Genomic DNA, 72,089 nt, shown 5'->3' with positions numbered 1-72,089 from the left:
GACCATCAGTCTGCGGGTGATACGTAGTGCTCAGCCTGAGCTGAGTGCCAAAAGCCTGTGGCAAGGCTCCCTAAAAGCGTGAAGTAAACTTCAGGTCCCGATCACTGACAATACTAACTGGTATCCCGTGGAGCCTTATAATTTCATTCACATATAGTTTTGCTAATTTCTCTGTAGAGAAATCCACTCGCACTGGCAGAAAATCTGCAGACTTCGTAAGCCTGTCCACTATAACCCAAATAGAATCGTAACTAGCCTGAGTCCGAGGAAAACCAACAATGAAATCGATAGAGATGCCCTCCCATTTCCACTCTGGTATATCCAGTGGCTGAAGTAAACCAGCTAGTTTCTGATGTTCTATCTTGACTTTTTGACAAACTAAGCACCTTGATACATAATCTGCCACATCTTTCTTCATCCCAGGCAACCAGAATTTCTCTTTCAGATCTTGATACATTATTGTAGCACCTGGGTGAATAGCATACTGACTTATATGGGCCTCAACCATAACCTCATATGCTAGCTTTTTGGACACAACAATCCTGCCCTGATATAACAACAATCATTGTTCATTCACAGATATGCCACTCTGGCCTTTCAAGTATTTGATACTGTCATTTCGTATCTGAGTTTCTTTAATCTTCTTGTGCAACTCATTTTCAATTCTAGTCAGCTCAATGTCACAAATCCTACCTGCAAAGAAATCTGTTATTCTCATATCCCGAAATTGCTCAATCACTTCATTATCCCACATCATATGCTGAGACAAACTGGTAGACTTCCTACTCAAGGCATCTGCCACCACATTAGCTTTACCCGGATGGTATTTCAGCTCAAAATCATAATCCTTTAGAAATTGAACCCATCTTCGTTGTCTCATGTTCAGCTCTTTCTGATCTAACAAATATTTTAAGCTCTTGTGATCACTGAACACAGCAAACTTCATCCTGTATAGAAAATGCCTCCCGATTTTCAAGGCAAACACAATAGCAGCAAGCTCCAAGTCGTGCGTCGGATAATTCTCCTCATGAGGCTTCAACTGCCTAGAAGCATAAGCAACCACCTTCCTATCTTGCATCAACATACTCCCCAAACCTTTCTTGGAAGCATCACAATACATTTCAAACTCACTTTTTGGATCGGGAAGAGTCAACTCAGGAGTAGTAGTCAATTTCTCTTTAAGTGTCAGAAAACATTCTTCACATTCCTGGGTCCACACAAAAAGAGTATCGTTACGTGTCAATCGGGTCAACGACAATACCATAGCGGAAAACCCCTCTATAAACTTGCGATAATAACCAGCAAGACCCAGAAAGATCATGATCTCAGTCCTAGTCTTAGGTTATTCCCAGTCACTTACCGCTTCAATCTTACTCGGATCCACAGCAACACCACTAGCAGAAATAACATGACCCAGAAACTGCACCTCAGATAGCCAGAATTCACACTTAGGTGGCTTAGCATACAACTTTTTATCTTTCAACACTTGCAACACAGTCCTCAGATGATCCGTATGCTCCTCTTTGCTTTTGGAATAAATCAGAATATCATCAATAAATACTATCACAAACTGATCCAAATACGGTTTGAAGATACGATTCATATAGTCCATGAACATCGCAAGGGCATTAGTAAGCCCAAAAGGAATCACTTGATACTCAAAGTGTCCGTATCTAGATCGGAACGTCGTTTTAGGCACATCATCTGGCTTAATCCGGATCTGATGGTATCCGGACCGGAGATCAATCTTAGAAAATACACAGGCACCCTCAACTGATCCAACAAATCATCAATACGTGGCAACGGGTACCTGTTCTTAATTGTAACCTTAGTCAACTTCCGGTAGTCGGTACATAATCTCATGTTACCCTCCTTCTTTTTCACAAATATTACCAGTGCTCCCCATGGAGACACACTCGGCCTGATAAGTTCTTTGCAGATAGCTCTTCAATATGCTTCCTCAACTCAGCCAGCTCCAGTGGCGACATCCGGTATGGAGCCAAAGAGATAGGCTCCACACCAGGCAACAAATCAATAGAGAATTCAATCTCTCTCTCAGGTGGAAATTTGGGTATCTCATCAGGAAATACATCAGCAAATTCATTAACCACCAGAATACTTGAAATTTCTAACTCCATATCGCCAACCAATCCACATAAGAAGACATAACCCAGATAACTAGCATTCAAGGCTTTAATAGTTTGACAGACAGACAGATAAGGAGACAGAAAAACAGAGGGCTTCTCGTGAGATAATATCAACCTCTTCCGCAACAATCAATCATTGCGCAGTTCTGAGACAACCAGTCCATACCCAAAATCAAATTAACAGAGGCCAGGGGCAAGATAATCAAATCAATGGTGTAACCCCTGCCTTCATAGACAAATCCGACTTCTTTACAAATAAAGGAGGAATCACTAACCTCTCATGTAGCAGCAGTAATACGCATAGGGAGAATCATTTGTCTTACCCTTAAGTTCAACCCCTTAGCAATATATTCTGCCACGAACGAATGCGTCGCTCCCGAATCAAACAACACAGATAAATCAATATTAGAGATGAAAATGATATCTTTCACAAGATTCGGTGCCTTCTCTGTCTGTTGTACATTAATAGTGTATACACGTCCCACAGTAGGGACAGATGGCAAGGCCTGCAGATTCGCAGCCTGCCCCGTATTGTTGTAGCATTCCCTGGCAAAATGCCCAACCTTACCACACTTAAAACAAGAATTCGGAGGCACAGTACAAGGACCCCGATGATACTTCTTACACTTTTCACATTGAGGAGTAGAGTTTCTGTCATTGTAGCCACCCCTCTGACCACCACCTCTCTTAAATTGACCAGGAGGCTGCCTTACCTGCAACCCCCTACCCCTGTTGTTATTATGATGGTAGCCTCCTCTATTATTATTACCAGAAGGACCAGATGTCCTCTTAATCTCTTTCTTTCTTGCAGAATTAGATTTTGGATATCTGCCATACACAATCTCAACCCTTTTGCACTGGGTCACTAGATCAGCAAAATTTCTAACAGCAGTATTCGACATTCTCTTTGCAATCTTCTAACTGAGTCCTCTTTGGAATTTAGTAGATAAAAATTCAAGAGTAGGTAGAACACCCCCGTAATTCGCAAACTTGACCAATTCATTGAACTTGGCCAAATAAGCATCAATTGTCATAGTCCCATGTACCAGTTTATCAAATTCTCCCTATTTAACTTCCCGGACATCCCTAGAAAAGTACTCCTCATGAAACAATCCCTCAAATAAGGTCTATGTCATCTCTTCTCCCTGAATAGCAAACGAACGAGATGCATTGCACCACCACTCGTGGGCATCTCCCTCTAGCATATACACTGAATACATAAGCTTCTGTGGATCCTGGCACCTCATTACCTGAAATATTTTGTCCATTCCTATCAGCCAAGTAGTAACTACCTTCGGGTCCTTTGACCCTTGAAATGCTGGAGGTTTGTGTTTCTTGAACGATATGAGCCTTCGCTCATCAGCACCAGCATCTAATTGTTCAGCAACCCCAGAAGACTGAGCAACAACAGTAGGATCAACAGAAGGTTGCGAAACATATGTAGGATCCATAGTGGGCTGACTAGCCTCACCAGAATGGTGACTAGCCCCATTCCCCTCCTGCAGAGGTGTATCCGATGGCGTAGGTGTAGGAGTCACCGTAGCCGTATATGGAGGAGAATCATCCCTCCTATGCCAAGCTCTATCAGCCTTTATCTCAGTCATGAAGGCATTCATCACATCCTGATTATTTCTCATCAGGTTCTCGGTCATTGTTCTATTAGCAGCCGTCTCCGCCTGCAGAGCATTCAGAACTGCAATAACCGGATCAGGTGTTGGAGGATCTGCACCCTGTGTTCCATGGCGACCACGAGCCCTCCTCATGATATCTGTACATGTAACACAAAGGAATGAGCTGATCAGACTCACATTGAGGAATCACATATACATTAATCATAAAGAGTTCACAGATAGCTATATAACAAAAAATACAGTCATACATAATCAGAGTTCCCTTGTAAACTGCTCTGATACCATAAAATGTAACAGTCCGTTACATACCGGTATTGTTAACATTGATTATGATATTAGGCACAGTTACAATCACAGCAATTCCTTTATAAAAATGCGAGTAAACTTTTTTTTTATTACGCGAGCATTTAAAACGATAAAAAGCGTAATAAATAAAAGTTGTGACCGTAACTGATAACTCTTTGCGGAATAATAATATAAACTGCCTAGATATCATATAACACTCCTCTCAAGTCACTAAGGCATTCCCATAAACTCACTTAGCCTAAATTCTACTTTTACGTTTTCTACCTATCTGAATGTGGTTCGGTATTTTAATTACTGCGTAAAATTTGCATGTCGCGCGCTTCTCATCTTTTAGTATGTTATTCTACACTTAATTATATTTCTAACGAGCTATTACACGAGTCATAAAGTTCTTGTTTTCTTTGATTATCACCGTTTGAAGTTGGACAAGAAAATTTGCCAGCCAACCTCGAACAGGGCTCTAAACAGCCTTCACTCTCTTAACGATTCTGGAAAATCCACTTAACCAATTGCTCTCAAAGTTTTATACAGGAAACTAGACACCTCAAGCTTCAATTTGACATAAAATATTTAGAAACTCTAATTATTAACATTAACCATTGTCCTTTAATTTCCCTTTATTAGATGAATCCGGAGTTTTCCGGTCGTTCGGGGAAATCGAGTTTTAAGCTGTTATGTGCGCTGTGGACACGCTTCCCCAAACACATTAATTTCCATCAATTTTCACCAAAAATCATATTTCCTAGTCCTATGTATCATTTATAACTTATATCCAAAGTTAGAGCTCGAAATTCATTCGACACGCTTTACGGTGTAACTATACCGCAGTATTTTTACCCGGTAAAAATACTATTCTCCAAATTTTCAGAAACTTGCTTAACCACTCAATTTTTTGTTCTGAATCCGTTTTCAAGACTAGTTTTATCATTTGAGACCTCCTACTCAATTTCACTTTCCTAGGGTTACATATTTGGCTAATTACCGTTTTACCCTTCCTTTGTATTTTGACCTTAATTTCAGGATTTTCACTAATCCTACCCTTTAATCCATATTTATTATATTAATATATGTTTTAGAATTGCGATGTGTTATACTTTCTGAGTTTATTTACATTCACTTATATTCCATAAGGAATATTTTAAGCTATTCACAGATGAATTTGGACACTGTTTTCGAAAACATGCACTGTGAATCATTAACTATGCAATTTTGCACGTAAAATCGTAAAACTTCTAAAGTTAATATTTTTTGTCAAAAATTGACATGTATGGCATATATTGGACTTGAACATAATTTTACTAAAGTTTTTCAGATTTTTGGACTCTACCGGTGGCCTAAACAGCGTTGCAAATTACCCGGCAAAAATATATTTTACGATGTAACATCCGCTTCTCGAGCCGGTTCAATTAACATACATATGATACTAAAACATGCATCAGTGAAAAACTTAACTTATAATCTTGCATTAGCTTACGAAAATACAAGCTAAACTTTTTCCTTTTCTTCATTTCGTTTCACATGATATATAACCTTACGTCCCTCCATTCGCATGAGTCATAATTTCTTTTCTAAAACTTTCCTCTCTTATCCATGACTATGTGTAAATGGCCTTTGACCATCTAAATATGACAACAAGTGTCAATCTAAACGGAGTCTAAAATTGGATAGTGTAACGGCTGTAAGCCGAACAAATGGGGATTAAATATCACCCTCATAATCCGTACCTAATAAACATATCATCTTAACATATAATATAATTATATACGGTCCAACAACGGACCTAATACCTATCCATGGGCGCATGCATAAATGGCTTCGTGCCACTATGTCTAACAACATAGATATCTTAGAACATGCATGTATCTGAATACTACATCATCATATAACATGTCTGAATACACAAATGTACATGTATCGAATATGAAAACATGTACAAAACATATACATACCATATACAGTATAATAGATCAAACCTCATGATCCGAAAATGAATAGAACAGTACTAAACAATAAATATATGTCCTTCAAAATAATGGCAACATAATGCTACACACGGATCATGTCTCTACACAATGATAATGAATCATCCAAATTACACATATCCCCTACAACACCTCAAGCCATGGGTCGTATCCTTTCCCTGTGACGGTTCGCCAACTATCTACACACCTGAAATGATGTCCCCAACTATCTCAGTAAGCTCCAGGTTTATAGAGAAATCTCCATACCCTGGGCCCACTCCTGCATGAAAGTCTGATACAGAATATACACGACATCATATATGCAAATATCGTAACTAAACTGAGCATATACATATATCTTATCAGAGATGTACGCAGTCATTCCCAAGGGAGGAACCCAAGCAAAAATCAGTGCACGTAACAAATATCATAACAGAAGTGTACACAGTCAATCTTAAAGGAGGACCCCAAGCGACAATCAGTGCATATAAATTCATTTACGAAAATCATCACAGTAATCACATCAGAACAAAACATATCATATAAAAGATGTAGGCAGTCATTCCCAAGGGAGGACCCCAAGCGAAATTCAACGTACGTGTTCCCAAGGGTGGACCCCAAGTGGAACTCAATATATAACAGAGGTATACAAGGCGTCATATAACAATTATCATAACTGAACCAAACATATATACATATCTTATCAGAGACGTACGCAGTCATTTCCAAGAGAGAACCCCAAGCGGAAATCAGCGCATGTATTCCCAATGGAGGACCCCAAGCGGAACCAAAAATATATCAGAGATGTACACAGTCAGTCCCGAGGGAGGACCCTAAGAAAACATCAGTGCACATATGATCAATGGCCAAAGATCATCACATAACAGAGGTGTACACAGTCAATCCCAAGGGAGGACCCCAAGCAGAAATCAGTGCACGTGTTCCCAAGGGTGGACCCCAAGTGGAACTCAACACACATATCGTATCGAAACATATCAAAGTAAACATATCATATCATCATATAGCTCTATATGAATGCATTTATACCAAGTATTAGAAGACAATCATACAATACCAACCATAGTCCATTAACCATGGTGGAGCACATAGATAGGAGAGAACTCCTTAAACATAGAGTTTACCTCTTGAAGTTTTAACAATACGCCTACTTGTCACACAAGCTACTTAGCTTTCTCAAAAATGATCCATAAATCCAAAATCCCTAGGCACACCTAGAGAAGGATTCCAAAACAAACTCAATAAGTGATACAATGTCATGTAATTATACAAGACACATACACTGTATTGCTTTCATATGTACTTACAAAGCTTATGCCAACTATATGCCAACCCACAAGTCAAGACCAAAATTCTTAAACTCACATATTAGACCATTTTAGGGTGATTACTAATTCAACAAGTAAACACATGGTTTCATGCTTACATAGGGTCTTAGAATGACATAACCATGCCTCTAAAATACTCATTACAATTTTTAGAACATCCTAACCTACCTAGACCTCATATGGTCGAAGCCACATACAAGGAAGGCAAGATGTTCCTCTCTTCATTTTTCACATAATTCATAGCTTAACTTACTCATGACTTGACTCTTGAGTCATTCAAACACTCACTTTATCAAACATACACTTCCAATACTCTTCTTTAGCTCAAATGAGCACAATCACCCACTTTCACATAAGAGCAACCTATGGCAAATGTATAAAGGTGATCAACAAATCATACAACACAAGGAACGTTAAGCTATTGGCTAAAAATTCCTCATAAAATACAACTTACCCCTCTTTGGTAAAATTTCAAGAATTTTTATCTTGAGCAAATGTTGCTTCCAATGGGTGTTCCTCCACCACAATGTCACAAGGAACAACTCTATAACATGAAACAATACCAAACAACCTTATTTTTTCATCAAAAGTCACTATTCACGTTGTTACTATTCATCCAAAACCTAGCATTCTCATTTCTTCATGAAAACTTGAAATGGGTTGGATTTACTTACCACTAAACACCCAAGAATGGAAAGAGGAATGTTCTTCAAGCTTCCATAAACTTCAAACCACTCAAAATCCCAAAAATTCAAGAATATTTTTGTAGCTTTGAGGGGCAGTGATCTCTCTTTATAATGCGTCCCACACGAAAATAAGGGTTGGCATGTGTTCCTCTCAAAATTCTAAGAAGGTTTGGCTTTGGAACGACTCGATTCCGACAAGTGTAGCTCAAGTTATGAATTTCTCAAGTTTTTCTCTCTTCCTCCAATGGCTTCCACGAAAATGATAAGGAAGATGGTTGATGGTGTCTTATATTTTTAATGACCTATTGTACATATTTTATTCACTTACGCTTAGTTAACTAAAGTCAACAACTTATTAAATGACTATTTATCCATTTCACCCAAAAGTAACTTTGTGGTGTTCCTAACCTAGGAAAGCCGTTCCCACCATGGGAACGCCGTTTCCCCTTTGGGAACAACCTACTGAACATCGTTCCCACCATGGGAACGTCCTATTGAATGTCATTCCTACCATGGGAACAACTTACCAAACGTCGTTCCCGCTCAGGGAATGACCAAAATTCATCAAATCAAAATCTAATTTCATTTTTCTCAGCTCATTTACATTCACTTTTATTCCCTAAGGAACAGTATTATCAATTCACAATTTGGTTTTCGCACCGTTTTTAACAAAATGAACTGTGAATCACTATTGTGCACTGTTTGCACGCAAAATCGTAAAACTTCTACATTTATCATTTTTGGTCTAAACATGACTTGTTTGGTATATATTGGAATCTTATATACTTATCACATCATTTATTCATTTCTGGACTCTACCGGTTGCTTAAACAGAGATACAAAATATCCGGCAAAAATCACTATTCACGAATTTTTTTCGTGAAAAGTGCTAGACTATACAAAATCACATTCTAAACACATATTTGGCATCCAAATCATCAAATTAAATATATGTAATAAAGATTTAACAGTGAGGCTCATTATATACGAGATTTTCACAAAAAGTGCCAAACTACTCAATATTTTGTTCTAAACTCATACTTGACATCAGAATTTTCAAAATAGGTCTCTAACATCATTATGCTCATTTTCGAGCTCTACCAATTGCTACACAACAGTGCAAAATACCCGGCATAAGTCATTGTTCCTGACCTAGTCATGATAACAGTTGAAACACTCAAAATTACATCATCAATCTAATTATGACATTTAAATCCTTAAATTAAATCTTTAACTAAGATTTACCAGTTAGAGTCATTATAGTCCTCGTGTAATAAAACTTGGTCTAGGCAAAATGATTTATATTGGCCAAGAGTCTATGTCATGTTGTTGCACATCGAGTGTTTGCTTAAACAACTTACTTGCACAACATGTTCATATCGTTTTCCTTATTGGTCACCTTGACATATTGAATTGCGTATGCGTTGAGTGATCAAAACTTTAACCTACCAAATACTACTCCAAATTTGGATTCTAGATTATTTTCACTATTATAACATTGTTGTTAGTACTTTTGAAAACTTGATTATTTCCGAGTAGTAGTAAGGTAAGTTGGAACTATAAGTTTGAACCCCTGATCTTCATGCTTTTTATGTTAATACTGCTAAATGATCCTCCCTTCATTGTATGCATGACGCAATTAAACTCCTTGTTGTTTATATATGTCTTGAGATCTGAGTTACACTAGAAAGTAATTTAACAAATGGCTGGATCTCAAATGGTGTAGAAAACTGGCGTGATACTTTCTTTGCTGGCTGCTGGCTCCTTTGGGGTTGGCGAAACAAAGCAATACATGGCGCATGTAGTGAACCTAAATGGGCTACAAGACTCAATTCCTGAAGTCATCATAGACAACAAGCTCAAGAGGAGTATTTTGAGGCCCAAACGATTTACTGATTTCATAATGGGCTGAGACCGTTTATTAATTTGTGCCTTGCATTTTAAATTCAGTTGTTACTTGGACATTGAGAATATATACGAAAAATACAAAGAATAGAAAATGGATAGAAAATTGTTGGATAACTCTTCTCTCTTGTTCTCTCTTTCTCTTCTCGATCTTCTTCTAAAACCCTAACCCTGCAATCTGGTGCTTTCATTGTTGCATCTCCTCATATGGCTGACAACACAAGGATGAGAGATATACAAAACCAAATCAACGATCTCCACCAGCAGCTTCAAGCCGCGGAGAACAGAATCCATACATCAGAAAACACAACGACTCAACAGTTCACAGCATGGGAAGTAGCTCACGACCGTCGCTTCAATGCTATTGGGGAACAACATAATGAGTGTTTTGATGATATGAGAGCAGATCAGGAACGCCATTTTCAGCAACATCCAAACAATGGTATAGTTCATCAGTATGGACGTCCACATGGAATTCTGGGCCCTGGCCTAGGAGGACGTACTCCTAGACTGGATCTACCATGATTCTCTTCTGGTGATCCTAATCGCTGGTTGTTTGCAGTGGAGAGATATTTTCTGTTCTACCAAACCCTGGAACCGGATAAACTTCTCTTGACTTCCTTCCATCTAGGTGATCCAGCTACTAGTTGGTGTCAAGGAATGTCACGAGATGGTCTTATCATAACATGGAATTCCTTCATCCTAGCTATTCATCAACGTTTTGGCCCTACTGAGTTTGAGGACACAACTTCCTTTCTTGCAAGCTCCAACAAACTTCTAAGGTACAAGACTATCAGGTATCCTTTGAGCGTTTGTCCAGCTGCGTCCCAGGTCTGTCCCCTGCCTTTACTAAGAGCATGTTTATTTCTAGTATAAAACCCCGTATCCGTAGCTCTATTATCCCTCATAGACCAATTGATGTTCACCAAGCATTTGCGTTGGCTAGGGTTTATGAAGACCAAATTAATTTGGAACGCCCTTCCAAATCGTGGTTCTCTCGAAACAATCCGTCCACCCAACAACCAGCCTTACCAGCATCTATCACTTCAACCTCATTGACCACGCCAATTGCAGCAATACCCATCAAAAGACTAAGTTTGGCAGAAATTCAAGCCAAGAGGGATAAAAACCTCTGTTTCAATTGTGAAGAGAAATATATGTTTGGCCACAAGTGTAAAAATAAACCTGCTCTGTTGTATATGGAAGGTAATGAAATGGAACCTTTTGACACTGACATTGATGACAGTGGCAACCTCACCACGGAATCAATGGAACAAACGACTTCACTTCCAGAAATTAGTTAAAATGCTCTTTTTAGCCACCATAACTCTCAGTCATTTCGCTTTCAAGGAACTATTTCTGGTCACTCACTCCAAGTACTCATTGATGGAGGCAGCACTCGTAATTTCATTACACCAAGAATGGATACTTTCCTTCACTTAACCCTCCAGGCCATTCCTCCCTTCACTGTGCAAGTGGGTAATGGAGACACTTTATTGTGTTAAGCGAAGTGTTCATAAGTCCCATTATTATTACAAATAGCACCTTTCTCAGTTGATTTATTTGTGATTGACTTAAAAGGAGCTAACATTGTATTGGGGGTACAATGGTTAGCCACATTGGGCCCAATTATCACTGATTATAAACAACTCACTATGTCTTTCATTCGTGGAAAATCACCCATCCTTTTACAAGGAGCTCTGTCATTGGACCCTGAAGCCATATCCCCAGCCCAATTACACCGCCTAGTGGCCCATGATTCGGTTTCTTCTTGCCATATGTGTTTTACCACTACAGTGACTGCCAACAATGACCCTCTGTTTAACATGGCCAACCAACCCAATACCAAACACCTTCCTGACCCAGTCATTCAACAAATATTACATGATTTCACAGAGGTTTTCCTTCCACCTCCCTCACTTCCACCTGACCGCAAATACAACCACAAAATTGTACTTCAACCAGGTACTAAACCCATTCAAGTGCGACCTTAAAGATACCCCCATTTCCAAAAAAAAATGAGATTGAAAGGTTGGTTAGAGAAATGTTTGCAGATGGATTGATTAGAGCCAGTCAATCATCCTTTAGTTCTCCAGTTTTACTGGTCAAAAAGAAAGATGGGACCTGACGTTTTTGTGTGGACTACAGGGCCTTAAATGCGGTGACACTTAAAGTCAAATTTACAATACCCACGATTGATGAGTTATTATATGAGCTACATGGTGCTACAATTTTTTCCAAATTGGACTTACGTTCCAGTTATCATCAAATTCTCATGGATCCGATAGATATCCATAAGACTGCATTTAGAACACACCAAGGCCACTATGAGTTTGTAGTTATGTCATTTGGCCTCTCTAATGCACCCTCTACCTTTCAGGCCACTATGAATGAGGTTTTTTCTGAATTTCTTCGCCGCTTTATAGTTATTTTCTTTGATGATATTTTGGTATATAGTGCAAATTTACAGGACCATATTCATCATTTATAACAAGTTCTACAAAAGCTGCGCAGTCATTCCCTATATGCAAAGATGTCCAAGTGCTCTTTTGTTGTACCATCGATTCAATTCCTTAGACATATTATATCAGGCAGTGGGGTTGCTCCTGACCCACAGAAGATCCAAGCCATCACAGACTGGGTTGTTCCCACCTCTCAAACACACATCAGAGCATTTTTGGGCCTATCAGGATACTACAGGCGTTTCATTAAAAATTATGCTCTGGTGGCTGCTCCATTATCAGACTTATTAAGCAAGTCAGGTTTTACATGGTCAACAGCAGCAAACGAGGCTTTTCAAAAGCTGAAAGCACTAATGACGAACGCTCATATTCTGGCTCTAGCAGATTTTTCTACCCCTTTTGTTCTAGAAACTGACGCTTCAGGCATGGGTGTGGGCACTGTTCTTCTCTAGAACAATCACCCAATAGCGTTTTTTAGCAAGAAACTATCCCCTACAATGAGAAATAAATCCAATTATGTGAGGTAAATGTTTGCTATTTCAGCTGCAGTTGCTAAATGGAGACAGTATTTACTAGGCTCTCATTTTATCATCCGAACGGATCATCGCATCTTACACCATCTTATGTCTCAAGTAGTGCAAACCCCGGAACAACAACTTTTTTTGGCCAAGTTATTGGGGTTCAATTTTATGATTCAATATAAATCTGGGAAAGCCAACATTGTGGCAGATGCCCTTTCCAGACAGCCAGAAAGGATGCCACCTTCCCAATTCTCCCAGTTATCTGTTATATCATGGCCTACTTCACATTATTCTGACATAATACATATGGAGTTACAGAAGGATATACATGCTACTCAGATTATACAAGATATACAAAGGGATCCTAATTCCTGGCCTAAGTGGAGAATCTAGGGCAAATTGCTCCTCTTCAATAATCGTATTTATCTAACCGCAGGTTTAAGCTTGATTCCGCGACTACTACAAGAGTTGCAGTCTTCTCCTCAAGGAGGCCACTCTGGTTTTAATGCTACATTTCAACGTATCACATGCTCCTTCACCTGGAAAGGAATCAGAACAGACATTAAGGAATTTGTTAAAAATTGCTCAGTTTGCCAGAAAATTAAACCCCAAAACCATTCCCCTTACGGCCTACTTCAACCCATTACTCCACCTAATTCCTTATGGACTGATCTATCCATGGATTTTATCACACACCTACCCAAATCTAATGGCTTTACTGCCGTCCTTGTTGTGGTCGACAGATTCTCAAAAAGGGGACATTTCACTGCATTAACCACAAACTACACAGCTACTCACGTTGCCAAAATCTTCTGGGAATCAGTGGGGAGATTGCATGGCTTCCCTCGTACAATCATTTCTGACCGAGACCCCCTGTTCTTTAGTACCTTCTGGAGGACCTTATTTCAACTCCAAGGCACATCCCTGCATTATAACACAGCGTATCACCCACAAACAGATGGGCAAACTAAGAGAGTTAACAAATGCATTCAATAATATCTCAGAGCATTCACTCACAATCACCCAAAACTATGGTCAAAATACATGAGTTTGGCAGAATTCCATTTCAATACAGCGTTCAATCGCTCTACAGGAATGACTCCCTTTGAAATCACTTTTGGCCACAAACCACCTAACTTGCTGGCTTATACCCTCGGATCTTCAACAGTGGATGCCATTGGCTCAGATTTATCCACCAGAGAGCACATCTTATGCACCTTACGGGACAACCTGTTCAAATCACAGAACGCGATGAAGGCATTTGCATATAAAAAGAGAAAAGAGAAATTTTTTAAAGTAGGTGACTGGGTTTTGTTGCGTCTACAACCTCATAGACAATTATCTGTGGCTCGCCGTTCGTCGCAGAAACTAGCACAACGATTTTATGGCCCTTATCAGATCCTCGAAATGATTGGCCAAGTTTTCTATCGTCTTCAATTACCGAAGACTTCTCGAATACACAATGTGTTTCACGTCTCACTTTTAAGACCCTTTCATGCAGATTTCAAATTACCCCGTCCACCGGCACCACTTACGGCCTTGGATGGACCTCCCATCCATTATCCTCAAGCGGTGGTTGGAAATCGCTTGATCTGGCGACAAGGGCAAGAGATTCCTCAAGTGTTGGTTAAATGGGAGGGCTTACCACTGGAAGATTGCACATGGGAGGATGAATTCACGATTATGGATCTAGTAGCTGGGAAACCTAAAGGTACCAGGAAGTCAGCAACTGCTCAAAGTTCGAATCTTTCACTGGGTTTGAACCCTAAACCTAACACCGCTTCAGCCACCCCTCAAATGGCCTCTCCTGATGTCACTCCCAACCAACGCCTCCTTTACCATCCCCACTCCATTTACAAAACACAACTTTTGTTCCCAAAGACAAAGAGCTTTTCAAACCACACGATGTAGCCAACACCATCCCATCAGACCACGTGGCGGACTCACCGAACATCAGTTGTCACAACCCTTCACTTACCCTACCAAAGTGCCACCCAGCTGTTTAGCATAAAGATCTGGCTCCTTCTTCATCCAACGGTTCAGATGGCAATCTGTGTCAGCCTTGCCCAAACTCCCTGATTGGTCCTACTCAATAGTCACACATTGCGGACGATGTTGTGTCTCAAGGGGAGAGAGGGGTGTATTGAACCTAAATGGGCTACAAGACCCAATTCCTAAAGTCATCATAGACAACAAGCCCAAGAGGAGTATTTTGAGGCCCAAACGATTTGCTGATTTCTTAATGGGCTGAGATCGTTTATTAATTTGTGCCTTGCATTTTAAATTCGGTTGTTACTTAGACATTGAGAATATATACAAAAAATACAAAAAAATAGAAAATGGATAGATAATTGTTGGACAACTCTTCTCTCTTGTTCGCTCTTTCTCTTCTCGATCTTCTTCTTCTCTTCTTCTAAAATCCTAACCCTACCGCGCATGTATACATAGAAAGGCAATCTGTTTTCGTATTGCGCGATATAAGTTTCAGTAAAAAGAAAATTAATATACGAAACACAATCAATATTGATGAATGCTGAGAGTTCTCCAAGATGAACTCATATATTGAAAGTTTCATCAAGGCAATACGCATATTGTTCACAACAATCAAAAGAAATGTTTAGGAACGATAAACTTTTTCTATTATGTTTATGATAAACTCTTTTTTTTTTTTAATGTGTGTATTCAAAGACAACTCCTTGGGATGATCACTCCAGTGCTACTTCCACCAGCATTTGTACAAGATGATGTTTGAGATCCCTTATTGTTAATGAGCTTTATGTCCTGCAGTTTGATACCCCAACATGGGTTGCTTTGGCTGCAATCAAAATTCATAGCTACTGGGCTTGCTGAAGTTCCCCTTATATGCTCATATGATACTCTGCTTATCTCCACGCCAGAACTCTGTGTTTTGAATTGTATTTTATTCTTTTAACCCAAGAAACGAATGTTATAACATTTTATATAGATCATTATTTACTTTTAAAACATGGAATAAGTTATACTTACCATATTTTAGGCTTATCAATAACTCTTATTACCTGAATGGTTGTTGTTGGAATAATTTTAAATCAACGACAGTTATTTCTTTCTCTTTTTCAACCGTTTTATTTAAAATTAATCCAACGATAATCAATCAAGTAGTAAGCCTAAAATGATGATAAGTTTAACCGCCCCTAAAACATATAAGGTTTTGCTTTCCATCCCCATTTGGATAATTTGCAAAGATGGTGGAAAGCACTACTCATTCACAAATTCAGAGTTTTATTTGCTTCTCTTTGGATGCATCTAATCAAATGCAAAAATTACTTCTTCTGATCAAATAAAAAGTTTTTTATTTCTACTATAGAGATGATTGTTTGAAAAACTCGAGAAAAGTGATTTTTGGTTGATATTTGGAGAACTCACTTGGTGAGGACATTCCTTGCCGGGGCAATATCTTTGATCAATAATGATGGGATTATGGGCATTTTGCATGATGAGGTTCCTAAACACAATGTCTCTTGCATATCCATTGCTTGCTTGTGGCCACGATTTTATCCTAACACCATTTTCTGTTCTGGTGAACACTGAATTGGACACTGTCACGTTCTCAACTCCAGCCTCGTCCGAATAGGTGCCCAAACTCCCTATGCTATATAGACAACAAAAACAATATAAGAGAAATTAAAGTACTTACACATGATTTTTTCATAGAAGTAAGAAAGGTTATAATATTCATGCATCGTCTTTATTATTATACAAGAAAAAGAAATGAAAAAAATTACCTAATGCCATGTCCTGGGCCACAAGAAATGTGCTCAATCCACAAATTGGTGGTACCCTGATTTATAGATATGCAATCATCACCGGTCATTATGATGGCATGGCTGATAGTAACTCCTGATGAAAACTGCACATTGATTCCATCTGTGTTGGGGCTTCCACTGGGAGCTCTGATTTTCACATTTTGGATCAGAACGTTTTTGCAATGGTCAATGGCAATGTGCATTGCTTGGCTATTCAATGACTTTAATCCACTAACCACCACATTATTGGACCAACTGAACGATATAGACTGCACTTGATCACAAAATTAATTACTAGTATTCAAAATAAGAGATACTAATAAATAAGCAAATTAATTTCTACTAAATTAAGGTCTTGCTTATTTATTTTTTCTTATTTTGTATTTTGGGAAATCTTATCATAAACTATTATTTAAATCTTGATATACCCAAATTATTTGGACTAACCCTCAACATGGCTATAATCACTAGCTTTCATGCTTCTTTCTTTTTATTGTCTTGAGTAATTCCTCTCATCATGATCCCGATATCGATCCTTGCATAATTTGGAATGTTGAATCTAAACATGTGCACAACTCTAACCATATATCATATGCTTTTCTTCACTCTGGACTATCAATAACTAATTAACAGTTTTTTTTTTAAAAAGTAAATATTTTTTTGGTCCCTAACAAAAAAAATATTCCCAATTTAGTCCCTTACAAAAAAAAAATAGATTCGAGGTCCCTAAGAAATTCAAAGTGGACCCATTTAGTTGAAATTGTGATCCTTCATAAATTCAAAAAAGACCCATATTAGTCCCTCAAAAGAATTAAAATGGGTCCACTTTAAATTTCATAGGGACCAGTCGATTAATTTTTTATTGTAAGAGACTAAAGTGGGAACCGTATTTTTTTTTTGTTAGGACCTAAAAGGGTAAAAAAAAAAAAAAGTATATATTACCCAACCTGCTAACTATGTCATGGTGTCTATTGTAATTCTGTATTTGAAGATAATAATTGAGGTAACATTACAAATTTATATAGAGTAATTCTTGTTTAAAAAATTGTTAAATCAAATCTCATAACTAGCAACCTATAATTACAAAGAATCCCTAAGCATATTCCAGCATAAATTACCCAATAGTGCATTACCTGCTAACTATGTCATGGTGTCTATTGTAATTCTGTATTTGAAGATAATAATTGAGGTAACATTACAAATTTATATAGAGTAATTCTTGTTTAAAAAATTGTTAAATCAAATCTCATAATTAGCAACCTATAATTACAAAGAATCCCTAAGCATATTCCAGCATAAATTACCCAATAGTGCATTATTTTGGTGTTCGTTATATATATATATATATATATATATATATATATATATATATAGGGAAAAGATATTGTGACAACCAAGTTATGTTATTATCAAATGACTACCAATAAATCTTACCGTTAGATCGATTATATTGATCCAACGATTATATTTATTTCCATCTTTGTATGGTCATGATTCCCCAAATTTAATACTTTATATTTATTTTTACCTTTGTATGGTTATGATTTCCCATATTTAATGCTTTCACTTTAAATATGGGGAATCATGACCATACAAAGATGGAAATAAATATAACCGTTGGATCAACATAATCGATCTAACGGTGAGATTGATTGGTAGTCACTTGGTAGTAACACCACTTGGTTGTCACAATATCCTTCCCCATATATATATGGGAAAAACTACTCTTATGCAACATAAGAGTAGTTTATCTCCTATAGACCCATCGAAAATCGTGACACTCTTTTTTCTTTTTTTTCCTTTTTTGAAAATAGTGGGTCCTACAACATATGTATCTACAACATAAGGTATCTTCTTTCATGTAACATGAGATTAGATGAACCCTATATATATATATATATATATATATATATATAGTGTACGACCGGTCGTACACTGTATGATTAAAGTATGACCGGTCATACTTAGTGTAGTTTGTAAACAAAAAAGTTTGTAATTATAATCTGCCCCTATATATATATATATATATAGAGAGACACACACACGTACCCTTTATATTACTCTTCAAATCAAGGAAGAGAAAGAAAATTGTCAGTGAGATCAACTTCCTCTCTTAATTTTTAGCCTAGTGATAAGTGTCCGATATACTACTTGATATTAGAGCCAAAATTATGGATCTGAATTTCTAAAATAACACATTACGGAAGGTAGGTGTTGGAAAGATTGTTGATAAGATCGCGATAAGTATTTGGGGGTGGGGGATGAATGGAACAGAGAATAAATATCGCCAAATTAGAGAGTGAGCTGATAAATTGTACTAAAAACAACGTTCTTGTAGTTCCTATGGAAGACAAGTACCCATCTAATCATGTTATTCTCCCTTTTCTATTTTTATTTAATGTTAAATAAATACTCATTTCCCGATATGCATGTGCCAATAATTAAATTGTCTAAAAAAAAGTTGACATCAATTTAGTTTCATAATTATAGAAAGATATTAAATTGATTTTCTTAAAAGTAATCAATATCATAGAAATTAATAATCAATTTAATCTTTCAAAGCAAAAGTTTTATATATAATATTATCACAATTGGTAATACAAAAAAAGAGGTAATATTACTTTTCATAATCATCTGACTAAATTGACCTTCACTTTAAAAAAAAAAAAAACACTAAAATAATGACACTTGTATCTTAAGTAAGCATTCACACTATTAAATATTTTCTTTTCCCTTTCCTTGCTCACCAACATAGAGTGAGAGGCATAGCATGCAGTCACAACAAACAAAAAGAAAGAAAGAAAGAAAAGGTGTATATACTATGGGTTAAAGTTTCATATATATAGTTGTTTCCAAAAAAAAAAAAAAAAAGTTTCATATATAGTATACAAATATGGATACACATACCCTTGCTCCAGCAGTACAACTCTGTCCAGCTTTTCTACAATGCCAATAGCCAGCACCCTTTCCATCGAGAGTCCCTCCATAGATTGAAAGCCCGTTAAGCTTCATGAACAAGATCCAATATCCTGAATTACCTAGTGACCAATAATCTGAAGGTGCAACAATAGTGCCATCAATTCGAAAATGAATCTTGTTCATGCAAGGACCCCAAAATGTCACTTGTTTTAACAAAAAACTTCCCTGGGGCACGTAAATTGTGGCTGCTTCATTTGATTTGCATGCTGATGACCATGCCCTAAGAAAGGGCATGGTAGAGTCGGACTTTCCATCAGGTTTAGCCCCATAGCTAACCACATTGATAAATGAACCGTTCGAAATTTCGAAGAAAAAGCTTAAGGTAACTAGAAAGAGAAAGATGAAGTAATTTGTGTGATGAGTCATGGCAATTAATGGTGATGCAAATTTTGTTGAGATAGAGTACGAATCATCATTGAAGATTTATATATAGTAGCTAGCACGAGGTTTGGGGACAAAGCTTAAGGAAGATATTTATGATTATCACATGGTTTGAAGTACAAAGCAAGTCAACTATAAGTCACGTATAACACTCTCAGATTGTCAGGTCTTATTTCGTTGTAAAACATATGCATGCAAGGTTCCATATGCCTTCGTCCTTGGATCAATATTCGCTACTAGCTTATGTATAATTTTTTTTTTTTTTTAAGATCTCATAGTGTTCTCAGATCCTTGTGATTAATTAGACAGAATAAAGTTTATTTAAAATAATACTATATCTACTTTATAAATTTAATTTAAAGTGCGTTGTTATTCGGAATATATTTCCAAGCTGGATATATAATGTCAATAAGAAAATTGTGTGAAAGCATCGATGGCAACATTACAAAATGGGTTTGTCTTGAATGCATCCCAGAAATACTTTCAATTAAAAATTAGAAGATAAAATATTAGGCGGATGTAACATCACCAGCCTCGAGCCGGTTCAATTAACATACATATGATACTTAACAAAAACAACGGAAGACTTAAACTTATGAAAATACGAGCTAATTTTTTCTTTTTCTCATTAGGAGTAAACGAAAATCAGACAGAGTAACCTCTGTAAGTCGGACAACTGGGGATTTTCCAATCCCACTCTCAAGAGTTCCTGATAGACAGTTTAAACTATATATATATCCAGAAGTACCAGTCATGCAAATATACTCAGATACCCATCTATGGGCGCATGCAGAACTTGGCTCCGTGCCACTAATCTAATAGCATGCAATCCAATACATAACATAACTGAATACTACATAGTCATATCAATATGCCTGAATACATAAATGTACATGCATCGAATATGAACACTATACAAAAATACATCTTTTCCAAAAATATGTCTAAAATAAATAGTAGCGTCCAGCCACCCAGAACTCCACATCCTCATACTAGTACCTCTAGCCACGGTTTGTGTCCTTGTCCCATGAGGCTCTTCAATTAACTGTGTTCCTGAAATCATATCCCCAAACGGGGTTAGAGACGAATATCTAGTAAACTCCAAGTTTATGGAAAACTCTCCATACCCTAGGCTCACTTCCTGCATGACAGTCAGATACATAATATACAAAACATCATATACGCAATTATCATAACTGTACAAAGCATATATACATATCTTATCAAAGACATATGTAGTCATTCCCAAGGGATGACCCCAAGCAGAAATCAACGTACGTAACAAATATCATTTTCAAAAATCATCACAATACTCACATCAGAACAAAACGTGTTATATCAGAGACGTACGCAATCGTTCCCAAGGGATGACCCCAAGCGAAAATCAACGTACATAACAAATATCATTTACAAAATCATCATACATATCACATAAAACATGCCATATAATCAATTATCATAACTAAACAAAACATATACACATATCTTATCAGAAACGTACGCAGTTATTCCCAAGGGAGAACCCCAAGCGGAAATCAACGCACGTGTTCCCAAGGGAGGACCCCAAGCGGAACCAGAACATATCAGAGGCGTACGCAGTCATTCCCAAGGGAGGACCCCAAGCGGAAATCAACGCACGTGTTCCTAAGGGAGGACCCCAAGCGGAACCAGAACATATCAGAGGCGTACGTAGTCATTCCCAAGGGAGGGCCCCAAGCGAAAATCAACGCACGTGTTCCCAAGGGAGGACCCCAAGCGGAACCAGAACATATCAGAGACGTACACCGTCAATCTCAGGGGGACCCAAAAAGACATCAATGTACCATACAAGTCAATTCCAGCCAAAGATCAATACAGAAATCATATCAGAACAAGTCATATAACAAATGTGTACATAGTCAATCCCAGGGGAGGACCCCAAGTGGGAATCAGTGTACGTGTTTCCAAGGGTGGACCCCAAGCGAAACTCAACAAAACATATCATATTAACACATATCAAAGTAAACACATCAAAACAAAACATATCATATTATCATATAGCTCTATATGAATGCATCTATATCATATATCTCATACATATCATACAACCCGACCACAATCTGTACACTATGGCGGAACACAAAGTAGGAGCGAACCCCATAAACATAGAGCTTACCTCTTTGAGCTTTACAATTTGCTTACTTGAAGAACAAGCTACTTATCATGCTCCACGAGAGTCCAAACGTTCACAGTCCCTAGGTACACCTAGAGAAGGAATTCAACACAAAACTCAATAAAATGATATAATGCCATGTAAATATACAAGACACACACTTTATTATTTATTTTCTTTTTACTTAATCATATTATTCCACGCATAAAAGTATGCTCGATTTGTAAAACAGTAACTCATAGCACATACTTCCTTTGTAAATGGCTAAGAGGCACATAAAGGAATTCATGCCAACTTCATGATTCCAATGCTTTAGTCCATCAAATTCAAACTTATCACACACCTCTAATCCAAGATTCATTAATTCATATATATACGGTATTGTTCATCTCTACAATACTATTCATGTATACGTCACTATTAATGTATACAACACTATTTAAAAATACGGTATCTTTAATTTTTCAAATACATTTTTACCGTTAAAATTCTCATCTAAACACTTTTTTCAACATGAGCTAAACCTGAATCAAGCTCTAATATGCTCAATCAAACCAAATTTTCAAAATGAAAACCTAAATCCAATCTTCATAAAAACATGAAAAGGAAGGGAAATTTCTTACCACAATGCACTCTAGAACAAAGGAGAGATGAGTTTGTAAGCTCCCATGGCCTCAAGCTCCATCAAAATCCATCTTTTTCATGAAATTCGAAATCTTTGGGGAAGAAGATCCCTCTCTACAATGAAACCCAGCCAGAAATACTGGTACCAATGGATTCCTCTCTAAATTTCTCATAAGTTTGACTTTGGAACGGAGTGATTTGGAGGTCTCTAGCTCAAGTTATGAATTTTGGAAGATTTTCCATGAAAATCTCCATTTTCTTTCCTTTTCGTTTCTGTCTCTCTGTCTCGGCCGAAAAAACGAAGAAAAATAGTGACTCCTTAGTCACTTATATAAGTTCATCATACCAGCGGGTATAAGCTCATCTATCTACACACCTCCTATCATTACCAAACTTTACCCAATAGACTAGAATATTTTTCTAGTCACGTTTCTATTTTTACTTTCACTTTTTGAGTAACTTTATTTACCCTCATTTTTACCACTTAAATGTCATTTTAACTCCTTTTTCACCAAAGGTGACTTTATTTCTTTTTCTTCTAATTATTCTTCAATATTAAATCCACAATTACTAGTGTGAGGGTCATTATAGCGGAGGCAGGTAAGCAAGAAGTAATCGAACCATTAGAAACAATTCTTAGTGATAAATAATTAGGGTTGTTCAAATTTTCCAAATTCTAGTGGATAGGTTGAATTATGCCTGAACATGTATAAATTGTCAATCAGGTATTTTATTAGATTAAGAAACATCCCAAATCTCCAAAATGCAGCCAGATGTTGCCGTTTTATTTTAACCGAGGTGGTATATGACTATCATACTCGGGCATTACCTTTGGATTTATCTCAAGTGTAATGCCTGGTCGCTTCAAGAATCAATGACTATTCTCACACACTAACATGAGACTTTTCAACGTGTTTTATCCTCACTCGCACACTTCCTGGGAAAACTTCCTAGGAGGTCACCCATCCCAGAATTGCTCCAAGTCAAACACGCTTAACTATGAAGTTCTTTCGCTATGGGCTACCGAAAAGTAGATGCATCTTGTTAGTACAAGTAGTACCAATTAATTCTTATAACCTATCATCAATTGTGCAGTCTCATTCCTGCACAGTCTTTCGAATCCCTCTCTTTCGGGTGTACCTGCACAGTCTTTGGAATCCCTCTCTTTCGGGTGTCGATTCGCGCTATTAGAAAAGTCACGAATAGCGAGGGAAATTTGTGAGGGAAAATTCCCCTTGCAAACTGCGACGGAAATACAATTGAGACGAAAAATAGGTGAATTTTCCTTTACTACAACACCGTCGCAGATTCCGTTGCATACCGGTGGCATTTCCATTGCAATTTGCGAGGGAAATTTAAATCCCTTGCAAACATCTTAAGTCTGTGACGGCAACTAGCGAGGGAAAATATTGGCGACGGAAGTTCCCTTGCAAGATCTAGGACAAAAAATTGCAACTGAAAATTCATAATTTTCCTCGTAAATTCCCTCGCAAATTGCGAGGAAATATATTCCCTCTCAAATTCCCTTGCAAATGGCGAGGGAATATATTCCTTCGCAAATTGCGAGGGAAAGAGGGAATATATTCCCTCACAAAATTCAAAAATAATATATAAATAAAATTTAAAAGGGACAAGGGCACAAATTGGTCGCCGCATCATGCGTATGAGAAAAAGTCATTAAATGTGTCGTCGCATCCTTTGTTGCAGACATTGAGTGCATGTAGTGACAGTAGTGCCTATGTCAGCTAGTCATAGGAAAGATAAGGCTTTGTTGATATTTAAGGTGTGTGTAAAAATTGTTCAATAGTGAGAAGCAGAGAAAAATGTCTGAAAGATCCCTGTTCAAACCACCTTCGTCGTCATCACTGTACAAATTAAATGAAAAGTGACACATGCTTCCGATGCCACCAAAAAGGGCATTGGTCTTTGTAGTTGGGCTTTAACCACTTAATTAAAAGTCAAGTCCAGCCCAATAAAGAAAGCTAGGGTTCCCAATTCAAGATGTTCAGCAGCCTTTTGAACGTGCGTGAATAGCATTTTGAAGATAACAGAGTGTGAAAATCAGTCACTATAAGAGAAAATAGAGAGAGCTATTTCATAAACTTCACAGGAGAATTGAGGAAGGAGCAATCTTTGATCATTCTACGATATATCTTTCATCTATCGTTCGGTCCAGCTGAGATTCTGTTAGTAGCATCACCAGAAATTCCAAACCAAAGTGGTTTGTGTGTACGATTCTACTGCAGGCAACAATCTTGAGATAATGTTTTTTTTTCTTAAGTTCACAGTTGGATCGTACTGAAATACTTTAAGCAAGGGTTACGCTCATTATACTTCATATTTTATTAACTATTTATGTGTAAAATTAATTTTTTTCATAATTTATATTTATTCTTGAGGGACTAAATATTAAATGGGTGTATTAAAAAATGATTGGACTATTATAAGTACTATAATTCATTGCTGAAAACTTGATTTACAATGATTTGTTGGAATACTAATGGTTTGTGAATTTGGCGCAGTTGGATCTTGTCTGGGATATTCTCTTCTGCATCCTTAGCACGTGCCATTTGTTTTCAACAGTCGTTAGCTTGTATATTGAGGTAACAATCTACAAAGCATATGTTATTGTGTGTTTGCGTTATGATGCATACCAAAGTAAACATGTTTTATTTTATGTTTTCAATCTCTATTCTATTATATTTTATTTTAAACATTTAACTTACTGTTTTATAATAATGTATTTGCAGATGAGCTTAAAAGGATGAGGGTGTCCTACTCCCAGATTCATGAGCAATTGCATGCTGTGATAGAGCAGCTAACTCAGCAAGCAGACTTTATGAAGCAGCAAGCTGACATTATGAAACAAATGCAGGAACAACTTCGACTTTTAATGTAAGACAAGGAAGCCAACTGCAACAAGACAAAGGGACCGGCGCCGGATGATGACACTGATGATGATGATGATGACTTTGCTAGGACTTTAGAGGCATACTAGTTGTTGTTTGTATCTTTTACTTTGTTTAGGACTTCAGAGACATATCAGATATTTTTTGTATGTTTTATTTTGTTTAGAACTTCGGAGACATTTTAGTTGTAGATTTGATGGTTATTGTTGTTCACTTTTGTTGATATCCTATTTGATTTTAATTTAATTGTTTATGCAGTATTTTTTTGGATTTCTGTTACTCAATTTATGTATTTATGTTCATTTGGAATCCTTGTTATTTACAGGAAAATTAACATAAGTTTAATATATTTTTTAATTTTTATTTTATTTTAATTCCAGAATTTGTGGTGGAAAATTTCAAAATTCCCTTGCAAAATTCGTAGCCTGTTGCGAGGGAAAATCAAAATGTTCCCTCGCAAATTTTGCAACAAAAATTTAATACAGCCCTCGCAAATTCAGCGATGAAAATTTAACATATTCCCCCTCAAATTCTGCTACGGAAATTTGCAAGGGAAATTATACCCGCAATTTTCGTCGCAATTTGCGACGGAAAAACACTGTAGACAGGTCTGTTGTTCGCGAGGGAAATTTACTTTTTTGCAAGGGAACTTTTCCGTAGCAATTTGCGAGGAAATTTTCATATGACAAATTTCCCTTGCAAATTTATTTGCGAGGAGGGTTTTAGCGAGGCACCGTGTTCCCTCACAAATTCCGTCGCAGACCGTTTTTGCAAGGGAATTTTGCTATTTTGCAACGGAATTTTTCCCTCGCTGATTGTGAATTTTCTAGTAGTGTCGATTAATTCATGTAACCCCCGCTGGAAACCTGTCAGAAGCCGCTCCTAGTCTGTGCCCTTTCGCATCATGCCATTTCGCACCGGCGATCACTCCCAGCCCTCGTCAGCGATCGAGATGTTACATACCCACCAGCTTTCGCCTAGTTCCTCCTCGAACCACATCGTACTAGAAGAGAGGCCCTGCTCTGATACCACTTGTAACGCCCGGCCGCTTCAAAAATCAATGACTATCCTCACACACTAACATGAGACTTTTCAGAGTTCTTTATCCTCACTTGCACACTTCCTGGCAAAACTTTCCAAGAGGTCACCCATCCCAGAATTGCTCCAAGTCAAACACGCTTAACTGTGGAGTTCTTCCATTATGGGCTACCAAAAAGTATATGCATCTTGTTAGTATAGGTAGTACTAATTAATTCTTATAAGCCATCTCTAACTGTGCAGTATCATACCTGCATAGTCTTTAGAATCTCTCTCTTTCGAGTGTCGATTCGATTCATTCATGTAACCCCCGATGGAAGCCTGCCAGGAGCCGCTCCTTGTCTGTGCCCTTAATTTTACACTATGCCCTTTTGCATCGGCGATCACTCTCCGCCCTCATCAGCGCCCGGATGTTACATCAAGTGGAAAGATGTGAGGCATAGGAAAGCATGATAGATTTGAGTAGTTATAAAATAAATGAAGTTATGGCAATACATAAGAAAAGAAAGAAAAAAGTTAATTCCCATTGTACCTAACTGTAATTGGGTCATATATATATGTGGGGGGGTAGGATCCTTTGACACCAGTGTCAAATTTAAAGTTTGTCACCTCATTTGAGAACTGTTAGATCAAAAAAGATCAACGACTCTGATTTGTAAGCATGTGACACCATTTATCTTTTTTGATCTAACGACTCTCAGATGAGATGTCAGACTTTAAATTTGACACTGAAGTCAAAGGATCCTACTCATAGATATATATATATATATATATATATATATATATATATATATATTTCGCTTCATTTATTAATATATTGCGCTTAATACCATATTTATTAAATATATTGCGTTTAATACCATATGTAATAATAATACATCGAGTGCACACATGGTATTACAACTTCTATGGACCATATACTTGTTATGTGGTCTATTTACGGAGACCACGGGAAAAGGAAAGGGGAGGGGAAGCACCACAAGTAGTAAACATAGGGACATCAACTAGGAGAAGGTAATTGAGGATAGTGGAAAATAGCAATTATTGAGATAAAAAAAGAAAAAAGAAAGAGTAACTCATTAAAAAGAGGAGAATTTCTAAGAAAAAAATATTTTCTATTTTTTTTCGTTCTGTAGTTTGGTCAATGGATGTAATATTTGAAGTTTGGAGTGAAAGAGGAAGTTGCATTATGTCTATGGACTATAAGCTTATCCCAAATCTTTATTAAAAGTATGGGATTTGAATAAGGTACCTTGCAATATTGCCCTCCGCTTAAGTTATCAATGTTGTAATATATGTATTTTGCATTATGGTATGGAGGATACATGTGTACAACTATATTCAAATTTGTTGTTAAATACTTGTGTTGGGTTAAATTAACTGTGTTTGAATTTTCATTTACAGTGAGTTGCTTGTTTATACAAAGGAAATGCTAAGTGTACCCATGTGAAAAAGCTTTCAATTTTGTGAAAGTAGAAATATGCATGTTTCTTCATTTAAAAAAAGGGATAGGATATTGTGACACCCAAGTTATGTTACACCCATGTGACACCCAGTCAATCTCACCGTTAGATCGCTTATGTTGATCCAACGGTTATATTTATTTCCATCTTTGTATGGTCATGATTTCCCAAATTTAATATTTTATATTTATTTCTACCTTTGTATGGTTATGATTTCCCATATTTAATGCTTTCACTTTAAATTTGGGAAGTCGTGACCATACAAAGATGGAAATAAATATAACCGTTGATCAACATAAGCGATCTAACGTGAGATTGACTGGGTGTCACATGGGTGTAACATAACTTGGGTGTCACAATATCCTATCCCTTAAAAAAAAAACTTGTCAATGTGTAGTAATTGTTTGTTCTTTTTGGAAGCATATAACTAGGATTATTCTTTCTAAATGTTAGATTTCGTATAAAAAATTGGATTTTTATATATACTTGAGGGGTGTAAGTATAATATCTCGTATGCATCTGATTCGTACCATAATTAAACAATACGATAACACAAAATTAATTACAAACAGATTATGGGCCTATAAGTTTAAGTTTGTAGTTTTAACCTTTACATCACTCATAAACTTAATTTGGTGGTTAAAACCATTAAAACCTCATATAATATCGAAGGAGGGTTCAAAAGTCTTTTACAAGGAACACAGTTAAGGAAAAACAGTCTTTACTTTAGGTCTTGATTGTTAGGCAGATTTTTTTTTGAAATCCGGGGAAAGTAGGGTGGGGAAAATTATTTTTTTCACGTTTGGTAGGAGGAAGAATGAAAATATTCACTGGAAATTTTTTCCCCCATCATTTGGTTTTATTAGGGGTGTTCACGATCTGGATTTTTTTTAAATCCAAACCGATCCAATCCAATTTTATTCGGTTTGAATTGGATCAGTTTTTGATTTTTTGAAAAGCCTAAGATTTGTATAATGATTATTGTGCAAATAACATATTTTTTGTATGTATTGACTTTTTAAAGTTTGTATGATGATTATTGTGCAATCCAGAAGCATTGTACAACAAAAAGTTAAATTACCATCTTTTAGGTCCAACAAAAAAATTATAATATGGTAGCATGAGATAGGAAGTAACCCAAATTTTCATCCTATAAAGGAGCTATTGTACAACAATAACCCATATAATAAAAACATATTATGTATCTTACAAAAAAAACACATAGATCAAGCCCAATCCACTTTCTCCAACATGATTGGTTAATGGGTCTTAGATTTAAAATTTTGCTATATGATTTTTGGGCTATGATTGGGGAAAGGCCCAAGTAGGTAGTTGATAAGATTGGGGAATCATTGGATCGGTTTGGATTGGATCGGTTTTCACCAACCAATCCAATAACCTATCCAATCTAATTAAATTTTGCGGTTTTTTTGGGTTTTCGATTTTTGGGTGCGGTCACCCCAGTTTGAATCGATTTGGATCGGTTGATGAACACACCTAGGTTTTATACTACCAATTTCCATTTGTAAATATCATGGAACACAGGGTATTTTTTTCCCGGGTGATGGGAAAGTGAAAACATATTTTTGTGACTAAAATACCCTGAGCCATAGAAACACATTGTTGCTTGTGTGAAAAAATCGATTTGTAACATAGCATCAACTCCTCCGAAGTAGTAGTAGTTTCCACCATTCCCAAGTTCTTCTTTTCAGGACCCAGGTGCAGTAGTGGACTAAGTGTAACAGCCCATTATGTACCGGTGTTGTTAACATTGATTATAATATTAAGCGCAGTTACAATCACATCAGTTCATTTAAAAATGCGAGTAAACTTTTTCCTTTCATTACGTAAGAATTTAAAACAATAATAAAATATAATGATAAAAGTTGTGATCATAACTGAAATCTAAACGCGAAATAATTAAAATAAGGGAAAAGTGTTTGTCATTTTAAATTACATAAAGTTATATCATTTTAAGAGAGAGATAGACACAAAATAATTTTTTTATTTAAAATTTAAATTAAAAAAAACACATTTTCTCTTTCCCATTATTTCTATTTTTTGTGTCTATCTCTCTCCTAAAATGACATAACTTATGCCATTGCTTAACTATCATACTAAGCTTATCTTAAGTCACTAAGGGGTTGCCATGAACCCACTTAGCATAATGCTCACTTTTACAGTTTTTACATAACTGAACATGGTTCAATCTTCTGGACATTGCAAGAGATTAAGTGGTTACAAGCCTCTCATATTTTATTATGTTATTCTAGACTCAATTACCTTTCCAACAAGGTATCACACGCTCCATAAAGTTCTCATTCGATCCGGTTATCGCCGTTTGAAGTTGGACAAGCAAAGCTGCCAGCCAACTTCAAACAGGGCTCCAAATAGCCTCTACCATTTCTGTGATTCTGAACAAACCACATCAACAATTGCTCTTTAATTTTATACAATGAACTAGACATCTTAAGATTCAATTTGATATATCATGGACCTAATTTGACCAAGAATTTAGAGAGAAATAAATTTCTCAGTACTGTCAGCTGACAGCCCCTGCTGCAGGGCGTTCTAGACAGTCCCCATTCAAACGCCTCTACTGGTCTGCGTACAACTCTAATGGCTACCAAATTTTGATAGAATATAGTTGAAATCTCAATCTTCAAAATGATATATGTCACCTCCCTATTGGACCTCTGTGGAGGGAGATATGATCTCCCAAAGTTGACCTAAAATCTTCCATTTTATATAAAATTCGACGGCATCTCCTTTGTTTATTCAACCTATCCCACTTTATCAAAAGTGCTTAATTATCATCAAATCGTACCTAATATACAAGGGTGGCACTCAAGGACCAATAATGCCTAGAAGTTCTTACAACCCACAATAATTTATATCCATTACTTCAATTTACAAATCCTTACTTACTTTGTCAAACTTAAATCATTTCAATCACATTATTCTACTTGCATGCATTCTTTCAACATACACATACACAAAACCTAAAATAGGCCTATTGTCCTTTCCTCATATTTCATGCTTCAATATTACATAAGGTCCAATATTTACAAATTACAATTCTCCAATGGAATGCATAATACAACAAGTCCTCCAAGGTACAATAAAATAAACCTCAAAATACAACATGATAAATATACAACTAGACTTAGGCAAAGTATGGCACGAACAAATATGACAATATGCATAATCCTAACTCCATATACAATGTTCATGCCCTAAGTCTAGCTTATGCCAACAGTGGCCTAAAATGCAAAATGTGCTTCATCTCCAAATGCTCATCATATGGGCCTCTTGCCCACAGCTCCAGCCCCACTGCTACTACCTGAAATAATGTCCCCCAAAATGGGGTGAAATATATGAATATATCTCAGTAACCCAGAGATTCTGGAGATTACTCTGCCTAATAGCTCACTCAGATATAAATCAATAATGCACTATAACAACTAAAGAGGGAGAAAGCAAGGGATTTAGTGAAGTAGGGATGCATAGGGACTAAAAACACGATGAAGCTGGAATGGTCAATGCCAAAGCCACACAACATCCGGCCTATTGGCCTAGGCATATGGCCTACGGGTTCTCATCCAATGAAGTGTTCCCAGAACATCAACCAAGGCACCCACCACCAATACACCCGAGACATTCCTAGAGTGCTCCTCAACGGATAACAACTCCATGACCCCAGGTTAACTAGAACTCCCTCATGGAGACCTATCCAGTGGAATTCCGTAACGCCCGAAGGCAAACTATCTACAGGCCAGAGATCTGGTACATCCTATGTACCCAACATACATACATAAATGCATGGGCATGTTATAACACATTATTAACATCCACCTCCAACCACTACCCCCAAGGGCATGGTGGAGCACAAATGGGAATTAATCCCAGTACCAAAGGATTACCTTGTTGAAGCTCCCTCTTTAGGTAACTCCAATGCAAGGAACCACCGAGCTTGATCCAACCAGAAATGCCTACACACAGGTCATTCCCATATCAATTATAATCACATAACCACATTAACTAGGTTACTCAAGCATTCATGAATTTTTACATAAATACTTACCACAATCCTTTTGGTCAAGGACCAAAGGCAATCCACCAAGCTCACTGTTCCAAGTTCACGTCTGTGGGCAATCTACAAGGATCACACAAGGATCATCAACACAATGGTGCAACCAATCAAAATGCAAAGCACCACATTCCCACCCACACATACTTAGATTCGGCCAAATGGCCCAAAAATACATAGTCATGTTCTTAATTTTATTTCAAGGTTCCAATAGCTTCCTAAGCTTACCACAACACCAATTGAAGTCCTTAATTCCATTCAATTTTTCCTCAACACCATTTTTCCCAATTTTCCTCTCTTAGGCCAATTTCGACACTTAGACATATTCAATGGTTCCACTTCTAATCCACATGCATCAAACCAACATACAACCCATTTAAACATAGTTCACAACCACACAACACCCATTACATGATTTTTACATCATCCATCCTTATTTCCCCTCATTAACCGAATTATACATGCATGTGCACCAAAGGATTTTTAATTCATTCCAACACTCCTACAAATCATACAATCCTATAATTAACTCATACAAATATTCCACAACTCAATTATACAATCCTACAACCATTCCATTTCACAAAGTCTTGAATTTCCATCATAGATTTTGCCTAAGTTACTAAACATTTCATCAATAATTTTTATGAGTCCAATCACCATAAATATCATCCTAAGACACTTTTATCTAATACACATTTTCAATTTGAAGTCCCCAACTACATCAATCCATACAGCAAGCTCTAGGGTTCATAAATCAAATCCAACAATTCAACCAATGAAATATGTTGAAACTTACCCACAATCAAGGCCTAGGACTCTTCCACACAATACCCAACCAATAGAGGATCAAACCACTCCAAGAACATCAACTTTCCTCCTCAAAGCCGCGGACATGGGTCAAGATTTTCTCTCAAATTAGTGAGTTTCATGCCTTGAGACTACCATGGTTGTGTTTAGAATGCCCTTTACTTAAAGTTTGATATAGTGGAACTTGTGTTTTGGTTGAGATTTGGTGGAGCAAAATGCAAAGGAAAATTTGCACAAAGAAGAGCAAGGGCCGCGGGTTTGGAGAGGAAGAGAGGAGGGAAGAAGAGGAACGAATAGTGACTATGCACATGTGGCTTTGTCCACTTAAGAGGGGTAGGTCCCATCGCCACCTCACGCGATTCAAATTAATTCAAATCTCCCGCTTAATCCACTAAATGTCCATTAATTCCTAGACTATTTAGAAACTTCAATTTTTAACATTCACTAATATCCTTTAGTTGTCCTTGGTCAGATGAATCCGGAGTTTTCCAGTCGTTTGGTGAAATCACAGTTTTAAGTTGTTATGTGCATTATGGGCACGCTTCCCTAAAAATCCTAATTTCATTCAATTTTCATCAATAATCATAATTCCAAGTCCTATATACGATTTATAACTTATTTCCAAACCTAGAGCTCAAAATTCATTCGGCACGTTTTACGGGCAACTGTACCGCGATATTTTTATCCTGTAAAAACACTATTCATCAAATTTCAGAAACTTGCCTAACCACTCAATTTTTCGTTTTGAATCCATTTCGAGGGTCAAATTTTTCATTTGAGACATTCTACTCAAATTTAATTTCCTAGGATTACGTGTTTGTCAAATTAATGTTTTACTGTTTTATGTATTTTGACCCAGAACTTAGGATTTTCACTAATTCTTCCCTTTAACCCACATTTTAAATTATAATAATATGATTTAGAATTATGAGGTGTTATACTAAGCCACTGGCACAACATGCGCTAATATTGTCTTGTATTGGCACAACATGCGTTAGTCCCAGGCACTAAGGGCCCGTTTAGATGGGCTTTTAAAAAAAATGACTTTTTATGAGTTGTTGTTTTTAAAAGAACTTTTTTTAAAAGTTAAAGTTATTTTGTGTTTGGATATAATATTTAAAAAGTTCTTTTAAGTAAAACTATCATTTGAGTATTTAAAGAAAACACTTTTTAATATAAAATGACCGTTGTGCCATTGTTACTCAATCTATTTTTATGGCACATTGGCACCGTTCTCTCCTCCACTCACTGATAATTCCGACGTACTAAAAGTCAATTTAAGTTAAATCCATTTTCATTCAAGAAGGAAATGAGTTCAAATAGACCAGAGGTACGAGGTTCACAAAGATTACAAGCATTGGTTGATCACTTTCGCTCTTTGAAATCGATACCCAACAAACCTAGCATTTCCAATTCGACGCACAACCGAATCCAATTCAGTTCAAAGAGAGCTGCAGTTCTGATTTCAGTTCTGATTTGTGTCTTCGAAGGTGTCGATGGCAATCTACGAGTGATTATCACCCAACGAGCTTCTTCTCTCTCAACCCACTTCGGTCAGACCTATTTCCATTTCAACCTCCCTCATCCTCTTAATGCTCTTCTGGGTAACTATTTTTGGTTCTCAAACTCATAAAGTTTAGGTCTTTATCCACTTGCAATATGAGATTCCATTTTCTCCTCTATTCCCAATGGAAATGGATTCCATTCCCAACGATAGGAAAACATCGAAGTAGCTTTTGGCTTCTGCTTCTTTCGGAAACCACAATTTTTAGCTTTTTATAAAAGCAAGATTTTAACTTTTTTTACTACTTCTGCTTTTATTAAAAGCTCAATCCAAACAGCCGAAAAAAAATTAAAAGCATATTTTTTAAAATAAAAAGCAACTTCTAGATGGGAGAAGCCCATCCAAATAAGCTTTAAAATAATGATAGGAAAAAATAACATGCGCCATTTCATCTTCCTTTGTGCAAAAAAGTTAGATATTAGTACCATTGCTTTCTATTGTATTCAACAAAAGTATTGTATTCAACAGTGCTTTCTAATCGTGTTTAAAAAAGGGTAGTTTCGTAAATACTTTTCATATTTCCAACAATATTTTATCATCAACCAAACATATACTCAGGAATCTTTAACATATTTTCGGTAATATTTTGACCTACCAAATAGCTTTTTGGTAATATTCTCGGAAAATATTTTTTCCTACCATATTCCCAGTAATCGTGATTCCCAGATAAAAAAAAAATATCCTATAACAAACGCCCCCTAAATCGAGTGCTGAACAATCTAGACTGTTTCTGAAATTGGGAATACATGGATTTACCAAAACATCTGATATTTTAACGTGATAAAATAGACATATTAATTTTTCCAACAAACCGAGTCATTTGATTTAGCATATGTGGAGTATGTAATTCAAAAGACAATAATCCTAAATTAGATTCTACCGTGGAGTCAACCAATTTCATCGAATGTTTGGAAATTAATGCATCTTCCAAAAAATTTAGATTTTAAATATGTTAAACTAGACTCTTTAAGCTTTATAACCATACATAATTTGATTCAATTGGATTTATATATCTCAAGTGATGTGAACACCCTTTTTTATCATCCCAAAAAAATTATTAATAATAAAACAAGAAAGACAAAAATTCAAAAAATGAGAAGGACACTTTCAGCATATACGTTTGCAAGTTTCTTTGGTCAACCTATTTTTTTCTGGTATAATCTAGAGGAATCCCCATTCAACCTCCTCCGCTCACTTTGTCCTTGGAGTATGGCCACGAAGGCCACAAATGGGAGATGAGACTAATCCTTCATTTGAGGAGAGAGGCACGTCCTCTGGCCCCCAAATATTTTTCAAGAATTCCGGTCACTTTGTCCTCGGAGTACAGCCACGAAGGCCACGAATGAGAGATGAGATTAATCCCATATTCGAGGAGAGAGACACGTCCTCTGGACCCCAAAGATTTTCCAATAATTTGCTTAACACAAGGTTTGAACCCTTGATTCAAGCAAATCCTTGAGAGCTCAGTTGTCAACTGAGCTACCCTTGGGGGTTTAGTCAACCTTTCTTTGCAAGAAGACAAATATGAGTTGTACACACTGATCAAAATAATTTGAGATGATTTAGGGGCTAGCAAGTATAGCAATAAAAAACAAGAGGGAAAATCTATAAGATAAAAAAAATATTCTAAGCATAGAAAGAAAAAATGAGAGGACCAAGAATGAATATAGAGAAATAAAAATCAGATTAGAAAAGACTAAACATGAAAAGGGATCGGAGGCATTTTTGCGTAAGAAAATCGTAAGGCAATGGAGAGAGGGGTTTTCTTCTAAAAAGTAAAAGGAAAAAAAAACAAAGGAGAAATTTTACACTCTCAATATACCCAACATTATTCTCTGGTTATTCAAAGAAGAGAAAGAAATACAAAAAAGAAGATGGCAACACAAAGGGTTTTGGGAGATAGGAAATTTTTTTTGGCTAGATATAGAATCCCAACCCAGATTGCATAAGATTATTTTAAGGGAATATATTTCTCATATAGCATGAAATTATTTTTTCTCATATAATACATAAAAAAATGAATGAAACTCACTAAAAAAAGAAAAAGCAAAAAAAATGGATCTTATTAAAAAAAATCATATATATTTTACAAAAGTATTCATCCAAAAAAAAATATTTCTCTACTTTTAATGACCAAACTTTCTTTGAAATCGTGAAAATAGCTTGAAACTTAGCAAGTGAATAGCTATTTTAATTTCAAACCACTTGTCATCTTCTTATTCTTTCTTCAAGAAACACAAAATACTTCATCTTCTTCTCCTCCATGACGTGGCATACTTGGAGAGTGAAAGCTTGTGAGAACTTTGATTTCTAGCCATTGTTTCAAGAAAGTTTCAACATGAAAAATATTCCTTGTGAGCTTGTGATCAAAAGCCCTCAAACCATACATCTTCTAGCCTTATATTGAGTGAGATAATATCTCTTAAAGGTTGAATATGACAGCTGTACTTTGGTGTTTTGGATGAGTTTTGTTTGGGTTTTTGTGTTGAAAAAGCTTAAGGTTACCTAAAGGAAGCTATATAATGTAATTGCTAACAACTTTGTTGGTTTGATGATAATTTATGAACATTTGTGTTTTTGTGTTCAACGTGAATTTTTATGTATGTTTATGATGAATTTTGAAATGGTTTTGTGTTGGAAATTTATTGTTTAATCTTGTAAATCAAATACTATATCTTGAATTCTTGAAAAAATGCATGAATTAAACCTAACCATAACTTTTAATTTCAGTCATGAATAGTAAATTAGGGTTTGAAATGAATTAATGAAGCTTGTATGTTAATTGATGTGGTGTGATGTTTAATTGATGATTTAAATCTTAATTAATGATTGATATGTTAAGAAAAATGCATGCAAAGTGTTTATGTTCAAGTTGTAAATTTGACTTTGCACACTAAGTGTATGATAATGATGTGTTGATATATGATTGATGATGGAATTAAGGTTTGTGATGATTTGTTAATGAAATTGTATGATAAAATACAAAGAAAATCCTAAGTCCTTAACTATGTATTCATTCGGCCAAGTATAGTTAAATTAGGATTTATATACAAAATGATTAATTGGATGTTTATAACATGAACTCAATGTGTATATAATAGTGTGGTGTCATTGGATTAAAGTTTAAATGCATAAAAGTCGTGAAAATATAATGGATATGTTTCTGCCATTTCAAGTTAAATGGGTATCTATGATGTTTAATTTATTTTGAATGATGTGATATGTATTTTGTAACAGCCCGTTGTACACCGTTATTGTTAACATTAATTATGACATTAAGTGCAGTTACAATCACAACAATTCACTTATAAAAATGAGAGTAAACTTTTTCCGTTTTATTACGCGAGCATTTAAAACAATAATAAAGCGTAATAAATAAAAGCTGTGACCGCAACTGTAAACTCTTTGCGGAATAATTATTTTAAACTACTTTTATATCATATATTACTTATCTCAAGTCACTAAGGGGTTCCCATCAACCCACTTAGCTAAAATCTCACTTTTATGTTTTCTACCTACCCGAACATGGTTCGGTCCTTTAATTACTGCGGACAAACCGCAATCTACAAGCCTCCCATATTTTAGTATGCTATTCTAGACTTAATTACCTTTCTAGGAAGCTATCACACGAGTCATAAAGTTCTCATTTGCTCCGGATATCGCCGTTTGAAGTTGGACAAGCAAATCTGCCAGCCAACCCCAAAATAGCTCCAAACAGCCTTCACTCAATCCATTATTCCGGACAATCTACTCAACCAATTTCTCTCACATTTTTAGACAACAAACTAAACACCTCAAGCTTCAATTTGACATATCATACACCTAATTTGACCAAGAAACGAAGCAGGAATAATTTTCCCAATCTCGAACCAGATCTGCCACATGTGCAGGGGCCACATGGGCAGTCCGTGTTCTCACACCAGATAGAGGACATCTCAAGCTTTAAAACGACGTATGGCACGTCCCTATCGGACTTCTGTGGAGGGAGATATGCTCTCCCAAAGTTCGCCTAACTTTTGTCAATTTCTAGAAAATTTGCCAGAGTTTCCTTTGTTTTTCTAATAAATCCCAAATTTGCATATGTGATCTCTAGCCTCAATTGGTACCTAATAATCATTGGGTGGCACACAAGGGTCAGCAATGCCTTGGTGCTCTTACAACCCTTCACAGTTTATATCCAATTACTCAATTTACATCACTTTACTTACATTCTCAAACTTAACATATTTCAATCACCATAATCCATTTGCATACATTGTTTTATCATACACATAGTCATAATCCTAAAATAGGCCTATTGCCCTTTCATTATATTACATACTTCAATATTACACAAGATCCAAATGTAATAATTACAATTCTCCAATTTACATCATAAAGCCATAAAGTCTCCAAATACAACATAAATAAATAGACCTCAAAATGAAACATAATACATATGCAACTAGACTTAGGCAAAAGATGGCATGAACAAATATGACAATATACATCACCCTAAATCCATATGCAATGTTCATGCCCTAAGTCTAGCCTAGGCCCAATGGCCGCCAAAATACAAAATATGTAAAAGTCCTACATCCAAATCATCATACGGGCTTCTTGCCCGCCGCTCCAACATCAATGCTACCTCCTGAAATAGGGTGAGATATACGAATATATCTCAGTAACCCAGAGGTTCTGGAGAATACTCCGCCCAATGGCTCACTTCAATGCATATAAATAACATAACATAACATCTGAAAACGGGATAAAGCAAGGGATTTAGTGAAATAGGGGAGCATAGAGAAATAAAATACGACGAAGCTGAAATGGTCAATGCCAAAACCACGCAACGTCCAGCCTATTGGCTTGGCATATAAGCCTACGAGTTTCAAACCAAGGCGTGTTCCCAGAATATCAACCAAGGTAGGGTTGGCAAAACGGGCCAACCCGGCTCGACCCGGCCCAACCCGTATTCAGCCCGAAAAAATGGGTCGGGTCGGGTTGGCTCGAAAAAAAAAACGAGCTAGAAAACCCAACCCGGCTCGACCCGAGCCGGGTTAGGGTTGGCTCGCGGGTTGGCTCGATAATCAGCTCGCGGGTTGGCTCGTAAAAAAGCTCACGGGTTGGCTCAAAAAAAGCTCACGAGTTAGCTCGAAATGATGCTAGTGGGTTGGCTCGCGGGTTGGTTAGCTCAAAATATTGGCTCGCGGGTTGGCTCAAAAAATTTAATTTTTGTGGTTTGTTCTCCTGTATAAAATTATTGTATTTTGCAGTCCAACTACAAGTAGAGTAGTTTACAAAATCCAAAAACATTAAATGAAACACAAACCACTCCACGAATCACAGGAGTCATTTATCATGATTTTCTGAATTACTCTAACTCACGATAACCATAAAACGTATGTAAAGCCAAAAAATAAAAAATAAAAGAAATCCATTATATATTTCAACGATAAGCATCTAGAATCAAAAGCCAATCATGAAAAAAAAGGACCTGCAAAAGCGACCAATATAGTAAAGTCCATCAGTGGAGAATCCATCAGTAAAGTCCATTGTATTTTATTAAAAAAAAAAAAGAGTAACCCGCGAGCTGGCTCGTTTGAGCTCGGGTTGGCTCGGGTCGGGCTAAATCGAGCTGGCAGCTCATTTTTGCCAACCCAACCCGGCTCGTTTTGTGCGGGTTACGAGCCAACCCGACGGGTTGGCTCATTTTTGCCATCCCTAAACCAAGGCACCCTCCATCCATATCCACCCGAGACTTCCTAGTGTGCTCCTATCCGGATCACACACCACGACCCCAAGTCAACTGGAACTCCCTCACGAAGACCTATCCTGTGGAAGTTCGTAACGCCCGAAGGCAAACAGTCTACTGGCCAGAGACACGGTACATCCTATGTACCGCCACACATACAATATGCATGAACATGTTATCCTATATTATTTACATACACTTCCTACCATTACCCTCAACGGGCATGGTGGAACACATAAGGGGATCAAACCCCAGTACCAAGAGGTTACCTGTATAATCCTCTCCCACAGCTCCAATGTAATATATTTCCCGAGCTAGGTACACAAACAGAAATGCCTACACAGAGGACATTTCCATTTAATTTTCCATTCACCAACACATGCAAATCATCAAGTACATATGCATGGTTCCAAAGGACTTACCTCAATCCCTTTTGGTCCGGGACCAAGGGCAACCAACCGAGCTCACGATTCAAGGTTCAAATCTGCGGGAGGCAACCTACATTGATCATATAGATCATTAATATACGGTGAATCCACCAAAGTCACAAAATGACAATTTTTCCTCCCCCCACAAGTGAGGTTCGGCCATTCATGTGTTAAAACACAATTTATTTTTCTAAATTTTCTTTTCATTTTTCTTAAGCATCCTAAGGCTACCCCAATGTCATTTTAGGTGCCAATTTGCATTCAACATCATCATAACCTCATTTTGCCATTAATTTCACTCTAGGTTCAATTTCCAATTTCACACAACCAACCATTTTTCCTTTGATTTCCAACGCATAAAATTATCACACAACCCTTCTAATTACCATTTAACATCACAACATAGCAATCATACAATTCCACAACATCAAATCCCCCTTTTTCCCCTCTTTGGCCGAAATCTTCCTAGGCCTATACCAAGGATCATTCCATTCAATTCAACTATGCAATACATCCTAGCATCCTACCATTTACTCATATAAACATCCAACAATTCAATTACACAATCCCAACAACAATCCCAAACACAAAGTCATGGCATTTCACCCAATTTTACCACTAAGTTATCATCAAATTTCACCAATAATTTTTATGACATACAACACTCCAAAACATCATTATAAGACATATTTATCTAATACACATTTTCCATTTGAGCTCTCTAACTACATCAATCACACAAAATGCCTCTAGGGCTCATGAATTAAATCAATCAATCCAACCAATAAAATATGATGAAACTTACTCAATAGCTTGGCCTAGGACTTCTCCACATCATACTAAACCATTGGAGGACCAAATAACTCCATGAGTGCAAATCTACACACCTAGATCGCGGGTTTGGGGGAGGGATTTCTCAAAATCTAGTGGGTTTCATGGCTCAAGGTTACCACTAATATGTTTGGGAGGTGATTTTCAACAATTTTCAAGACAAACTTTGCTTGATTTGGTTGAGTATTGTGTGAGTTAGAGGGGAATGAAATTTCAACGAAAATGGGCCATGGAGGGGGTGGGAGCCGCGGGTTTGAGAGAGAGAGTGAGGGTGGGAGATGATGAATAGTGCTTGTGCACATGTGTCTTAAGTGACTTAATTGAGGTGGGCCCCACCGCCACCTCATGCGATTTCAAACTAATTCAAATCACCCGCCTATTCCGCTAAACGTCCGTAATCTCATGAACTACTTAGAAACTCTAATTTTTAACATTAACCATTATCCTTTAATTACTCTTGATCAGATGAATCCGGAGTTTTTTAATCGTTCGGAGAAATCGCAGTTTTAAGCTGTTACGCGCCCGTAGGCACGCTTCCCCAAACTTACTAATTTTCGTCAATTTTCGTCAAAAATCATATTTCCTATTCCTATACACCATTTATAACTTATACTCAAAACCTAGAGCTCAAAATTCAATCGGCACACTTTACGGTGCAACTGTACCGCAGTATCTTTACTCGGTAAAAACACTATTCACTAAATTTTCCGAAACTTGCCTAACTACTCGATTTTTCATTCTGAATCCATTTCCAGGGTTATTTTTATCATTTGAGACTTCCTACTCAATTTTACCTTCCTAGGGTTGCGTGTTTGGATAATTACCGTTTTACCTTTCCTTTGTATTTTAACCTGATTTTCAGGATTTTCACTAATCCTTCCCTTTAATCCATGTTTAATATATTAATATATAATTTAGAAATGCGAGGTGTTATAGAGCTTGGCTCCATTTCTGTTTTCATCATTTTCAGTTTTATAAAAGTAGTTTCAATCAATTTGGTATCAGAGCATCTTCGATCCCAGAGGTGCTTTCTGGTCCAGATTTAAAAAATTAAAAATTAAAATAATGAAATACAGATTTATAATGGTTCCAAAATTCTTTGGAGACGGAGGAGATAACGAAGCTTGGGGATGGCTAATTGATTTGGAACAATTTTTCCAGATTGAAGGAATCAATAAAGATCAAAAATATATAGAAGCTGTGGGAGGGCTCAGAGGGAGTGCGTTCAACTGGTATCAAGGTTGGAATTGGTCCAACCTTATCGCAAGTTGGAGGAACTTTGAGAAGGCATTTGTCGGCATTTTTCACTCAACAGAAGATGTCAATGTTGCACAAAAGGAAGAAAATACATAAGAAAATGGAGAAGAAGAAATGAGCAAAGAAAAAGAAGAAAAAACAGAAAAAGAAGTGAAAGCAGAAAAAGAAGAAGTACAAGAGCAATAGCTGCAAAAAAATAATGGCGTTCATGGTTGTTTCCATAGCTGATTTGAGTCGGATGATGACTCTAGGCCAAAAGGTTGAAGATAGAGAGGTGTTATTGGCTGTTTTCATGGCTGTTATCAACGCAGAAAAGGAAGAAATAGAAGAAGGAACAATCATCAAAGAAGAAAAAGGAACAAAAGTCAAAGAAGAAGAAGGAACATTAATTGAAGAAGAAGGAGAAGAAAAAGAAGAAAAAAAGGAGAAGAAGAAGGAGAAAGCGAAGGCAATATGTTGTTGAAGCTGCAAAGAAGGAGAGAGAAAGAAGGGGCAGAAGTGGCATTACAAGGATTGGATCAATCTTTTGACTTAATGGGCCAAGCCTAAAAGAAATATGTGTTAAAAGAAAAGAAGATGAGTTCTATTCTACCCATTAACATAACTTTAGCAATTCTGAGGGCCAGGGCCTAATACTTGAAGTGATGAAATTGGATTTGGTGCTAAAAATAATATTGGGCCAAAGGAAATGCCAATTGCAAGAGCCCAAATCAAAAGAACAAGAATTGAGACACATTTTGTGTTAAACGTTCAGAAAGTTGAAATTAGCCTCTGTTTTTTAGCCAAAAATGCCACAGCCAATAGAGAACTATCAGGAACAACAATTTTCAATGGTGCATTGGGATCTAGTGGCAATTTTTCAGTTTCAAACATAACGGGGTCAATATGCTTCAAGCTATGGGACCCAAGAGGAATATATCTCACATTACCTGTCCTCTTCCATCACCTTGAAGACAAGGTGAATTTTGGAGGGGGAGTATTGATGGGCCTTCAATAAAGTAATCAAGTCCATTAATTAGAAATTAGTATATATAGAGATGTTTAGGGTGAGGTTTCTTTTTGCATGAATTCAGTATTGGCTCATGGGAAAATTGGGGATCTATGAGTATTGAGATTTCTGGGTTTATTTCTGTAAGGAGCTTGGCTTCATTTATGTTTTCATCATTTTCAGTTTTATAAAAGTAGGTTCCATCAATTTACTTAGAGGAGTGTCATTCAATCGACTAATTAATTTTTGGGAAAAATATTTCTGCAGTTACTGCAGATAAGTTATCTGCATTTATTCTCAAAACGACATTGTTTTGGTATTGAAATCTTAAATAATTATAAATATAAAGACTATTATAACCCTGAAATAAATTAAAATTATAAAAAAAATCATAATTTTCGCCTCAAAACGACGTCGTATTGAGCTTACTGGAGATAACTTATATGCAATAACTACAAAAAAAAGCGAACCCTTAGTTTTTTTTTCCTTCTCAAATCATCGTACACTAAAACACTCGTTTGATGTTAAAAGTACTTTGGCTTTATTTATTATTTTTGGTATTCATCCCTTAACTGTGAAATCGTCTTCCTACAAATTTTCTATCTTGATCACTTGTCGCTTATCGTACCTCAGTGTTCTCAATTTGGTTTCTTGGGTCATTGCTCCACATTCAAGCAGAAACCTTAATGCTTTTTAATTATCTTTTTTCTGAGTTAAAATTATTCGAAACTTAATTTCTAAAAAATTTCGAAAAAATTTATTAATATCTTTCATAGTTTAAATAAGGGGCAAGTTATATTTACAAACTTTTCTGTTTACAAACTCTTACAAACTACACTATGTTCTCCCGGGAAAACACTGATTACACTATGTTCGTTCTCCCGGAAGAACATAGTGTAATTTGTAAAAAATTTCAAAAAAAATTTATAAACAGATCTGTTTCCTTAAAATAATACATAAAGTTGAAATCTCCCGTTACAATGTGGAAAGTTCAAACCAAAATCTGCATGAGAGAGAAGTTCATTGTAATGCAAAATACAAAGGCCATGGGTAACACCTATGAGACTCGCTGGTCACGGATGAAATTGTAATGCGAAAGCATTTAGTCGAGTAAATTGTGCATATGTTAAATGAACAGATTTCCCATATAATTATGAGATTGTTTATTTGTTTATTTTTGGATTTCATGACTTTAATTATTTTTTTGGAGCGAGTTAAGTTCTCCAAATATTTTCATGATCTGAGAAAAATAAGACATGCACAAGTGTAAAACTAATCCTGAGTGGAATGTTATAGCAATTATTCAATTCTAACTTTAAACTCTAAAGGTCCTATCCAAAACCCTCCCTCTCATTTTTTTGGCAATTCATTCGTCATAGGTTCATATTATTACTTGAGTCAACCCTTAGGATTAATAGATTCCTCATATCAATTACCCATAAATCAATCCTATAAATACAAAATCAATCACCTATAATTATAGGGTTAATCACACATAAATTGATTCCATAAAAACAAAATTAATCACCCATAATTATAAAATCAATCATCTACAATGATAGAATCTGCCACCCATAATTTGACCACTTAAATAAAAAAAATTAATCATCCATAATTACATATTTAATCAATTAATACACATAATTAATACCAAATTCATAATAATTTATACATATATTAATTTGGATGTGATCCTATGTACTATTCAGCAATTCTATTTCAACAAATCATAGGCACATTCCTACAAGTAGATTCCTTGCATACATGTCTTGAAATAGAAGATTACATAATATCCGTTTGTATACAAATTTAACGATATTTTTATATAACTGACATAATCCTGCTTTATTTTATGGTTTATTATTCATTAAGAAGTACCATCAAGTTTTCCAAAACAATATGATATGTCATCCAGCACCAAAACTGGCAGACAATGTGCAAATGTTTGGCTACAAAACTTTTTTGGCATTCTCTTGTCAAGGGGTTTCTCAACCATTGGCTCAAAAGAGGCTGAATATTCTGGAGCGTATTGAACCTTACGTTAAGTAAAAGAATCACATGACATGTTTGTGGAATATTATACCACAACTAATTGCGCAAGTTTGGCCCATTCAGGACATGTCCAAACATATGCTCCCAAAAGGACATTTCGTACGAACTCATGGTTTCTTTTTTATTATAAGTTTACATCTTGTATTCAAGAATTTGTAATGAGGCGTTAGTAATGAAACAAGGATGGGTGTTAATTATTTAGTCAAATTTCCTTTGTGAGAGAATCTTTGGAAGTAATTAGAGATGTGGGCCTTCTCATACTTGGTGCAGCATTTTGTAGCCCATGGAGTAACGTGGAAACCAAACTAAATGGAATATGGGAAATAAATGGTCAGCGAAATGACAACACTCGAACATGAAGCTACTACATATGTTACACCTTGAGAGATTATCACACAGACCTGGCCTTACTAGTGATGGTTCTTCTTTAAACCCCATCAGCATATCAATTTCTCGGTCCAAACACTGAAGGGTGCTAATATCGTTTTTTTTTTTATTACTCAATTTATAACATTTTACATAAAATATACAATTCAAAAAAGAGAATGCAGTAGTTTTTTGTTTTGTTTTGTTTTGGCGGGGTGGGGGGTGGGGGGTTAAAATTCCTATATATTTAGAAAGTTTTGTACATGGCCCATATAAAACGAGTTTAGGCCCAAACGCACAAAAAGGGTTGAAAGCTTACACTCTTCCAGTATTTTACTTTGGTGTCACACAGTGCCAGCACACTAGCTTGCCCAACTTGGAGTACCGTGAAAATGGTGGTGTCCTCGCTTTCCAAGAAGATCGTGAAGAAGCGCCTCAAGAAGGTTAAGAGGCCTCGCATCCTCCGAAATTTCACACCTAAGGTGGGTAACCAATTTTCTTTTTCTTTTTTCGTTTATTTTTAAGCTTATATGTCCTTTTTTTTTATGTGCTTAATGGGTAACGAGGTTTTTTTTTTTTTTAATGTCTTTTAATATGGGTAATCCTTTACTTTATTACATTATATCTCTCTAACACTATCTGTAGTCATTAGTTCTTTTAAAGTTTTGATTTTTGTTGTTTATTTAGGTGGAATTTTATATCCTCATGGAGGAGGATTATTCAGTTGTCATTTAAGAGGATATGACGATAGTCTTAATTTGTACCACAAACAAATTTCATTTCCCTTATTTTTTTAATTTTTTTTATTAATTTTTTTTTTTTTTGGGATCTAGATTATTAGCTTGTCCGTTTTTGTCTAAATTGGATTTTGTATCTTCATTTTCATAACTTTGTCCCCTTTTTAATGAGTTTGTGGTCAAATGGGATATGGGAATAAGTTTTGGCATTAGTTGCTCTTTTGGTGCAGTGTGTGTGGTTAAAGTTTAAGTGTCTGATCACTGATGTCTTCATCAATATGTACAAATAGACCTATCTTATTGTGAACAAACAATTTTATTTGACACCAACTTTTGCTTGTGTCTATTGATCAAGTGTCGACGATTTATGTTTTTGTCTGAACCCTGTGTATTATGATTTCCCCCAAAACGTTTAAATTTTTATATCATGAGAAACGATGATGATGTTTATCTTTCAATTCTGCAATAGAGTGATGATCACTAACATGCACTACCATCTGATCTCTTGCATATTTTTTAAATATATATTTTCAATCTAATACTCTATTCCTTAGTAGTTAGTATCTCGCATATGAATGCATAATGCTTTACTTTATTTCTTCTTTCTAAATGTCGTCTGTCATGGATTCATATTAAAGCCTAATTACACTGTTCTGCAATCTGATATGAATGTTCTTTAGTGTTCTGATTAATCTGTGATTAATACACTAAAATAACCATCTTTTGGCTGAGATTGCAGATCAGTACTCTTGTTTTGTAAAACTTAAAATATGATTCCTATTTGTTGACCATGTTTTTTATGTTCACAATTATGTAGTTAGACATTTCTTTTGAAGGGCATAGAGAGATTTTATACCTGGACAAAGTGGGCTTGCTTTTAATATTACCCTTCTCTTATCATTCCCTTCTAAATCTTGAATTCATGCATAATAGGCTTGGAGGAAAGCAAGAATGGGGTATCATAGCAGCCGGAAATCAGTCCAAAGGAGCCGCAGTGGTCCCCAAACAGAACCACAAATGCTGGCGCAGATAGAGACCAAGAAAGCACAAATACAAGATATTGAAAGTGAAATTCTCATTTTACAAAGAGAACGTCAGGAGTTGGTTGAAAAAATTGAGTTACAGAACAAATTCTTTTCGGAGATTTTAAAGGAGAAAGAGAAGCTGGAAGAGAAATTTAAAGTTCTACAAGCGGTTGTAGGGTTGAGGCTGCAAGCCCAGGAGCAAGAAGCAGAGAAAGAAGAATGGAAGAAGAAATATACAGATATGGTAGAATTTGCTCGTGAATTTGTAAGCTGCTTTGAAAAGGCAAATGAAGCTGTCTCCGCTGATTCTAGTTTTTGTCTACCTACTGGGATAAGAGAATTCATGGAATTCTGTGGAAGGTTTGTCACAGAACTTAGAGTGTGTTTGGAAAGTTAAAAAAGAAGGGAATTTAATTTGATTTAACTTGTGTTTCGAATGTTTGGAATGTTAAAAACCCTGAAAATTTCACATTTGAAGTCCATGATTTCTGTTGCTAATGGAGAAACTTATGGATCCATGTTGTGTTCACTTATATTATGGATGAATGCTTGGTAATATATAAAGTTTGAATGGAAGAGACATACTTGCTTCATGGTGAGATTTAAACTCACTTGTCGAAATGAAAGTAGCAGGGTATTTTTTTGTTGCCATTGATTGAAAATGTTATGGATGAATTCTTGGAAATTCTTGGAAAGAGGTGTGTGCCCTTTTTCATGTGTTATATGCTGCCATTAGGTATGGTCGGAAAAAAATGTGATGTATGTATATTTTTCCACCAGCATAACCTTCTAAATGGAATATTATATTTGAGTATGATCAAGGTTTCATGTATTCATATATTTTATGAGTAAATATTTAGTTATATAATACACTTTATTTATTTTGAACACGATACTAAACCGGGGGATTAATCATTTTAGGGAAAAGTGTATGTTTTTTTAAATGACACAGCTTGTGTCATTTTACTTTCACAAAGAGGTGGGACTCTCATCTCTCACTTAAAATGACATAATTTTACATCCTTTAAAATGATACACATTTTTTTCTTCATTTTATTATAGAATCTAAGATAAACTGAGTAATGGTCCCTATCACAAGTAAGAGATGTTTATTCAAGCATATGGGAATTTGAATCCAGTTGATTCTTAAACTCATAGCAATGCTTTCAATAACATTATCCTACTTCATTTTTTATTTCTTAATATTAAATTTAAATATTTTAATTTTGCTAGCATTTTCGTTTGTTAATTGTTTTTGAATATATCAAATTTCTCATAGTAACATGTATTGATTTCTTCTTCCTTCAGTCAATTATAAATTTACAAGAATTCTTTCAATAGCATTAGCCTCCTGGCTCTTTATTAAATTCAAGTGTTTTACTTTATTTTTATTATATTTAATTAATTATATTTCACTTATTGTCGAATCCTAGATTTATGAAAATCATTTCAATTGTATTATCTTATATAATTATTTATTTCGTCTTATTAAATTCACTTTTAAATATTTCTTTGCACTGCTATCTAATAAAAGATGTTGTTAACTCTTTATTTAATTTAATTTAATTTATAACTCATGTTTATGAGTATCACACTATCACATTCTCAATCGAATCCTAAATTTATACCATTCCTTTTAATAAGACTATGTTCTTAAGTTTAGCATTAATCTTCTTTGAATGGTCTTTGATTAATCGTATATTGTTTATTTAATATTAAACTCTTACGATTTCTTCTTATTATTTTTTTCTCGAATATTCAAATCCTAAATTTATAAGAATAAATGAAATATCTTCTTTGCATAGCATGACAATTTGCAATTTGTATCACGTTTAAAGTAAAACATATGACCATATAAATAGTAAACGCACATTATTAATTAGTACTCCTATAATTGTTTGAATCCAGATCATAATTCAATATCCCAATGGCGAAAAGAAAAATAAAAACTTTTATACAATAAAAGAGCACTATTACTAATCAATCATGAAAATAAATTGAAAATAAATTAAAATTAAATTTAGAAGTCCTTATTCCCCATTGACGTGCCATAACAATGGTTGGATGCTACAAATTGATCCAAGATATCTCTAGAGAATGAGAGAAAGGAGAAAGAGGAGATATCAACAACACATTAGTGGAGACAAAAACAATAAGAGACTGTTTGGTATTTGTTTTTTTAAACTAAAAATTATTTTAAAGTTAAAAGAAAGAGCTTAAAAAATAAAGTTAAAAAGTTGTTTGATAATTATATAAATATATTTTTAAGATTTTGAAGTGATGGAGATGAAATAATTTATTATTATGGTAATTATAACAGTAAATAATAAAAAAATTAAATAAAAACTTACAATAAAAGTATAATTGAAAAATAAATGTAAGAATTGTAAATGATATATATTTTAAAAACTCCTCATAGGATCTATTCCAGCATTTAGAATTTGGTTAATAGGTAAAGATACGTGTACTTGATGCCCCGTCCAAGAAAGAGACCCGAGTCCTAGGAGCCTTGCCAAATGGTGATTCAACATAGATTCTACATCTTGGAACCAAACCAATTTTGGGGCAGCTTATCCGAAATTTTCTTGAATCAGACTCAAGAAAAGAATATTCTAAACAAATTCATAGAATTCAAGGAACTGTTCCTATTGGATGAAATGCTAAGGTGGTGTTTGGTTAAAAATTTCTTAAAACTTACCTATGCAAATCAAATTAGCAAAGTAAAAAAGCAATGTTTGGTAGATGGTTTTACAAAATTTCTCTAGGTATTGTATTTGCATAGCATTCCTTATTTGTTCATAAAAAGCAAGGCAAAGTTACTATTTAGAAAGACAACTTGAGGGTGGCATTTTACATTTAGCTAGCTAAATGACAAAAGAGCAACCCACTAATATACTTAAATACCCTCATCTAAAGTGCTAAGGGTTCACTTTTTTTATGGGGTTATATTTGTAATTTGAAGTTATTTCTCCATCTATATTTTACCTCAAACCAAACATAGACTTTATAAATCTTACCTAATTTGCCCAATAAATTTTTTTCTAATCAAACAACTTTTTTTACATTTTTCCACCAAACTCACTTTTCAACCATTTCCCTATCAATTACATTTCTCTATTATTCAAAAAATTTCTCCTCAACCAAATGCCCCTAAAGGAATACTAGGAAACACGTCTACAAAACCTCCGTACCGGAATTTATAAGAGCTCTTAGTTTTTAATTGTTTTTCTTCTTTGTAAAAAAGCTCTTTTATAATAAAAACTTTAATAAAGTTATATTTGTCTAAGATTGTGTTTATAAGTAGAAGAAAAATTAAAATAAGAGCCCACACAGACACTAAATCAAAACAGGAAAATACCCATAATATGACGTAAACAGTTGATAGAGTAACTGCTCAAAAACAAGGAATGCAAGAAAATTTATTTATAATAAAATAACATTATTACAAAGTTTGTGAATATGAATTATCTTTCCATTTTTATTTAAAGAACTTGTTGCCACAGATAAGAAAAATAAGGAAAAATTTGATCTAAATATTTTTCTTATATTTTATTCAATATACAGTACAAATAAATAATATCTTATGACTTAAATTAATGAGATAAGTTATCTCCAGTGAGCCCAAAACGACGTCATGTATTTGTAATTATAATATATTGCAGGGTCATATTAGTCTTTATAATTATAATTTTTTAATTTTATAACTCAAAACGACGTCGTTTTGAGTTCACTGAAAATAACCTTATCTCCAGTAATTGAAGAAATACTTTTTCCTAAATTAATATCACATATATCAAACGATATTATTTTTACATTAATTTTGTTTAAAAATATATTATATTTTTTTTTAATTATAACATTATGCATAAACAATATAATTATAACATAAAGTGCTATGCATAACATCGAGTACAGAAGGATAACCAGTTTTTAATTGGGCCAATTAACCTAACCCAATTAACATAGTCGGGTTCACGGTCCAAAACATAACAGGCCCGCTTCATCTAAAAGCCCTTGACGCATGTTAATGTTATATATCTATATATAAGGGTTTCAGTGTTACAACTTCCGCAGCTTGGGAAACCCTAATTACGCAGTGAGTAAAAATGGCGGTGCCCTTGCTTTCGAAGAAGATCGTGAAGAAGAGGGTCAAGAAGTTCAAGCGCCCTCAGAGTGATCGCAAGATCTCCGTCAAGGTCAGTACCCATTTTCACTGTTCTTTTTTAATCTTATATAGTTAAGAATTTTATTATTATTATTATTATTATTATTATTATTATTATTATTATTATTATTTAGGTTACATGAATATTATTGTAAAAGGATATGATGATAGTTTTTGTCGCCCCAGTCTTAATTTGCACCACAAGGTGTAAGATGGTGACTGACGTTTTTATCTGATCCTCCTATTTTCAAATAATTTACTTTTGGTACATAAAAGATGCTATTTTGACACCCATTGTAACTTTGTGTATATTGATAATGTGTTAATGGTGTATGTTTTTATCTGAATCATCATGCCTGTGTCTCTGTTTACGGTTTCACCTGAAATGTTTATCTTTTGTTGTTGTTGCGTGTAATGAGATATGAGGATGATTATCCATCAATTCTGCAATAGAATGATGATTACAAACATGCACTACCATCTGATCTCGTGCTAATTTTCATATCTTGTTTTTATTTCTGATCCCTAATACTATTTTTAATGGTATTTCATACATTTTATAATTTTTTTCAGATCAAGATTACAATATCTAAATTTCTTTGTTTTTTCTCACTAAATGTCTGATGTATAATTAAGTTAGAACTAAATACTGTTCTGCAATCTGTTATGAGTTTATTTTAACGTTCTGATTAATCTGTGATTATTTTACTAAAATCACCATCTTTCGGCTGAGATTGCATATGGGTACTCAAATCTGGCTTGTTAATATCACCTGTTTTAGAACTTTATTCCTATTTTTTAATTGTTGCCCATGTTTTTTATGTCCGGACTTCAGTCTATTTCTGTAGCTTGACATTTCTTTTTATACATGGACACTCTAGTTATTTAGGCATGTTTGTGGAGTAGGAACCCATTCATCTGTTGGTTGTTTTGCTTACTTAACCTTGTTGAGCCTGAGTATCAAATGGTTTGAATTTGGTTGCTTTTGTTCTAATTTAACAATGTTTTGTAACAGCCAAGCTGGCGCAGACCCAAGGGTATTGATTCTCGTGTCAGGAGGAAGTTCAAGGGATGCACTTTGATGCCAAACATTGGTTATGGCTCAGACAAGAAAACACGCCATTATCTACCCAATGGTTTTAAGAAATTTGTTGTGCACAATGTGAAAGACCTGGAACTTCTCATGATGCATAACAGGTGAAGATGTGAAGTAATTCATCCCAACTTATGGGATTTTAATTTACTGCTATGCATTAGAACATTTGCTAAATGCTATTTGTTTTTATGACATTTCAGGACTTACTGTGCTGAGATTGCTCACAATGTATCCACAAGGAAGAGGAAGGATATAGTTGAGCGAGCTGCTCAGCTTGATGTTGTTGTGACCAACAAAACAGCCAGACTACGTAGCCAAGAGGATGAATAAATCTGAATGTCTGGGAATGTCATTTATGTTTTGTAGTGAGCTTTGGTTGACACCCCTTGTGGTAGTTTTTGATCGTTTTTGTTATTTATTTTGGCCAAAATCTGTTTCTTGTTATACATTTATTTTCTTGGTTATTATCTTTCCTTCACAATGCTTTCTATCTTAGTATTGCTATTATCTTGGTTCTAGTTCACAGTTATCGATTTTGGAGGTTTATTGTTTTTTCTTTTACTTGGTAACATTGTGTGTATTTTTAGCTAATGACGGTTAAGTTGGCATTTATGGGGTGTTTTAGATTCAGTGCAATTGGATATAAAATGTTTGGCAGGACTAAAAAGTTTATAAATGAAACTAGTTATCTAATCCATACTCAAGGTAAAACTAGTTTTAGTAAAAGTGTTGAGTTGGTTTTTCTATTGTTTTTCAATTAGCGACTCTTACTTTTTTCCTAGATCCTTGTTTTGATTTTTTTCATTATCGCTTCACTTTCTTTTAATATTTGAATTAAAAGTTGTTCTTTGTATCTTCAGTTCTTTAAATTTTTAATTTTGTTTGTGATTTAAAATTTTAGAATTGGTTTACGACAGATTAAACCAGACTAGATAAATTAAAACTAATTAAAAAATGACGTGTATAAACTGAAAGTTGTCACCTAAACAACTTGAAATTAAGTTTGATTTTTTTTACATAGTGACCTTTAGATGTTATTTTGTAGTATTGGAATGCAACAAATAATTCCAAGGAATTTAAAATATAATTGAGAAGAATCAAATCAATTTATTATTGGATTATTAGAGACTTTTGTTTTCATGATTGTTAAAAGTTTTGTGTAGAATTGTGGCGTTTGGAGGAGGATCATTGGCCGATCATTTGAGTGAAGGAGTAGGGAATGGATTTTTTCATGTAAAAAAGTAGTTATGTAATTATGTTATTTGATCACAATCACTTATTTAAAAATTATATTTTTTTTTCTTTTTTATCTTATTATCAACGAGTGATTGTGATCAAATAATATAATTATATTATCACTCTTTCACATGAAAGGATTCATTCCTGAAGGAGTAAAGGGAGAATATGAAACAGACACTACAGGTCTCAAAGAGCAATATCAGACCACTTAAAAGCTTCAGGTAGTTAACTACTTGACACAAGTCATAATACGAGCCTCGAAAGAATGAATTGTCTCATACATGCTTGGGATTAGTCTTATATATGTAGGTATTGGTTTCTTTCTCCTCATGATGTGTAGAAATCGGAAATTTGACTCACCAAGTAATTAGGTTCATTAAAAAAAATTCAATTAGTTTATTTTGGATTAACAAAAAAAAAAAACCGTAATAGTCATATTTTTTATTCTTTTTAAAATATTTGTATTGAATAATTAAAAATATTTCTTATGATGAAATATTTTAAATTTTCATAAAAAAAATTACATTTGTTTATAGGAACATTTTATCCACACGAGATATCAAGTTCTTGTTCACATTATGCTTTCTAATAGTTTCCTCACTTACAGTGAATTGACGCTGTCTATTAAAACCCTTTGCAATTGTAAATCTATCTCGTGTCAGGGACGCCTTAAAAAGGTAACGAAGTTGAAATCTTTCTGTAACTTTTGATCTAATTTCAATGGAATGTTCAAAAGGTCTTGTAACCAATATATTCCTATAGAAAAGGCTGTAAGCACAATACTCGTCGCCTTCCAAACGAGTAATTTTTCAATAGTACTACGTACTTTATAGTTTATTCCTTCCAAACGCTCTATAGTTTGTCCGTAAATATCAATAATATGTAAAGCCTTTACAGATAAACTCATAAATAAGATTTTAGAAGTTATAAATTGTGTACAATTTCATCAGAGAAAATCTTGTCGCAGCGAAAATAAAAAATATTATATCATAAATAAAAATACTTGAAATACAATACAAATTTAATATACAAAAAATTGAAAGAAATCTATTACAGAAATTAATATCACTTCAGTTACTCTTGCTCTACGTGTTTTCATATTATTAAATTTATATATAATTGAATCCGTACTAAAATTCAAAATAATTTCTTTTTCAACGTATGTAATTAAAAATAGTCTATGACTATACATACATGCAATGATCTTAGGAAGGTGGAAGTTGATTCTACCTGGCTCTAGAATTTACACAGCCAAAATCGAAAGGTTAAAGAAGGAGGTTGGTGATTGATGGACACGAAAATGAGAGAGAAGATGATATGATGTTCTCAAGGAAAAATATGGGTAAGGGTGCGTTTGTTAGAGGAGACATTTTTTTTTACCAGAGAAATATAATTACTAGGAAAATGGTAGAAAAGTCAGTTTGATGAAAAAATTAAAAAAAAATGTTTGGTTAACCGAAATATTATCGGGGAAATTTATTTAAATTTACAAAATCTATGTTCGGGAGGAACTTCGCACCTGTTTTTCCACTTTCCTAATTTTCTCAAAATACCACATCTCAAGTAATATTTTGCAACACTAAATTTCACCTAAAAATCAACACCAAAGTCGTTTCCGCCTTCCTATTTGCCTAGTATTTTTTTTCAAAAACTTGAACCAAACGCGATATTTTTCAATACCCACCCACACTTTCCCATCAAACCCAAAATAAAACTTATACCAAACACACGCTAAGAGTGTGGGCAGAAGTATGGGGAACTGAATGAAAAAACGTGTACAACACGATAATTTCATCATCACATTTTTTTACATATACTATAAAAAAAAATTCAAATTTTAGAGGGAGCAGAGGCCCACCCTAACCCCCCTACAGATCCGCCCTGATCATATAGTTTAATATACTTCTTGTAACTTACATATTCTTTAGATATTACGTACGTATATAAACATTAACTTGTAAACATGATATTCTGTTAAAGCCTATAAATAACTAATCTACTGTATGTCTTTTGATCAATTTATGATTTATACCTCTTTGAGATTATTTACCATATTTTTAAGTAATAGTTGAAAAAAAAGACTGACTTTTCTATAACACTAGAAACTTATACGGATTTTTTTTTTCTCTCTCCGTATTTTAGAAGAAAATAAGATTATATTATAAATTTTATTAAAGTACATTGCATTTTTTTTTTCAAATCCCAAAACATTTTAGAATTACGAGAGATAACTTTATTTCTAATTGCACCATAAACACTAATCTCAAACTTATATTACCCTTATTAGTTAAAAAGTGATACTAATCTATGCTCTTGCATAGGTTACATCAATGTTATTTTAGTTTATGAGGAATATATAAATTGTATCCAATATATATATGGGAAAAACTACTCTCATGTCACTTGACATAAGTTTTTTCTCCTACACACCCTTCAATAAATGTGTCACATTTTTTTTTCTTTTCTTTTTTCAGGTGATGGAACCCACTAGTTTGTCTCTATGACATGAGATAACTATCTCTTTTAACATGAGATTAATAAAACTCTATATATATATATATATATATATATATATATATATATATATATATATGTATATAAACGGGTATATCAAATAATAATTCCGTTTTAAAAAATTTAAAAAAAATATATTTTTGGTGGTTAAAAAATCGTTTTCTGATCCAAAAGAAAAAAATAAACTGTTTTAATAAAAATAAATCAATAAACGCAACTAAATAATAAATGCATGCACATTAGTGCTTAAATTAATTAGAAGTAGTGTAAGCCTTTAGAAGGGAGGACAGGGACCACAATATTGCAAGAAGAGTCCAAAAAAGGCAAAGAATATCACTTGCCTGGGATAACAAACAACTAGGAAGTTCAATAAGGTACTAATACTATACTTAAATAAACAAACCTTAAAAATGTGAGGCAAGTCAGAATCAGGATCAGGCATATTTTCTCTTGCCTTGAATTTGAAGCATGAAGCATCATCTTTACAACCCTGCATAGCCCTTTTGAACTAGCAGCCTTCACAAGTAAAGAACCAAACCTTTCATCCACTTCTCATATATAAGAGCCTTCTCTTGCACAAACCACATGCATCCAGGTCCTGTGTTTGAGCTTTCCTTCACAACTTTTTCGGCTTCTGAAATTCCCTTAGCTCTTTCTGTTTGTTCCAAGCAGCTTTTTCCCTTGTAGAAAACCACATACTACAGAGATGGCAAATGAGCAAATGAAGCCTATTGCCACCCTTCTTTTGGGGCTGAACTTCTGCATGTATGTCATAGTTTTGGGGATTGGTGGATGGGCCATGAATAGAGCAATAGATCATGGTTTTGTTATAGGTGAAGTGTACTATCTTTCCTTCATGGAAGCTCCTCCATTCTTTGTAATTTTACTACTTTAGCTAGTATGCTTATGTTGTGTGAGAAACTATGCAGGCCCAGGATTTGATCTTCCAGCTCATTTTTCACCCATATACTTCCCTATGGGAAACGCTGCAACTGGGTTCTTTGTGACATTTGCTATGATTGCTGGAGTTGTTGGTGTTGGATCAGTCATTGCAGGAATCAATCATATCCGTTCATGGACTTCAGAGAGCTTGCCATCTGCAGTTTCAGTTGCTTCCATTGCATGGACTCTTACACTTCTTGCCATGGGGTAATCTATTCCTCCTCCTCCTCCTCCTCCACACCAATCACCACAAAAAATTGCTTTGCATTGATATAGCAAATTGCATAGTATCATAGTTACTGACATTACTAGTATATAATTTTGTGCAGCTTTGCCTGCAAAGAGATTGAGCTTAACATCAGAAATGCCCGCCTGGTATGATAGGAAGATTCTATTTACTGTCATTTTCTTATGTTTGAAATGCTAGAATTTCCCCTTAACAAGAGCTTTGAAATGTCCAATTTTGCAGAAAACAATGGAGGCTTTTCTGATTATCCTTTCAGCAACACAGCTTTTCTACATAGCTGCTATTCATGGTGCTGCAGCATTGAGGAGATAAACTTGATAGTTGAGTGAATGTGTTGATTTGATTGTCTTTTTCTCTCTCTTCTCTTATCTTTTTTCTTACCCCTTTGACTTATTCTTTTTCTTTCTTTCGTTTTTTTTGGTCCAACATAGTCTTCCTATTTACAAATTTCATTGGAGAATTGGCAAATTGTGGTGTGATTTGTTATGTGATTGGATTTGTATTTATTGAGAATAAATTGTGTACAAAAATATTTAAAAATAATATTATCTGTGCCAATTTCTTTTGTTGCTTTCTACCCTTCTTCAACGTCTCACTGCCACTAGAGCAATTAGAAGTAAAATGTACACATAATCCTGCAAACTTCAAATATCTGTACAAAGCGTAATAAGAATACCAAGCTGCATCACCTTGATGAGCATTTACTGGTCTTTACAAAACATAGCAAAAGAGATTCCAAATATCCTTTTTCTCGCAAGACCATCTGAGTAAAAATAAGTTGCCCCTAGATCCCTTTCTAAGGGTAATAATAAAGCTGTGACTTGTCCCCTAGAACATAGTTGACTGATGATTGTTAAGCAATCTTAAATCAGTAGATCTTTAATTGGTCTTTACAAGAGTTTGACTCGCCTCATTCTGGTTGTCGTGACAAACTTGAAAGGGACTATGTAGGAGTAGTTTGGTCTAGGAGGTGTTCCTAGTTTCTTTTTTTGTTTTTCTGTTTCCTGTTTGCTTTTCAAAAAAAAAAAAATCAGTAGATCTTTCATATATATATATATATATAGGGGAGGGATCTTTTGACTCTAGAGTAAGACTTACAACTCTTACTCTTCATCTCAACCGTTGATTTCCGTACATCTAACGGTTATCTATAACAATTAATTATTTGTTTATTTTAAATAAATAGTAACCGTTAGATGGACGGAAATCAACGGTTGAGATGAGGAGTAAGAGTTTTAAGTCTTACTCTAGAGTCAAAAGATCCCTCCCCATATATATATATATAGGGTTCTTTTGACTCCAGAGTAATTACTCTCCATCTCAAGCCGTTGATGGACGGGAATCAACGGTTGTCATTTATAGTGTAATTAAAAATTAATTAATTAATATAACTTCCTAAACTATAACCGTTGGATGAACAGAAATCAACGACTAGGATAAAGAGTAAGACTTATATATAGAGAAAGATCATTTGACTCAAGAGTAAGACTTATAAATTTTACTCCTCATCCTAGCCATTGATTTCCGTCCATCCAACGGTTATAATTTAGGAAGTTATATTAATTAATTAATTATTAATTACACTATAAATGACAACCGTTGATGTTAGAGGTTTAAAAGGTACTACATAAGTCACTAAAATAAGTCTGGCGAAAAATTTAAGTAAATTGTATTATTAGGTTGTGTTCAATTCCCACTTGTATCTCAAAAAAAAAAAAAAATTAGTACATTGTAAAACCGGGGAGATAAGCAGAACTATGACAAGAATAATAACTGCAGACGTAAGAAAAAAAAGTAGTTTAAAAAGTTTTGAAGACTCGGGTATATTGAGAGTTGAAACTGTTGCGAAAATAATTACTACAGCAAAATTCCCTGTATACAAGCCTCATATGGATCATAAACTTGGGACTGCTGCACATTATTTTTTGGAAAATCTCAAAGAAGAATATAGGTCAAAATATCACAAAATTTTCTGAACGAAATCCTTCACAAGTATGGCCCAATCAGATCCTCGTGCTTGTGTTTCTGCAAGAGAAGCAAATGACCAATGATGTCAACAAAAGCTCAATTTGGGATTTCAAAAATCCCCATAGTCAGCATTATAGAAATATAAGAGAATTCATAAATTGATAAATACAATTGCAAATAATTAGCAAGCAAGCAAACAAAGCAATGCACTGTATACAGAATTACAGATACAATTCTGCTATGTTAAGATTCTTGAAACCCAGAAAATCTGCGGTCTCAGTTCTCAAATTTACTCAGTTAGAGAATATCTGATGAACTAGAACACAACCCAAAATATCTGATGACTCAGAGAATAAAATAGAAAGTACAAATACATAAATTAAAATAAAAGGATGAAAAATAAGTAAATAAACTTGTGCCAGTCCTGGACTGTTAGGAGCTAGAGCACAATTTTGACAGAATAAAAAAGCTTAAAAATCATCACAATTTAAGACTGAAAAGGTTGCAGAGAAAAAAATATGTGGCAATGCGATGGTGTGAACAATTCCATTCAAGTGTTTGTGTGACTGTGTACTCTAATGGGCAAGAGAGAGACTTGTCACGGTTACACTAGTGTTCACAGGTCAGACCAAAAACCCTCAGGTTTAAAGCATTAGAGAAGACATAAGACTGAATAATGGAGACCTACAAGACAACTATGTATATTTCTTTATTCAGCATTCACAAGCAATCATAAAATAATTCCTAACTCCAAGCAATGATTTCATTTCACCAAACACTATTTAACAATGGTCATGGCCTTCCGATAAAGCAAAATTACAATGCTCTAGATAATTGAATTTGACCAGTACTTAATATCTTCCCAAAGCATAAATAATGTCATTTTAGACATGTTAAGACAAAAATTCACTGTTGGTTCAACTTGGACTCTTAGGCCAAGCAGTTCATAGACATTTTGTCAAAATATAATTTGTCAATTCTTCAAGCACAATTGGCCTGTTTTGTGAGAGGGTGAATTACAAAATCTATTCTTGAGCCCACATAACAACTTAAAATTTCAGGTCAAGCAACCGTGTGAACAGCTATTTCCACTTCTTTGGCCTCAAAACATCAAATATTACCTACAATATTATTACCGAGTGAATATATTTGTGGATTTCAAAAAGTACTGTCCTTTTCCAAATCAACAGCCACAAATTACATTAAATAATAAATCCGTTCCTTTTCCTGAATAAATTATGATTCATTTTTATTTTCTTATAATGATTTGTGGCACAAATATGTTATCTCCTAACTTTGTCATTGTATACTCCATTATTGGATGAAAAACATGACTATTAAAACCAGAATACACAGCATAATTCATACATGAAAACAAAAATAAGAGATGCCATCAAAGAAGACCATAATCAACTGAGCAGTAATTAGTGAATACAATAACACCATCAAATTTCTCTTCTAAAACCTAGAAGTCATAAATTGAAGATAATCAGACTAGTTAGCAACAATGTAACAAGGTAAGCAACCAAAACAATCAAAAACAGGCATGAGAAAGCATATATGTACTGTGAAATGGCAATAAAGCTTTTGAAGTTAGCAGGGAGCTCAAACGTCAAAAATAAATAAATAAAAAAACATAAATATCCGAGATAAAATAATCTCCAACCTGTACTTATCTATTGGAGCCTAACAGAACTTCGAACAGTCCACAGCAACTCCACCAGGAGGTCTTTTGCTCTATACACGGAGCTGATGCTACTGGAGGCTGCACATCAATCAGAAAACAAAACCAGATTTTAGATAATTGTTAACAAAAAGTTCACAAACCAAAAGTGTCTCATGAATATATAACCTCATTTTCAGAGCATTCTGGAGTGTCAGAACCATTAACATGTTCAGCACCATTAGTAGATTCAGGGATATGACTATGGGACACTGATTCTGGTACTTTATTGTCAATTTCCTTTGGCTTAGGTTCCTCCAAACCTGATTTTCTATCGTTCTCATCAGAGAAGGGATATACTCTATCTTCATTTTTCTTCATCGCAAGATCAGTTGCTCCTACTTGAGAGCCCACTGATTTCTCTAGCAAATCATTTCCAGCAACTGAATTACCAGTCTCCTTAACTGGTGCATTTTCATTAGTCATTTCGTCAAGTGTAGACTCGATGGCTTTAATCAACTCATCAAATGCAAATGGTTCTTTTACTGAATAATTGGGCTCATCCTTTGAGTTATTCAGAGTTACATCAAATTCCACTGTCTCTTTTACTGAATAATAGGGCTCATCCTTTGAGTTCTTCACAGTGATGGTTCCAGCATTTGAAGAACTGGAGTTTCCATTCCCATAATCTAATTCCTTGGCAGACACAACGTGCACAACACTTGCATCTTTGCTCTCACCACTCTCCTCAGATTTTAAATCCGCCTCTATCACAACACGACCTTCCTTTCCTCCTTCGGCTTCATCAATCTTAATATCACTCGGGAGTTCTTCCAATGATTTGGCAACATTAGCAGATGATTGAGCAGAAAATTGGTCTGTGCTTTCCATCTCTTCATTGAACGAATGATCATGGTCACGATATGCAGGTGAACCACCCTCAACTCCATCACTTCCTTTCTCATCTTGGGACTTCAACTCATCATTTCCTAACATTTGTCATTGAATCAATCAATTTCAATACCATTATCAATCAACCAACCGAACTAACGTACCGGCCCAACTACCCCAAACACAATCAATCATTAAAATTTTCAAAGTTACATAGTAAAATCTAATCTTTTTGAATGATAAAGCCATGCAAGCAGCATATTCCCCAAAAAAAAAGTCCCAACAAGATTAAATGCAAAACAAGAACAATGAGCAGATACCCATCTACCCAAATTGACCAAAGACACCAAAAAGTAATCATATTTGAAAAGGATAAACCTTTGCATGCATAAAGTTCTGTATAATATCAGGGGACAGTACCTTGGGGGTTGTTGGTTAAAGGGTTGGCGTTGGTTTCTTGTTCCTTCTTTTTCTTGGCAGCTTTCCTTTTCTTAGCACCTGATGGCATGATTGTGGGGTTAGCTAAGGACAAAATTAGAGGCCACAAATGGTGGGAGTTATACCCTTCAGTAACCCAAATGTCTCTCTCCCCGGTGGGCACAACTATAAACACAGTTGCTCAGAAGGAGAAGGATGAAGAAGATAAGAAATAAAGGAAGAATCTTGGGTTTTGAAATTGACTTTAATGTAGGGGATGATGGGTCAGTGAAAAAGGCACTTCCTTTAATCCATGGTGACACATGGCTTCAGTGTTGTATATAAACAAATGCAGTGTCTGAAACTGTGAAGAGAAAAAAAAATGGCTATCTAACAGTTGTGACTTGTGAGGGTGAATTGTTATTATTATTATTTTTTTTTTTTTTTTTTTTTTTTGGGTACTATCAACTATGTATTGTGGAATGTTATTGCAAGGAGGCAAAGCCGGTGAGGAAACAGATTGTGTTTAAAATTTAAAATTTAAAATTTGGAATCTATCAGGGAATGGTTGTGCGTTGGGATGTGAGAATTGGACCAGACATTTCTTTTCCTTTTTTAATAATATTTTTGCGCTTTAATTTTGTGGTTTTTTTCCTTTTCTTTTCTTGGCAAACATTAATTGTGTAAGTGGGATTTGGGGACCGGAAATTGAGAGGTCTGCACTTGGCCAACTCAATTTGTGTCATGATTCATGAGATTAATCCCTAGTTTTTATCTCCACATAAATGGATTGATACGATTTATTTTTGCTATAATTAATTGATTTGTTTTTATCCACTTCACTTTTGTCCAATTTGTACAGGACATACATGTTGAGTGTAGACTCAAAACAAATTAATGTTTTCTAAAATTATTTGAAATAAAATTAATTTCGATTTTATATATTTTAAGTTGATTTAGAAATAAATTTTTCATATTTAAAATTCATTAAGGAAATATGAATTAAACAGGAATACAAATCAATTTAAAAATAAGTGATTTATTAAATTTTAATAATTTACTTAATGACTCTTATTTAAAATAAGTAAAATGACTAAAATTAATGAGGATAAAGTCTCAATTCAGATAATTAAAACTAAAATTAAATTAAAATTATTTTTGACTAAATTTGAGTTGATTTCATGTACTAAAATTTGAATGAATTTTAATATATATATATATATGAATTTTAATATATATATATATAGAGAGAGAGAGAAAACTAGAATTAAAATACTTTCCAAACTATATAAGTTTGTGTATTTAGAGAATTCTCAAACAAAAATTCATGTGTTGACAGTAATAGTTTGTTTCATAATTGGGAGGTTATAGTTACTATATTTTTTTCTTACTATATTTATTATCAAATCTTAATTATTAATTTTTGTCGATCTAATAGTTATAATTTATTAAAAATTAATATAATTAATTAATAAGTATGACTCAATAAATTTAAAACCGTTAGATTGACGAAAATTAACGATTAAGATTTAGTAGTAAGAGATAGTAAGAAAAAGAGGTAGTAACTATAACCTCCCCATCTAAAATTTTGTTCTTGAATTTTTTTTTAAAAAAATCATAGAAAAAAATAATATACGAAAAAAAATCTTACGAAAAAAATAAGAAAAATAATTGTGTCATATTGTATGAAAATACTTACGTCATTTTATAGACACAAGAGGACATATGTATATAACATGACCTAAGTATTTTTCAATAACATGACATGTATTTCTCAAAAAATAATGGCACAAGGGGAAATCATTCCCCAGATTTTTTTCGGAATGATTGCAGCTTTTGAACATATGAGTGTGAGTAGGATTATTTTCACAAATTTTTTTTTTATAAATTTACAAACTACATTACGTCTAATCGATAATATTCTACTCAAAAATATATTATCGATATAATTTGTAAGAACTTGTAAAAAATAAATTGTAAATGTAACATTTATCATTGTGCAAGTTAATGTGATAACGCAGTTTGAGGTCAATTTTTTTAAAAAAAAAATGGCTAGGATTATATAATTCAGAAATGCTATGTGCTCAGATTTGATACGTGTTTTGAATTTAATTGTTTTTCAATTTTTTTCTAGTAAAGTTTTTCTTTAATTATTAAGGCTGGTTTATTTTAAATTTTTTATTTTACGTATTTAATATTAATTGATTTTTAATTATTATATTTAGTTTTAGGAAACTTTTTTATGTGTATTTAATGCTAATTGGATGATAATTAATTATCATTAAAAAAAATTGACAAAAAAAATCAAGTTGGATTGATTTGTAATGGGTGTATTAAAAAGTGTGCATCAATGAAAAAAAAATTGATATTCATAATATTTGGAGAGACTAGTCCTAGTTCATGGTATTTGCTAAACTAGGTTTAATATTATTTAGCTACATATAAAAATTAAGTTGTGAGTTTGAATATGTTGACATAATTTGGGGAATTGATTATTTATTTTTTTTGGGCAACGAAAATAACTTAAACTTTTTATTTTATTAAAGGGGAATAGTTTTCATAGGAGAAAACTACCCCTTCTACAGAGACAATAGTATAAGGATTCTACCATTAATTTTTTTTTCACCTCATTATTTTGTGAACCCCGTTTGCATTTTGAGTCAGTGGCAGGAGAATAATTATTTCTTATAATAGAAGAAAATTATTCCTCATTATTAAAACCTAAATATAAGAGGCTTTATTTAAGAGTTGTTGGAATAGTTATGATTCAGTTAAATTTCAAGATTTGAATTGTTCAAGTATAACGAGTTCGATTATTGAAGGTACAGTTCGAAAGAAAAGTGAAAAAACGTATGCCCAAAATCAAATTAATCGAATCCATTAAAACTTCACATTAAAAAAATAGAGTTCACGCATATTCTTATCATCTTTCTTCAATCTTTCATTAATATTTCCAGTACTCTTTTCTTTTCCTATCTATTCGCCCTATTCACTTTTTATTTTATATTTTATTTTTTCTCACGTTGGCATTAGAAATGGTTTTTTTTCTCACATCCTTTTTCAATTGTTAACAAGTTTGGAAGCTTAAAAAATGGAGAGCAAGAATTGTTGTATAAGAAAATTAACTATGCAACCAGTTAAATATTACCTCGACGAAGTTTACCAACTTTTCAAAGTTTAAGAGAAATAAAACCCAACGTTTAAGTTAAATTTAAAAAGGGATTTGCATTCATCCTGTTATATGATGGATGAACAATTTTTCCTACAGAGATAAAATTATGATGTGGCCAATTTAAAAATAAATAAAATAAAAGGAAAGGAGGATTTTCTATGTATCAGCCAAATATGTTTTCATTGTCATGTTACATGACAATTGGATTTCCCATTTAAAAAACCACAAATCATTAGAGTTTATCTGACCATAGTTAAGACTATTATCAATTAACAGTTTTAGAAAACCCTGACGTTCAAGGATAAAGTGTTACAAATGACTAAATTTCTAGAGTAAAGTTTTACATTAGAAACCTCTGTTCAATTTAATATTTCAGAAGAGAGTTATAAATTACACCGAAGTACAGATGAAACAAAATGTTACAAATGAAACTAATATCTATTTTCAAAATAAAATTATTTCGCCTTATTTTTGTTATGTTAGACTCTTGAATTCTTTTAATTTTTTTTTTTTGTAAACTGAATTCCTTTAATTAACAAGGTCTTTGAGCTTAAAGTTGAGTTTTTTTTTTTTTTTTTTTCCATTTCATCTCCTTAGCTTTCCATATGTTGTTTGTTTAGTAATGCATTTTGTTCTGTATTATAGAAAGAAACTAGTATATTACCGTGCGATGCACGGGGAAAAAAGATCAAAATTCTTGTCGTCTGCCGTGGTTGGTTAATCGCACTGCAAACCTTATATTTACAAAAAAACTGTGTTGTTATTTTGTTCTATATTTCAGGTGAAAAAAATTACAGCATTGACACAGAGCTTTGCAAATATCAACCAAAAACAAAAATCTGTTATTCAGAGGGATAATTAATTTTGCATACAACTATATCGTAATACACCATAATACGTTATAATACACCATGTTAACATGAGAAATGGATATAAAAAGAAAAATGCGTACAAATCATTGCTAACTATAACATTCATCTACAAAATCAATGTAACAATAACACCAAGCAAATATGGATTTAAAATATCAGCTTTTACCTAAAATATGAAAACGTTATTCATTCAGTGTCATTTCTTAGCAATCATTGGAGGGATGAGTTCAACACTTACTAAATATGTCATTTCTTGTGTGATTTTCGTTCCTTGTGCCTACGATACAGAAGGAAAAAACTCATTAAATAAGTAACACTAATATGTTAACACCCAATAGTCATAGTATCAGGAAAAAAAAGATTGGATTAAATTTTTTTAAGGACCAAAAAAAATGTTGTCTGAACGGAATTTGAATGCAACCTAATCAAATAAGCATGTATAAGTCATATTTTTTGCTTACATTGCAACAAATGCATATGAACAAAATAAAAGCAACTACACTAATCTTTGAGATAGACTTTCATTCATTGCAATCACATTTAAAAAATAATAATAAATAATTATTATTTGCAAGGATTTGTGTAGTTAGTATTTAGAATTTTACAAATTTGTATTTACAAAAATAAAAATCAAATTTAGGAATTTAATTATAAAAGAAGGAGGATGAAATTTTAATTTAATTATAAAAATGTGTTTGTGGGTCGGCCCTCCGGGTCGAGTCCAGTTTTCCACCTCTAACTATCAGCATGTAAAAGGTTTTTATATTTATCTACAAAAAAAAGATTTTTATAGTTTCGTCTAGGTTTTTATATTTTATCTAAGAGATGAACTTTCATTTACTACAATCATATTTATAAAAAAATAATAAATAATTACTTTTTTGCAAGAATTAGTGTCGTTAGTCTTTGAAATTTCACAAATATGTATTTACAAAAATTGAAATCAGATTTAGTAATTTAATTATAAAAGAAGAAGGATAAAATTTCAGTTGAATTATAAAAATATATTAGCGAGCCGGCCCTCCGGGCCGAGCCCAATTTTTTACCTCTAACTATCAGCATTTTATATAAATAATTTTTTTTGCAAGGATTAGTGTCGTTAGTCTTTGGAATTTCACAAATTTGTATTTACAAAAATTGAAATCAGATTTAGTAATTTAATTATAAAAGAAGAAAAATAAAATTTCAATTGAACTATAAAAATATATTGGCGGGCCGGCCCTCCAGGCCGAGCCCAGTTTTTCACCTCTAACTGTCAGCATTTTATATAAATAATTATTTTTTGCAAGTATTTGGGTTAATTACACTCTTGCAATAAAAAAATAAAATTTTAATTTCTTTCTTATGTACTAAATTAAAATTTTCATTTTTATAGTTCTTAAATTTTAATAATTTTTTTTTACAGAATGACATACGTCATTTTTTATTTAAATTTAAAATTTAAAATTTTTTATATTAATTATACATATTTTTTATATAATTTTTTTCTATTTTAATTTATGTTTTTTATATATATTTTTAATTGGTTATACATGTATATTTAAAATTTTTTTGTTAAAATTTTAATTTATTTTTAGTAAAGTATAAATTATGCCATTTCTTATTTTTTCTTTTAAATTTGATATTTTAAATAATTTTTATCGAATAAATTTATTTTTATAATTTTAAATATTTTATTGTTTAGTCTATAATTTTATATTAAATTCAAATTTATTATATATATCTTTTTCACGGTATAAATATTAAATGTTGAACTCTTTTCCCACATATCAAGTTCTCATAATTTTTCATTTAATTGATTTTCAAATTTCGAATTTATTTTACAATATAAATATTTTTGTTATTTTACAATTTTTTTATTGTTTTTGTTTTTTATGCAGCATTAATAGGTCTAACAATTATCCATGCAAAAAATAGTGGGATATACAACAAAAGAAAAGTGGAGGTCTTTTTACTCATAATATACAACAAAAGAAAAGTAGTGGAACATTAAATAAGTTGTCTGCCACATAAAATTTTTTAAAAGTTTTCCCATCATTACAAAGTTAAAAATTCAAATCCAAAATTCAAATTTAAACTTAAATTCAAAATTTAAAAGAGCTGAAATCCAAAATTTGAAATCAATTCAGAATTCGAATTTCAAAAGAGTGAGCAATTCCAATGCAGAAAGCATTTAAAAGAGCTAAGTAATTCCAATGTACAAATCAGTGGGACATTGAATGAGTTGTCTGCCACCATAAATGATTAATTTAATTTTTCATTGATTTTTTATTTCGATTTTTAAAAGAAATTATTATTTATTTAATTTTTTATTTCCAAATCTTTTCCCACCATTACAATTTGAAATTTAAAATTGAAATCCAAAATTTGAAATCAATTTAGAATTTGAATTTCAAAAGAGTGAGCAATTCTAATGTAGAAAGCATTTAAAAGAGCTGAGTAATTCTAATGTACAAATAAGTGGGACATTGAATGAGTTGCCTGCCACCATAAATGACTAACTTAGTTTTCTATTGATTTTTTATTTTGATTTTTAAAAGAAATTATTATTTATTTAATTTTTTATTTCCAAACCCTTTCCCAACATTACAATTTGAAATTTAAAATTGAAATTCAAAATTTGAAATCAATTCAGAATTCGAATTTCAAAAGAGTGAGGAAATACACAGAAGAATTAGCATTAAAAATCTTGTTCCTCTATGATTTCAACTTTCAAGGAATGAGAAGAAAATCGAAATGGAGAGTAAATGCGCATTTCCCCTTTTATTTCATTTGATAGCTGCTATCTCCTAATAACTTTTGGGAAGAACACTATCTTAGTGTGTGTGCACACACACATATATATTCTATTAATTAATATGATAAATATTATTATTAATAAGTCAAGTTAGGCTATATACGTATACATTTGGTCTTAGCCAATTTCTCTATCGCTTTTTTATTTTTCGTATCCTCTTCAAATTTTGAGAGAAATATTTTGAATTATCTCTTCGGCTTTTGCACAATAATCCCCTATTTCTTTTTTCATATTAATTGTTATCTTTTCATTGCTATCTTCATTCATTCATTAACATCATTTCCTAGGCTATGCGTGGATCATTGTAAAATGATGCAATTATTACAATACGCATACTTTCTTCCATGCGTTGTTTAGTGCGTGTGCTTATAATAAATAGATTATATTTTTCATAGAAATAATGGTATCGTAATCTTCACGGAATTATTATATTATCTTTTATTTTTATTTTCTATAAAAAATAAAAGATGGCCACTCAATTTACGATTGAGAAAATAGTGGGAGTTACTAATGCAAGTTGATCATGAAAACGGTATACTTCAACAAATCTATGATTTATTACTGATATCATTATATTTTATGAGAATCTAAATAGTTTTTAAGTAAATTATGCATTTTATAAATTTTTTGTCTAAATATTTATAGGCTTTAATGTGTCTAAAGTGAATGTAGATAAGTTATCTACATTCGCTTCCAAAACGACGTCGTTTTGAGTTGAAAAATTAAAAAATTATAATGAAAAAGACTATTATAACCCTAAAATAAATTACAATTACAAAAATACCTTGATTTTTGTCTCAAAACGAAGTCGTTTTGGACTCACTGTAGATAAGTTATCTACATTGACTGTAGAAAAAGCGAACACATATTTATATGTGCTAATAGAGGGAAATTTTTAAAAGTAGAGAAATTATCCCGGTGATTATTTATAGAAGTTTCAATTCAAGATGACCTTCTTTTTCATCAAGCAAATGTCAAATCAGCTATGATCAAATTAAAGTGTTGCCAAGTTGGCTTTAATTATTATTATTTTTTATTATTTTTTTATGTTTGAATATTTTTACACTTCACTGTTATTTTTTTCTCATTTTGCGTGGTTTAAATCACCATAAATATCAAGTACAAATATTTAATGGCAAATATCTTTTTGCGATGCAGGAGCTGGATGGTCATTCATTTTTATAGTGATTAAATTTTAATAATTTATTTTTTACAGAATCATAGATGTAAATTTTTAATTTTTTATTAAAATTTAAAATTTAAATTCTTTTATATTAATTATACATATTTTTTTTAAAGTAATTTTTTTTCTTTTAATTTAAAATTTTATATTTTTTAAATTGGTTATACATATAAATTAAAAACGTTTATATTACTTTTTTTAAAAAAATACTCATACAGAATTTTTTCTTTTTTCAATTATTTTTTAAGTTAAATTTTTAATTTATTTTCTTTTAAAGTATAAATATGTTATTTCTTATTTTTTTTCATTTAATTTCCAAATTTAAATTATTTTGAATCAACTATATTTAAATTTTTATAATTTTAAACATTTTTTTGTTTAATCTATAATTTTCTCTTTTAAATTTTAATTGTGTTTTGGTGAGAAATTGATTGATTAATAAATGGCAGTTAATGGTGTGTTGTTATGTCTGATTCTTTAATCAGTCTTTTAAAATTCCTTTCACGGTATGATTTATGACATTTACAGAGAATTTTAAGTTACCATTTCTTTTATTATTACTTAAAGTTGGTGATTGTCAAAAACAAATTCGATTCTTTAATCAGTCTTTTTTTCTTGGTAATCAATCAGTCTTTTAATATTCTTGTGGATGTTGATGTTGGGCTTTTATAAAAATTAAATGATATTTATTAGGCTTGACGTTTCCAATGCAAAAAGTTGTGATTATGTTCATGCAACACAATCC

At 33.9% G+C, this 72,089-nt stretch overlaps 7 protein-coding genes and 5 non-coding genes across 12 annotated transcripts; 9 read left to right on the top strand and 3 right to left on the bottom strand.

Annotated features, from left to right (window-relative positions):
• Positions 1-2,425: 2,425 nt before the first annotated feature.
• On the bottom strand, positions 2,426-3,049 carry LOC133292903 (uncharacterized). The gene has a single exon (XM_061491388.1). It carries the CDS (start codon positions 3,047-3,049, stop codon positions 2,426-2,428), a length of 624 nt encoding a protein of 207 aa, XP_061347372.1.
• Positions 3,050-14,009: 10,960 nt separating this feature from the next.
• Positions 14,010-14,876, top strand: LOC133292902 (uncharacterized). Its single transcript, XM_061491387.1, has one exon. The coding sequence runs from the start codon at positions 14,010-14,012 to the stop codon at positions 14,874-14,876; it is 867 nt and encodes a 288-aa protein (XP_061347371.1).
• A 771-nt stretch (positions 14,877-15,647) lies between these two features.
• LOC133292898 (polygalacturonase-like) lies at positions 15,648-20,095 on the bottom strand. The gene is made up of 4 exons (XM_061491385.1): positions 19,658-20,095; positions 16,730-17,019; positions 16,371-16,596; positions 15,648-15,866 (listed from the first exon to the last, which is right to left on the bottom strand). Exons 1-4 carry the CDS (start codon positions 20,093-20,095, stop codon positions 15,648-15,650), a joined length of 1,173 nt encoding a protein of 390 aa, XP_061347369.1.
• A 26,671-nt stretch (positions 20,096-46,766) lies between these two features.
• Positions 46,767-48,774, top strand: LOC133292905 (uncharacterized). Its single transcript, XM_061491391.1, has 2 exons — positions 46,767-46,898; positions 48,087-48,774. The coding sequence occupies exons 1-2, from the start codon at positions 46,809-46,811 to the stop codon at positions 48,573-48,575; spliced, it is 579 nt and encodes a 192-aa protein (XP_061347375.1). The 5' UTR covers positions 46,767-46,808; the 3' UTR covers positions 48,576-48,774.
• Positions 47,581-47,660, top strand: LOC133292908 (small nucleolar RNA Z195/SNORD33/SNORD32 family). Its single transcript, XR_009748990.1, has one exon. It is a non-coding gene; the product is annotated as a small nucleolar RNA Z195/SNORD33/SNORD32 family (small nucleolar RNA).
• On the top strand, positions 47,808-47,891 carry LOC133292910 (small nucleolar RNA Z196/R39/R59 family). Its single transcript, XR_009748992.1, has one exon. It is a non-coding gene; the product is annotated as a small nucleolar RNA Z196/R39/R59 family (small nucleolar RNA).
• A 3,474-nt stretch (positions 48,775-52,248) lies between the features above and the next one.
• LOC133292901 (large ribosomal subunit protein eL32z-like) lies at positions 52,249-53,993 on the top strand. The gene is made up of 3 exons (XM_061491386.1): positions 52,249-52,374; positions 53,359-53,540; positions 53,640-53,993. The coding sequence occupies exons 1-3, from the start codon at positions 52,285-52,287 to the stop codon at positions 53,767-53,769; spliced, it is 402 nt and encodes a 133-aa protein (XP_061347370.1). The 5' UTR covers positions 52,249-52,284; the 3' UTR covers positions 53,770-53,993.
• On the top strand, positions 52,501-52,582 carry LOC133292911 (small nucleolar RNA U31b). The gene has a single exon (XR_009748993.1). It is a non-coding gene; the product is annotated as a small nucleolar RNA U31b (small nucleolar RNA).
• LOC133292907 (small nucleolar RNA Z195/SNORD33/SNORD32 family) lies at positions 52,758-52,834 on the top strand. Its single transcript, XR_009748989.1, has one exon. It is a non-coding gene; the product is annotated as a small nucleolar RNA Z195/SNORD33/SNORD32 family (small nucleolar RNA).
• LOC133292909 (small nucleolar RNA Z196/R39/R59 family) lies at positions 52,999-53,082 on the top strand. The gene has a single exon (XR_009748991.1). It is a non-coding gene; the product is annotated as a small nucleolar RNA Z196/R39/R59 family (small nucleolar RNA).
• Positions 53,994-57,887: 3,894 nt separating the features above from the next.
• LOC133292906 (membrane protein PM19L-like) lies at positions 57,888-58,796 on the top strand. The gene is made up of 4 exons (XM_061491392.1): positions 57,888-58,025; positions 58,122-58,341; positions 58,464-58,509; positions 58,604-58,796. The coding sequence occupies exons 1-4, from the start codon at positions 57,899-57,901 to the stop codon at positions 58,691-58,693; spliced, it is 483 nt and encodes a 160-aa protein (XP_061347376.1). The 5' UTR covers positions 57,888-57,898; the 3' UTR covers positions 58,694-58,796.
• Positions 58,797-60,081: 1,285 nt separating this feature from the next.
• Positions 60,082-63,652, bottom strand: LOC133292904 (uncharacterized). Its single transcript, XM_061491390.1, has 4 exons — positions 63,324-63,652; positions 62,202-63,001; positions 62,016-62,114; positions 60,082-60,406 (listed from the first exon to the last, which is right to left on the bottom strand). Exons 1-3 carry the CDS (start codon positions 63,409-63,411, stop codon positions 62,022-62,024), a joined length of 981 nt encoding a protein of 326 aa, XP_061347374.1. The 5' UTR covers positions 63,412-63,652; the 3' UTR covers positions 60,082-60,406; positions 62,016-62,021.
• Positions 63,653-72,089: the final 8,437 nt, after the last annotated feature.

Source organism: Gastrolobium bilobum, unplaced genomic scaffold, assembly GCF_033153095.1.
Source record: "Gastrolobium bilobum isolate Gb01-03AN ecotype WA unplaced genomic scaffold, APGP_CSIRO_Gbil_v1 utg27100, whole genome shotgun sequence".
Taxonomy (NCBI): domain Eukaryota; kingdom Viridiplantae; phylum Streptophyta; class Magnoliopsida; order Fabales; family Fabaceae; genus Gastrolobium; species Gastrolobium bilobum.
The sequence above is the reverse complement of the archived record's forward strand: the minus strand, read 5'-3'. Positions and strand labels throughout refer to the sequence as shown.

Excerpts from the sequence above, each read along its gene's own strand:
- LOC133292903 (XM_061491388.1), bottom strand. The coding sequence starts at position 3,049 with ATGTCGAATACTGCTGTTAGAAATTTTGCTGATCTAGTGACCCAGTGC.
- LOC133292902 (XM_061491387.1), top strand. The coding sequence starts at position 14,010 with ATGAGTTTGGCAGAATTCCATTTCAATACAGCGTTCAATCGCTCTACA.
- LOC133292898 (XM_061491385.1), bottom strand. The coding sequence starts at position 20,095 with ATGACTCATCACACAAATTACTTCATCTTTCTCTTTCTAGTTACCTTA. Across the intron at positions 17,020-19,657 it reads GTTGTACTGCTGGAGCAAGG|TCTATATCGTTCAGTTGGTC; the intron begins GTATGTGTATCC and ends GATCAAGTGCAG. Across the intron at positions 15,867-16,370 it reads GCAAGGAATGTCCTCACCAA|AGTTCTGGCGTGGAGATAAG; the intron begins GTGAGTTCTCCA and ends TTCAAAACACAG.
- LOC133292905 (XM_061491391.1), top strand. The coding sequence starts at position 46,809 with ATGGTGGTGTCCTCGCTTTCCAAGAAGATCGTGAAGAAGCGCCTCAAG. Across the intron at positions 46,899-48,086 it reads TCCGAAATTTCACACCTAAG|GCTTGGAGGAAAGCAAGAAT; the intron begins GTGGGTAACCAA and ends CATGCATAATAG.
- LOC133292901 (XM_061491386.1), top strand. The coding sequence starts at position 52,285 with ATGGCGGTGCCCTTGCTTTCGAAGAAGATCGTGAAGAAGAGGGTCAAG. Across the intron at positions 52,375-53,358 it reads ATCGCAAGATCTCCGTCAAG|CCAAGCTGGCGCAGACCCAA; the intron begins GTCAGTACCCAT and ends GTTTTGTAACAG. Across the intron at positions 53,541-53,639 it reads CTTCTCATGATGCATAACAG|GACTTACTGTGCTGAGATTG; the intron begins GTGAAGATGTGA and ends ATGACATTTCAG.
- LOC133292906 (XM_061491392.1), top strand. The coding sequence starts at position 57,899 with ATGGCAAATGAGCAAATGAAGCCTATTGCCACCCTTCTTTTGGGGCTG. Across the intron at positions 58,342-58,463 it reads CTTACACTTCTTGCCATGGG|CTTTGCCTGCAAAGAGATTG; the intron begins GTAATCTATTCC and ends AATTTTGTGCAG. Across the intron at positions 58,510-58,603 it reads ACATCAGAAATGCCCGCCTG|AAAACAATGGAGGCTTTTCT; the intron begins GTATGATAGGAA and ends CCAATTTTGCAG.
- LOC133292904 (XM_061491390.1), bottom strand. The coding sequence starts at position 63,411 with ATGCCATCAGGTGCTAAGAAAAGGAAAGCTGCCAAGAAAAAGAAGGAA. Across the intron at positions 63,002-63,323 it reads TTTAACCAACAACCCCCAAG|GAAATGATGAGTTGAAGTCC; the intron begins GTACTGTCCCCT and ends GACAAATGTTAG. Across the intron at positions 62,115-62,201 it reads CAGAATGCTCTGAAAATGAG|CCTCCAGTAGCATCAGCTCC; the intron begins GTTATATATTCA and ends ATTGATGTGCAG.